At 42.7% G+C, this 61,624-nt stretch overlaps 3 protein-coding genes across 6 annotated transcripts; 1 reads left to right on the top strand and 2 right to left on the bottom strand.

The window, feature by feature from the left end:
• The first annotated feature begins 1,353 nt into the window (after window positions 1–1,353).
• On the top strand, window positions 1,354–9,719 carry fgf18a (fibroblast growth factor 18a). The gene is made up of 5 exons (XM_070962252.1): window positions 1,354–2,019; window positions 5,562–5,601; window positions 5,798–5,978; window positions 7,699–7,805; window positions 7,940–9,719. The coding sequence occupies exons 1-5, from the start codon at window positions 1,988–1,990 to the stop codon at window positions 8,210–8,212; spliced, it is 633 nt and encodes a 210-aa protein (XP_070818353.1). The 5' UTR covers window positions 1,354–1,987; the 3' UTR covers window positions 8,213–9,719.
• Window positions 9,720–13,160: 3,441 nt separating this feature from the next.
• On the bottom strand, window positions 13,161–28,171 carry fbxw11a (F-box and WD repeat domain containing 11a). 2 transcript variants are annotated; one of them, XM_070962250.1, is made up of 14 exons: window positions 28,031–28,168; window positions 25,521–25,625; window positions 23,284–23,352; window positions 21,944–22,163; window positions 21,404–21,590; window positions 21,017–21,107; window positions 20,275–20,412; window positions 18,642–18,760; window positions 16,327–16,576; window positions 16,042–16,160; window positions 15,680–15,790; window positions 15,509–15,587; window positions 14,637–14,801; window positions 13,161–14,508 (listed from the first exon to the last, which is right to left on the bottom strand). In XM_070962250.1, the coding sequence occupies exons 1-13, from the start codon at window positions 28,067–28,069 to the stop codon at window positions 14,640–14,642; spliced, it is 1,689 nt and encodes a 562-aa protein (XP_070818351.1). In that variant the 5' UTR covers window positions 28,070–28,168; the 3' UTR covers window positions 13,161–14,508; window positions 14,637–14,639. The 2 variants fall into 2 exon arrangements, with proteins under 2 accessions (XP_070818351.1, XP_070818352.1); XM_070962251.1 differs by lacking the exon at window positions 25,521–25,625 and having other exon boundaries at window positions 28,031–28,171.
• A 1,404-nt stretch (window positions 28,172–29,575) lies between these two features.
• etf1a (eukaryotic translation termination factor 1a) lies at window positions 29,576–36,811 on the bottom strand. 3 transcript variants are annotated; one of them, XM_070962898.1, is made up of 11 exons: window positions 36,671–36,811; window positions 36,171–36,281; window positions 34,584–34,759; window positions 33,755–33,894; window positions 33,492–33,630; window positions 33,147–33,337; window positions 32,321–32,450; window positions 32,065–32,238; window positions 31,895–31,959; window positions 31,654–31,801; window positions 29,576–30,322 (listed from the first exon to the last, which is right to left on the bottom strand). In XM_070962898.1, the coding sequence occupies exons 2-11, from the start codon at window positions 36,254–36,256 to the stop codon at window positions 30,240–30,242; spliced, it is 1,332 nt and encodes a 443-aa protein (XP_070818999.1). In that variant the 5' UTR covers window positions 36,257–36,281; window positions 36,671–36,811; the 3' UTR covers window positions 29,576–30,239. The 3 variants fall into 3 exon arrangements, with proteins under 3 accessions (XP_070818999.1, XP_070819001.1, XP_070819000.1); XM_070962900.1 differs by having other exon boundaries at window positions 36,675–36,768; XM_070962899.1 differs by lacking the exon at window positions 36,671–36,811 and adding an exon at window positions 36,406–36,533.
• Window positions 36,812–61,624: the final 24,813 nt, after the last annotated feature.

The following is a 61,624-nucleotide window of genomic DNA, read 5'->3' as shown; positions in this document are numbered from 1 at the left end:
TGTTTCCAATGTATTCTACTTGTTTCAGGAATTTCCACAAACAAATATTAGTTAAACAAGGCAGAATAACGCAGATAATAGTCCAAAAGAAAATTGCCTGATTCGAAGTTGGTTTGCATTGTAAACAAGTGAAATTATCTCACCTCATTAGCGCAGATGTTTTTCACATAGAACGGAACACTTGTTAAAAGGGATATTTTTGCAGTGTAAGTTGGGTCGGCATCGCATAGCGACTGACTAATCCCATTTTGATCCAATAAGTGTGCATGTGCGTGTGTACGCGAGGCAGTGAGAGGGGAGAGAGAGAGCGAGTGCGAGCGAGAGAGGTGGGAGGGAGTGAGGAGAGGACAGGAGGGAGGGAGGATTGATCCGCGTCTGTTAAAATCTTGTTCTGGTTTTTCTTGGAGTGAGGTCTGTGCCTGCCGACGCGCCTCTCCTGTGCAGCCCCCCTCAAGAAGAGCTTTTTATGGAAGGAAACCTTGGAATTTTTGAAAGGGAGAAGGATCCGCATAGTACCAGTGAAGTGGATAAAAAAACGCACGGCTGGCTCCTTTTTGCGTTCTCTCCTGCGTTTTCTCTCCTGGTGTCTGAATGAAACAGATGCAACTATAAGAGAAAGAGGGACGGTGCAGGTTCTGCAGTGGGAGTCGATCTGTCAGTGTGATTTTCAGTAAACACGTTTCCAGTGCGCCCGTTTTAACTTTTATTTCTTCAAAAACTGGCGAGCTCGACTCCTGCTCTTGTACTCCGCGGAGTTCGTTTTTCTCGGAACGAGGAGACTTTCGTGTTTTCCCCCTTCACGGAAACTGCTTAAACTTTCTACGTTTAAAAAAATAAATAAAAAGATCGGATTGCATTTTCCCCCTTCAAACATTTTGGAGGTGATGTCATCGTGCTGTGTTTTGGCTGGTATTGTGTCGAGAGGGCGCAAGGAGGACTACTGCAGCCAGGCGGTAACCAGCGGCTGAGGCGAGCGGGGAAGTCCGGAAAATCAGGTGCAAAGTGTGGCTGTTATTTCCTCGCGGTGTCGCGGGTGGCTGAGTCCGCCACCCAGTCACAGCTGTTCCCATCCTCTCCAGCCACCCCTCCCTGCCTCGTCTTTCTTTCCCCTGTATTATCCCCTCCCATTCTCATTCAGCACTCTCCATATACCCCTCTGAGCTGGACCACTCCGGGACCTCATCACCCTCACTGTCAGACACTGTTGGTCGGTGTCACCTGAGCCACAGACCCGTTGAGCCAGCGTGGGGGCGCAGTCATGACCGAGGCCGCCCTGCATTACCCTGCGCCCGCAGAGCCCCCGTCTCCAGCTCGCCGTTTGCTCCATCAGCCAGCCCAGGTAGCCCACCTCCAACAGCTCCTGACCCTAGTCTGCTGGGACTAAGCCTGCCTCTTGCTCCTGTCTGTGCCGGAACAAACACTCCACCACTTTCTTTTATCATCTCACCGACTACATAATTCCGGTTGTGGACCAGAAGCTCGCTGTTGCGCTGAAACGTTACGCATTGGATTACGCAGAAGATTACGCACGTACCGCAGCTGTCCAGAGGGCCGAGCATCACTCTGAGGGTCAGCGAGGTCGATTGGAGTTGGTTATCTGTGTTGCGAGAGCGCGCTTTCACCTGTTCCTCTCTTTGTCGGGGACGCGCAGCCTTTAAAGCCCTAACCTTCCCCCTTTGCCCCCCCCCCCCCCCGCTTATCCGTCTCTCCACTGGTCTGGACAGCTGTTAGAGGTTGCCCGGCGGTCACAGTGGCACAGTTACACCAGCCTCACACCCCAAATCGCCCGTGCCCGCACATTTACCCACGCCGGGGGAACCGGGGCACACCGCCGCCGATGCCAACGGGAGTGTCCGCTGACTCTTTGACTCTGTACAACATCCAGCGGATTCAAAACACAGAGAGGAACACTGCGGACTGTCGGACTGGCTCAGACCGAGCGAGGAGACTGTCTCTGGGCCAAATTCCATAGTGGAGGGGGGAAGCAATGTGGTCCCTTCTTTCCACGCTGACCGTCTTGTAAGTCACTTTTATCACTTTATCATGTAATAATCTTATTTATTCACTCAGGTCTTATCTGGTTTTCCCAGTTGTTTAAACTAGTTTCATGACAGGCCTAGACACAAATGAAGATGATGGAGAGGAGGTTTGCAGTGTCTAACAATTACATCACTCCTCATCAGTCCCCATAGAAAACATGCCATGGAAGGCCCTGTTCTGATTGGCTGACAGTTCAGGGTCACTGGGTCACAGTCAGGGCCCTGTTACTCATAAAACCTGCCATAAACATCTCCATCACCATCTGCACTTACTTCAGGGATGGCCAAGCTGTCTTAGAAAAGGCCATTTTCCCATCGCCAAGAAAACGCTTTTTTTTCCCCCCAGATTGAAAATATTTCAGAAGTTGAGTCAAATAACACCAGCTTTATCTAGTGGGATAGGAAAATGATAAAGTGCCAAGAGCAAATCTAAGGGAGGAGGATACAGACTCAAGGGGCTTGAGTTTGCCCATTTGAGGTGTGTCTTGTTAAAAGCCAAGGGATTTATTTTTCTTTCTTTGTGTCGGCTGTACTTCTCCCAGATGGCAGTCATCTCCAGATACCTCTCATTCCTCGCACAACCTGGACAGGGTGTGTGCTGCTGCTGCTGGTGTCTGCGTGACTCGCTCTCTCTCTCTCTGTCTGTCTCCCTCACACTCTCTCCACTTACCCACCTAACTGCCTACATCTGTCTTCCTGTCTTGCCTATACCCCGTGTTTCCACAGATACTCGCTCAGATAAAAAGTATGAATTAATAACTGATGAATGATGGCGCCCCTGGCAGTATCTGAGGAGGAGCAGTCTCACTGTTTAGTCTGCTGGTTTCAGTTTAGGTATTTCAGATCCAATCACCTCTCTTTCATTTCCTTCTTTCCTATCAGTTTTACCACAGACACTTCACTTTTACCAGCTTCATCATACCAAAAATCCTCAGCCAGTGAAGTGAAGCAAATGGCCTTTTGCCACAACAACCTGTTACTGCTCTTCTCTGAAAAGCCACAGCTCCATGTCAAAGCCCTGTGCTTCCATAACTGTTTCTCCACCATAGGCCTTATTACTGCTGATACCACTCACACACCCACTAGCCTAACCACTATTCTTCACTGAGGCCCACTGCTGAACATCTGAAACTCTTGCACCATGCCGAAGCCCACTGCTCCAGTGTTGGCCTACCACGCTAACCACTGCTACACACAGCTGAAACCGCTGCTCCATGCTGAGTCCCACCAGGCCAACCGCTCTCACTCCGTGCTGCTGCCCAGTCCTCGGTGCTGAGGCCTGCTAGTCTAACCGCAGCCTCCATATGGTGGATCTGCTGGGACGCAGGTTTATGATGTCAGACCCTTGCTTGTTTTGGCAGCCGGCCAAGGCGCACCGGGCTTTCCCTCTCTCCATACCTCCTTCTGTCTTTACTCTCCCCGACTTTTACTCAGGGCTCTCTTCTTCTCTCGTTTTCTCATCCCTCCCCCACCCCCGGCTGATCCTGTCTCCCTCTTTCCTCTCTCCTTCTCTTTCTCTCTGTGGCTGGCATAATATGGAGTGTCTGTGGTTTTTGTGGGAGCGGGGAATCCAGTGCCGAGGCACTTTTCCTGCAGTGTCCTCGGCGGCAGTGCAGCTGTGGTGTTTTAACAGCTGAGAGTCCTCACAATGCACAGGCGCTCAGGTTTTTTCGGCTGCGCAGGCAAAATGTGAGGGCCAACACTCAACTGCATTGCCCGGGATATCTGCATCTATTAGAGCGACTCAGGGGCCAACACACCAGCTATGGGAAAGAAATGTTGAGAAAGAGGGAAAAGTTGGTATATGTGTGTGTGTGTGTGTGTGTGTGTGTGTGTGTGTGTGTGTGTGTGTGTGTGTGTGTGTGTGTGTGTGTGTGTGTGTGTGTGTGTGTGTGTGTGTGTGTGTGTGAAGAGGCAGTGGCATGTTATGATGTGCATGAGTTGAACTCCCTCCTCTTTCATTCCCATTATTTATCTTTTTGTCTACTTCTCACGCCAGACCACACTCTGCGGTCACACTACTGTCTTTCATTTTGCCACTTTTCCTCCTCCGTCCTTCAAGATGTAACAGCAGTCTTTTTTGACCTGCTCTCCTCCTTCACATCTCCCCAGTCTTTCTGATTTTATTTCTCTATCTCTCACCTCTTTTAGTATCTGTCAGCCTTCTCTTGCTTCATCTCCCCTCTATTTATTCCTACATCACCTTCCCCTGTCCTGCCTTCTTCCTATCCCTTTGTGTACTTTTCAGGCTACCTCTTTCTCCGCTCGCTATCTCCCTCTCTCAGCAGCGTGTGCGTCTTTGCTTTGGCCCAGCTGTCAGCTGCCTGCTCCTCCTGTACACAAAGATACACCCTGCACACATCTGCACATCTGTGTGCATGCCCATGACAGTGTGGAGGAGTCACCCTGCTAACTCCAAACATAAAGGAAGATGGGAGGCAGGGAATGATAGGAGAAAGGTAGAGTGGACAGAGACAGGGAGGAAGAGATAAGGTAGAGGAGAGATAGGGAGGACAACAAGCCAGAGAAAGAGAGAGGAGCATAGAGAGAAGAGGCATGCAGAGAGATAGCAAGTGATGAGGTGGAGAAAGACAAAATTCGGAGAATTGCTTTCCAGCCCACACGCTTGGTTCTGAACTTCATCAAGTCTTCAGCCACTAATTCAGAGCAGTTCAAGGACTGCCAGAGCAGATTTTGCGCAACACAATCACTCCCTTACTAAAGCTGTAAATAACATTTGATACGTCCAAGGTCAAGGTCTTAACTTCAATTAAGCAATGTGATAATGTGAGAAGAATTTTAATTGTAAATCTAACCAGTTGTTTCAATCAGAAATGTCTAACAGTCCAGATTGCCAAGTACATCGTAAGACATTAAGTTATACTTTCATATGCACAACACACATTAGTTCTGCATGCTGCATCACCACAGCTACTCCCCACCAATTGATTCCTCCATAAATCACATTTCCTCGCATTTTAGTAGCTCATGTTCTCACTTATTCATAGCATCTCTAAATGTAACCACAGTCCGCTGCTCTCCAAAGCCACATCACAGCAGAGTGTACACCTGTAGTCCAGCCCAGCTGTCTACATACACAGAGCAGCCAACTAAGCCCGCCCATTCCCTTAGATGTCCAAACCAAAACATGTTCTAGTTGTCTCGGCATGTTTGCCATTTCGCCACGGTCCAATCAGGTCATTTGGAGGCCAGATTTTGGTGTGGCAAAAGTCACAACCGGGTCAGAAAGTGGGTTTGGACAGGAGGCTGGTAGCGTAACGATAAACACTGTTCTGGGTGTTGTCTGTCTGCCGATCCCTGGACATCTGCCTGCCTGTATGTCAAATCGCTGTGCCAGCCACACACCCACCAGTGTGAGTAATCACCCAATAAGGAAAAGAGATGTTGAACAGAAAGAACGGCAGAGAAGAAAGAGATGGAAATGATGGTGTCACGCATGACTCTTCCAACATTCAGTCTTGCTTACATATTTCTAAACTCATCTGTTTCTACTTTTTCCAGATGTATCCAGATGTTGCTGGTGATGTGCAATCCATTACAGGTGAGAGTCTGCATGCATGGCAAAGAGTGATCATACAGCATATTAGACAAGTTGTATACTGGTAGTACGTGGATTTTTCCAAGCCTGTTCATGACTCTCTGTATCCGTGTATGTGTGTGTGTGTGTGTGTGTGTATGTGCCAACCTCGGGGTGTGTGTCTGCCTTGGCGTGTGTTTGTGTGTGTGTGTGCTCCCAGCAGGTACTTGGTGTGGATGGGGTCAACTTCAGCGTGCATGTGGAGAACCAGACGCAGGTGCGAGACACCATGAGTCGGCGACACCACCGGGTTTACCAGCTCTACAGCCGCACCAGCGGAAAACACGTCCAGGTGCTGGGACGCAGAATCAGCGCCCGAGGAGAAGATGGAGACAAATATGGTAAGACACACACACACACACGCACAGAACACAGGCAAACACTTAACTTCATGTGTATGAACATCAGATGCCTACTTGCACACACATGCACACTCACACCAACTAACGGCTGCAAGTACAAAGACTTGAAGGTTGACCAAGTGAATGCATGAACGGATACAGAATGCAACTGTGCAGGCACACACACAAAAGCACACACACGCCTCCCCAGGCTTTGGCAGAGGGGCAGTGGAGCTTGTCTTGGGAGTACAAAGACCTCATCGACTGGCTGCTGACTCAGAGAGAGAGAGAGAGAGAGAGAGAGAGAGAGAGAGAGAGAGAGAGAGAAGGTGTTAGTGAAAAAAAGTGTGAGCGGGAGAAGCCTGGCAGGTAGAGTGTCGGACCGAGTGTTAGAAACTCATCTCCTTCATCGATCCCTCCATTGATTTCTCATCCTCCCTGTTGTCTCCTCTGGATTTAAAACAGCAGGCTTCCTCTCCCTCCCTCCCTTCATCCTCTAACACTCCCTCTGTCCATCCCCCACCCCCTCTTCCTCTCCACCTTTCTCAGTCTGTAATGATGTCTAACCCATTCTTAAACCACACAGAATCAATGGGCAGAAGAAAGCCAAGCCATAAAGCTAGAGTTCATATTTCTGTGTGCGCTCCGGCGGTGGCTCGTATTCCACATCCCGTCCATTCACAAACATGTCAGGATGCTAACACACCACTTCAAGCCATAGATGGGACCATAGATGCGAAAGCCTGTCTGTTTATTGACAAATATTACTTCTAAGCGGAACAATCCACCCAAAACTGACCAACTACGGCGGTGAGGTATTACACAGGGGAACCAAGAGCAGAGACAGAATAAATAAAGCAAAAAAGAGGCGGGTGCATGAAGGTATAAACATGAAGGAGCAGAAGGGAGACGAGAGGAGAGTTGGGGGAAGAGAGAGGAAGAGGGCAAGAGGGAGGGAGGTATTGATTTCTCTTGACCCCTTTGTTGACTAAGGTCATGTAGGAACCATTTTAGGGATTTATTTTTAAACAGGCACAAGCGCTCTCTGAAGATGTGTAGTTGGTGAAACGGTATTGCCTGGAAGGATGAACGTGCATGCACCTGCACACACACAAGTGCACGGAGAAGCACATGCACAAACCTGAAAACAACAGTATCGCAGACACTCAGTCTGTGAGTGTTCCCCCGCTCCTCTCAGCCCACCGTGCTCCGTCTACTCTTGGCTGTTATCTTTTTTACGAGGCCCATTTGTGGTCAGCGGCCTCACATCCATGTGTGTGACCAGGCTTATCTGACAACCATCTGTCCAGCCAGAGACATTTACATCTGTCTGTGATTTATCAGCACATTTAATAGCAACTATGAATCCTAAAACCGTGATTCAGTGAGAATTCCTTATCTGGTTTAAAGGCAAATCTGATTTAATGGTGGCTGGTAATCTGCACAATTACTGCCACGCTATTTGGCGTTGGGTTTGTTCATGTAAGCTTAAATGTTGCTCTTTGCAATGGCAAGTGATCTCACACAACATGAAACTAAGTGGGCTCTAAATTTTGGTTACCTTGATCGTTCTACCTCTAGTATTTATGTGAAACAACCTAAAAAACCTGTGAAATTCAGACTGTACACATACATTCACATACAGTCACATTCAGACTGTATTTTTCTTTAATGCTTTGGCTCTAATGTCTGTCTGTCCCTCTGTCTGTCCCTTCACAAGCCCAGCTCGTAGTGGAGGCCGACACCTTTGGAAGCCAGGTGAGAATCCGGGGCAAAGAAACCAATTTCTACCTGTGCATGAACCGGCGCGGCAAGCTGGTAGGAAAGGTGAGACTTCTTCCTTTTAGAGACACGATTGCCAAGAATATCATAGTATCTTACAGTTTCCTGACCAGCCTCTCTTTGTTTCTCCCCCTGTGTGTGTATGTGTGTGTCTACCTGTGGTTTCTCTGCTCTCTCAGAAGGCCAGTAATCGAAGTGCAGACTGCGTTTTTGTGGAAAAGGTTCTTGAAAACCACTACACAGCTCTGATGTCAGCACGCTACACAGGCTGGTATGTGGGCTTCACTAAAAGAGGCCGTCCTCGCCGGGGCCCCCACACGCTCCCCAACCAGCAGGACGTACACTTCATGAAGCGCTTCCCACCTGGGGAGCAGCCCGACCTCACCACACCCTTCCGCTTCACCACGGTCAGCAAGCGGGGCAAGCGGGTGCGTGCTACTGGGCCCCGCTAGTAGTGGCTAACGCTAGCACCCACTGTCTTGTCATCCAAAGCCTTGACCTGAGCCTGCCAATAGCTAACCCAGTCATCTCTTTTGTCGCACACGACTGAACACCTCCCTGTGTTGGGACAAATATTGACCAGAAACTTGATGAATCATTCACGGGGTTTAGCTTTACACCTACTAATTTGCCACTACAGCCCCTTTGTCAGTGATCATTCCTCTGAGTTTTAGTTCCCTAACTGGACAACTGGACCATTTCTAGTTCATCGCTGGAAGCTCTCTGGACCTGGTCTGCTTCCCTTCATAGGCCAGAAACACTGACAGGAAACCTGAAGGGCAGCCAGAGTCCCAGGCTCTGCGAAGGCCTTTATTCCACAACCACAAAAACCACAAGGCCTTCATGTCTCCTGTTCTGGACCAGCTGGACAATGTCAAGTATGGGATTACAACTGGAACATACAGAGAGAGAACAAGGGTGGGAAAGACTGATTGAACAAGAGAGCGGGTGCTTAGCCTACCAATAAAGGGAAAACAGGAAGGAGAAGACAGCAAAACAGCAGAGTGGGCAAAGGGATAGAATGATCTGCACAGATCAAAAGGACTAATAATGGATTGTTGACATGTGACGCACTTATTTGTCTCACTGCTAAATTTGGTGGGAACCTGTGAGACTGTGGGATGACCGGCAGGATGGATGAGGGAATGATCGAGTGAGTGGCTTACTGAATAAATGCATGTTTGTAAGACGAGGAAGTGTGCATCAGAGTGTGTGACTGCCTGTGTGTGTGTGGGTGTGTATGTGTGTGTGTGGGTGTGTGTGTGTGTGTGTGTGTGTGTGTGTGAGTGGGTGAGTGCACCAACAACCATGAGTGAAGCTGGATCACAAGGGACTCCGCAAAGGGACCATCCAGTCCCTGCATGAACCCGTGACAACTCACCGCAGGGACTGAAGCTTTAGGAACTAGAATGTATAAAAACCAAGCTGCACCAAAAAACAGCCAGCCAATCACCGCAAACCAAACGACCAACCAACCAAAGACAACTGGAGACCTTCTTCACGACTCCTCCTGACACCATGCCCTCCCACCTATCCCCCCCCCCCCCCCCACCGAGGACGCTACACCCTCAGCTTATACGTGCAGAGGGTGGCGAGCACAGGGGCGAGCACAGCGGGGAGGGTGCCTTGTCGATTAGCATTGCTATAGAAACGACCCAGGGGATGATGCTCCTGTGCGATACCGTGGATACAGAATGCTGCTACCAGGACATTCAGTGGAACAAACCAAAGTCTCATTGCATACACACAGGAGAAAAAATATTAAAGGGAACAATTTATTGAAAGTTATATATATTATATATATAAAAGAAGACAGAAACCCTAAATAAGCAATCTTACTATGATGGTTACTATAATTATTACGATAAAATTATTTCATTTATTTATTTCAGCTCTGTGTGCGGCAGTCTTTCTCGACTCAGTAAACCTTACAGAAACATTCCCCGTGTCTCTCAGCCTCTTTAAACTGCTTCCTCACATTCACAACATTCTGTCAAGGGATATATTGTAGAGTTAACGGAGGCGTCCGGTGTGGTTAGCTGGTGTTCGTGATCCATTGGTTGATTGCTAAAAAAAAAAAATAATAATGGTTTATGTCATGTGTTAAGGTAAAACACCCAACATTTGCTTCTTCCAGCTACTGAAATATGAATGGTTAATGGTCTTTTCTCTGCTTCATATGAAAACTGGACTGTTGGTGAAACAAAACAAGCAATCTGAAGCCATTTCCTTTGGCTCTGAGCAACTGTGATTCACAGTACTGTTGGGCAATGTCAGAACTTGTCCCCTACCATTCATAGCAAGATAGCTATCCCTTTATTATCTTAATTATATCAGTTGTATTAGGCAATACTGCAATCACTCAGTGTGCAGGATTAATTTAGGGTAATATAGGGATTTTTAATGTTTTAGGTATTTAATTCAATGAATCACCTAAAAACAAACATTGCCCTCTAGTTAATTTATCCATGAACAACTTCTCACTTGTATCAAGAATTCATATAAATGTTTTGATATGAAATTGCATCCACCATGATAGATTCTATCCGTATTTTATAGATGAAAAGAAAAAAATGACTAACTGAAAAAGTAATAGACAGATTCATTGCTACTGGAACTCACTTAGTTGCAGCCATAGCTGGCTTCAAAGTGATTAGAACACTACATAATAGATTTGAGCAAGTATCAACAGCAGACTGTCATGCAATGGCAAGAAATTTACTCTCTTCCTCCCACCAGGTATGACAGCTACTGCGAAACTATGAAATTCTGCATTTTTCCACAACACTTCAAAGCTCTTCGACCCGTGCAACACTTTCAAATCAAACCAGCATATTTCTAATAGAGCTGCATTCTGTAGTTTTCATAGCTCTTGTTTTTGAAGTAAGAAGTCACTGAAGCTTGACTCTCGCACATTAAATCACTTAAAAATATATAAATCAAAGATGGACCAGCCTCACTCAGGAACCCTTCAAAAACTGCTGAGCTCCAACTGTTGTGCAAAAATCAACAGTCACCTCCACATAATAATGTTTTGCCATGAATACACAGCATGAAGGATCAGACAAAACAGTGGAAGGGAAACATGCAGTAGTGAGATAGAGTTTCATAGCTGCCTCTCCTCTCATCTATCCTGCTCTTATCCCCCCATCCCTCCCCTTCCTTCCCTATCCTAGCGGGAGGTCACTGAAGAGATGTCGCTGCCAAATGACCCAATCATGCCGGCAGACACAAACAGCTGACTCAGGGGGAAAAAAGGGTTGTACCAGAGGATTCCTATTGCAAGGCAGCAGGAATCTGTGCTGGAGGGGGGTGGTATAAGGAGGAGACAGTGGGGTGGAAGGGAAACGGGGTGTGGGGGGTGGGATAAAGAAGAGCAAGTAGGGGGTGGTGGGGTGAGTTGTTCATTTCTGGAACGTTGCTCCAGTTCCACTCGGGAATGATGGAAATATTCTGCGTAGCCAAACCCAGAGTGGAAGGTGTATGGTAATCATGTCGGGGAAGGAATGCCAAATATGTGCGTGAGAACGGAGCTGTGACCTGAGAGCTGCAGGAATTATGGGCCAAAATCCCACAGACCCAGAGGAAGCACACACACCCATATCCAACACATACACACATCATATACTAATGGTGCTCCACCAAGCACAAATCCATCCCACATAACTTATTCCCAGAATTTGAAACATTCTACTATACTAAACTAAACCCAGAAATTTTGAAAACCAACCCCGTCAGGAGGCCAACTCCCCTCCTTCTCCGAGTTGAGAGAATACACACCGTGCAATAACAGACAGACGTGTTAAAGAGCCGGATCTTTGCTATAAAGGCACCACTTTGAGCATCTCAAACATACATCCTTCCTTCACAGTTAGTGTTTACAAGACTGAGTATGTGATCTACTGTAGCAGGTTATTTAGACTCCAAACTTGACTGCCAAACAGCCAGAACTCAAGTCTCATAAACACGTTGCTCTGCAGGAGATAGTTGGGTTTATACTCCCACCTGGTGGCCATCCTTCATACACTGCTAGTGTCATCACAAAGTAACATTTGTTTCACATTAAGTGACTTCATGTCAACATTGTAACAAGTAACAATTATGAAAATAAGTTTCTGCACACTGGAATCAAAACTGATGACAGTGAGTTTGTAACACATATAAAATGTGGTTACAAATGAAACAAAGTTGACTTTAAAATGGAAATTAGTTGATGCAAATTGACCTTAAGTTAATCTGGAACTGTACAAACTTTTATTCACTTGTACCGCCTCTATTAAGGTTTCATATAGCCTCAATTCATTTTACCAGATGAAAGTCTCAGGACTGGGACACTGCCAATAAAGTGAGTACATGTGATTGAAAGTTTGCTGGAAGTAAAATATAAGCAACTAAAGGCCAATGTACATCAAAAAACACCATCTCTTTACAACATTATAGAAAGTTAACGGCCTAAAAGATGATTTAAAATGACCTACCAAAGTGCAGCTATCCATATTGAAAGCACAGTTGATACATGAGGCTCACATCTCACCCAAAAGAGATTATTTATGTCGAACTGCTGCTATGACAGATTTGTGTATTCTGTTCTGGGAATTTTTACTGATGCAGATTTAAAAACCTTTATGACATCACACATTCCATCACTTCTTCACAATTGTTCTGTCACAGTCCAATCAGAGCTCAGTGAATGTTTACATGCGCACTGGTATATCTTGGTTATGATCTGGAGTATCTGGGTTACATGTTGCTATTGTAAACATCATATCGAAGCTTTGAGACACATGGATATGCTATACATACTAGCACACTAATGTTGCTACAAAACACAGCTGGGAGGGTGAGAAATTAAGACACAGCTGTACAAAGATCATCAGAAACCTGGATACTGTCAGAATCACACAGACATATGAACAACCAGCGTTCTCATGTTCCATTTCAACATGCCCCAAATAAGATCAAAAGCAGGATACAAGTGCGCATGCAGGCACAAGCTGAGTGTGAACTTCCTTTCTCCAACTAGTCTGAGCAAAAAAATGAAAGCATCAAGCTTTCAATCACGTCTTCGTCAGCAGAAGTTTTCTCAGATGAGTTGGTCAACTGAGCAAGTTGCACTCAGGAGGACAATAAAAAGCAGTGGTCTTCCGAGATCACGTTAAAATTGTTTGAAAAATAAAAATCTGTGAACAATCAGGAATTCCACATAAAATTCCAAATATCTTAAATCTCAGCTGTTTCTAGGACAGACAGCCACAGGTTCCATGCTGTTCGCCTGAAGTACGAAAGGAACGGACTGAAAGTACCAAGTGCTGTATCGACATGTCAGATAGAGAAGCACCAAAGCACAAATACACCCACGCACACACACAAGACAAGAACAGACAGACAATTAGACACTCATTCATGTTACAGTTGGCTCAACACTCCACCACTGTCAAGTACTTTATTCACAATAAGGTCATTTTCTTCTTTAAAAAATCATTTTTAATATACAACACAATTTTTGACAAGACAACTCCGTTTACAGCTAAATTTGAGCTCTTGAGTTCCAGCTTCTCTCATAACCAAAGCAAGCACGTAGATGATGGGGGAGAGAAAGATGGAGTGAAAGGGACAGATGAACAAGGGTCAAAGTTAGAAGAAAGGATGAGGGAAAAGACAGAGAGAGAGAGAGAGAGAGAGAGAGAGAGAGAGAGCAAGAGAGAGAAAGAGGACTACGCTTAGTATGATTTTTGTACTAAGAACCAAAATACTCAAATAAAATGAGAAAATAACAGTAATAAAAAACAGTAAGAAAGTAAGAGTTAAAGAGAAAAAAAAAAGCAGAGGTGTACCGGGATGCTGTATCCACGGCAGCCTCACATGCATGTCTGTCTGTTTGACGCTTCTGCTCTGTTCTGCCGTTTCACAAGTCCACATACACAAACACACTCACGCAAACTTGAGTGTGCGCGTGCCCCCATATTCCAAGCGAGTGTGCATCTCTGGGGGTTAGAGGGGAAGGGGAGCAAGGAGGGGGGGGGCGGAGAGAGACCGGGAAGAATGAGAGAGAGTGAGAGGGAGCGGGGGAGTCATCCCCGGCACAGTTCTCCCTCGTTCACTCCCTCCATCTCCAGTCCTTCCCTCCATTCCCGGAGCTGAGTAAAGAGTCTCTGTCTCCCGCATCACAGCTCCGGTCATCCTCTGTCCAACTGTGCCACTGTGTGTGTGTGTGTATGTGTGTGTGTGTGTGTGTGTGTGTGTATGTGTATGTGTATGTGTGTGTAATATATATAAATATATATCTATAAGCGATTCCATATCTGTGGAAACCTGTTTTGGCAGGGGTTGAAAACTGAGGAGCAGAAGCTGCTTTAAGTTTGTATCACGGGGACAAAGGGGAGCTTGTGACTTACATAATGTCTACGTTAATACTGTCATTAGAGTACTTTACAAAACATAAATTAGTAGTAGAAGGTGAACTTCTTGGGAGAGTTGCGTTGGTTCTGTAGTAGGGAATCCTCATCAGTGTTGACCTGTGTGTGCGCGTGTCTGTGAGTGCATGTCACGGTACTGGCAGGCAATGGGCACAAGCTCAAGAGTCTGTCAGAACAGGCAGGGAGGTGGAGGTGGCGGGGGGCGGGGTGGGAGGTGGACAGAGAGATGACGAGGAGGAAGGAGAAGAGATGGGCTCTTTTCCGTGATGGGTGCACCCATCAGCCAATCAGCCCTGGGCTCCTCCAAGAAAAGGTGCGGTGGATGGCGCCACCTGGGGGGTAGAGAAGAGTCTGCAATAAACAAACTGACCGAGCATCATTCTCTGAACTACGCACATTTATTATGTGTGATGCAGGGTGAAAGATCTGATCAGCTAAACGTGAACGTGTGTCTTTATACCTGCTATCTAGAAATGTAAGTGTAGGTGCGGGAGGGAGACCGTCCCTCTGACTGGCCATTGGTCGAGACGTTCAGGAAGTCCCAAATCAGAATGGTGTCGTCGTGAGAACTGCTGATGATCTGAAACTCATCGAACTGGAGGCGGAACACGCGGCCAGAGTGCTCCTAAAAACACAACGAATTAAGAAATGATGTGCTGTTCATACAGGCCGCCACAGAGGTCTGTGACATTACTGAAACGCAGCTGAAAGTGCAGGTCGACCATCCAGAGGAAAATGCGAGATTGTTACTTCACTTCTGATACCAATTTTCTTTTGATAAATAAAATCTTTTAATTCAGGAATGGCAGGACTTCATCCACAGGTTTATATGAGAGGATATTTTGAAACTTTGATTTTGGTTTTACCTTTCTACAACATGTTGCCAGGCCAACCTCAGATGCCATACATAGAAACACTTCTCAGTATAATGCAATACAATTCAACAGCGATATGACCGATGATGTGAACATTTTTCAGTCATGAAAATAAGGTTCACTGCAGGACTATTGTATTAAAGAGCATTAGCTTTAGCTTACTGTACACACAATTAACAAGCAAGTGGTTGTCTCTTTAATGATTCTTAAAATCACCGACAACATCCACATCAGAAGAAGTGAAATTATGCACTATTAGTGATTGTTAAGATTCATGTGAAAAAGAAAATGACATTGTTTTTTGAGAGGGAGGTTCGGAGCATGAGTTTTTTTTTAATCGTTTATCAATTTGTGAGGCCAACATCAAGAGTGTTTTGACAGAACTGCAGCTTAAGACACTTGTGCCTGAGCTGCATCCATCAGCCATGTGGCTAAAGGCTAAATCCGTGATACTCACCACTAGAGTGCGCAGACATAATGTGCTGGCGGGGGCTCGTGGGTCCAGGGCTGCCTGCAGGTCCCACACCTTGATTTTGCTGCAGAGAGAAATATGACACGACCCAACGTCAGGAACACAATGTGTCTCTATGCACAAAGCTTTGTGTTTGTATGTGTGCGCGAGACTGACCCGTCGTAGGCGCCACTGACAATCCTTTTGTTGTCAAAGCGAATGCAGCGCACCAGCTCCTCGTGACCTTCAAGCACTCGCAAACATGCCCCACACTCTATGTCCCATAACCTGCAAAAAGAGAAGCCTGGGTGAACCTAACATACAGTCCCGACTGCTTATATAGCTTTCAGTGAAGTACAGCATTTGAAACAATGCCCTTTGTATCATTGAACTGAATTAAGAAAAACGACCTTGTACTCAAAGTATTTTTGGTCTAACTCGTATGTCAAATAAACTGCAAGTATTATTCTAACAAAACATTTAAATACAAATATTACATAATATATAAAACACGTACATGTTTAACCTCACACACGTACCGGATTGTGTTGTCAGACGAGCCGCTGACCACCAGACGATCTCTGTACTGTAGACAGGCAATGCCCCGTTTATGACCATTTAGAGTGCGCACAAACTCACAGGTGCTAGTGCTCCATACCTGCGGGCAGGGGGGCAACACAGAAAGTTTTGTAAAACAATGACCTGCATTCAATTCACAATCAAACAACTTTCTCATGTCCACTTTTCTCTATTCAATCTTTCACATTGAAAGTTGGTACGTTTCTGTCTCAGCAGGTTTGAATACATGAATGGTTGCTCGTTACCTTGATGGTGCGGTCCCCTGAGGCAGACACAATGTATTTGTCGTCAAAGTCGACCACGTTTACAGCAGCCCGATGTCCCACGAGGACACGACGTAGGCTGATGTCAGTAGGGGAGGCCATGTCCCAGACGGCAATTGAACGGTCCTTGGAGCAGGTGACCATCAAGCCGTTGGCGAAGCGCAGGTGAAGAACTGCCTCGTTGTGGTGGATCAGTGTGTTCAGTACCTCGCCCGTCGTCACCTCCCACACCCTGCAGAGGAGGAGAGGCAGAAAGAGAGATGGAGAGAAACAGGAGGAAGAGAAAACAGAATCAGAAGGAGAGAGAGATGACAGAGTGGCCGAAGGATGAGGGTTACGGTGACAGAGAGAGGAAAAGAAAAGGTGGAATGGGGCAGGAAGGAAAAATGGGGATGTGGAATGAGAGGGGAGGGGTGTGAGACAAGGGAGGGAAGAAATGACAAAGGGGGTGAGAAAAGTGGAAAAAGATAGGAAGGGGTGAGTAGGAAAGAAAAATGAGATGGGGGCAGTGGGAAGAGTGGTCAAAGCGAAAGAAAAGAAGGTTGACGACGGGGAGTGGAAAAGGCATGTAATGGGAGCAAGGGAAGAAGGAAAACAATGGAGACATGAGAATTATGTTTATTAGCTTTACAATGGAGAGTCTCACACACACGGCTGTGAAGAGCATGTTACTGAACTGCACCGCTGGGCTTTAAGAGTCAAATGCAGAACACACTGGAAAAGCTGACAACCAACCCTACAAACAAAGTGCCTGTCAAGCTGTTGCTAAGGAAGTGAAGTCACATTTTCCTTGGATACTGCCCAACGAGTACGGCTGAAGTGTGAAGTAATAAGAGAATTAATGCTGAGCTTCTGTGTGCAGTAGCCAAACAAGTGTCAACACACACACACACACACACACACACACACACACACACACACACACACACACACACACACACACACACATATAAGCTCTTTAAATATATGCACCCTCTTGCAATGATACTAAATCCTGCTCATTATGAAGCAAAACATATTTTATGTTCCATGTGATGGTTGCAATATGGTCCATTTTATAGAAATGTTATTAGTCAAATGATGTTGAAATTAATTTTCTGTTTTCTTTCCCAAATTGACATTGGTTAAATCAACTGCACTCAACGTGTTTGTTTTGCAATGATCGAACAGTTCAGTTGTATTTTACATCTGTGTCTGTCCAGACATCGATGCAACAACAATCACCTGAAGCTCAATATCAGCAAAACCGATGAGCCTATGGTGGACTACAACGCCTCAAATATGCATGCTATAAAAAAGCTACACACTGTAAAAAGTTGGATGCTTCACACACATCTTCAACCCAGCAGCACAGAACAGTTTCAAGGACACCCAACATTAGTGTCACCAATTCAGTGTCTGACCAAATGAGAAATATGTCACAAGCTCCCTTTCTGTTTCTGATCAATAACTGAAAAACTGACCTTTCACTTTCTGGATGTGAAACTTTTTCACACATTTGTATTTGGACCTTGACCTTCGACCACCCAAATCTAATCAGTTCATCAGTCTAAGTGCGCGTTTGTGCCAAGTGTGAAGAAATTCCCTCAAAGCATTCCTGAGATGTTGTGTTCATGGGGCGGATAAGTACGTATGCTCAGACAACCCAAAAACATACCTCATCTGGCCCCGGCTGTTACCAGCACAGTGATATAATAATGTATAATCAACAATCTATTTATTCTTAGTATGCATGGTTTATTATCATTTACTCATATCCTCGTGTATCTGACCTAACCTGATCTCCAGTGTGAAGCATTCCTTTCAGTTAGTGCTGCAGGAACACATTTGTTGCATGACGCCCACGCTCTAGCTTTTAAAATCAACTATTCAGCCTCAGCTTCTGTTCACTTCCATACACGAAACAAGAATCTCATGTATTTCTGGGCTTCTGCACTGATGTTTGTGTTAGTTTGTCTTTACTGATACACCCGAGTATCAGAGAAGCTGCATCAGTTTTCCTGATGACTACACAGCATCTATCATTTCTGAGGTTAATGCATGTATTACTTATAAATCTGCTTTTTCTCTCATTATGTTGACAAAGTTAAAGATAAGTAAATCTAAATAAATGCCTGACATTTAATTTAAGCACACTTATGCAATAAATCCCATTAAGTTGTCCACACGTGCAGCCTAATTATCAGCAAGTAACAACTTTCTCTACTGGGATTTCAATCAATTATGAGCCTGCTGGCACGGGTTCGGGTCCTACTCCAAAACACAGTGTGTTCCTTCTGTGACAAGATGTTTCATACCTGACAGTTGAGTCAGAAGAGCCGGTGACAATGACCCTCTCATCGTACTGCAGACACAACACTGAGCCTGTGTGACCGGTCAGTATCTTCAGACACTCCAGAGACTGCTTATCCCAGATCTATGAGGAGAAAAAAGACAGGAGCAGGAGAGAAAGGGGGAAGAAGGAGATATGAACAGAGGGGGACACAGAGAAAGAAGAAAAATAAGTGGTTGGGAAAAGGTTGCCGATTTGGGTCATGCTAAGAATGGCCTATTCTCTCATCAGTGTTCATGCCCCATTTCCCCACTGCTGTGCTGAGCTCTAAGAGCCATTCAACTCTTCGCTGGGTGTGCGTCAGCTTCCTCCAGAACAATAAGACGACAAATCTGCTCTTCTCCTCGCTCTCTACTCCCCTCCTCTTCAGCATCTTTTCCTCTCCTCTCCTCTCCTCTCCTCTCCTCTCCTCTCCTCTCCTCTCCTCTCCTCTCCTCTCCTCTCCTCTCCTCTCCGGCCAGACAGATAAGTGGAAAACACAACGGGTCTGGAGCTGAGCCCTTTTATCCTGTAATTCACTTGTGCTCTGTCTCAGTGTCTGCTGGTTTAGCTCAGCGCCATAGACAATAAGATGATAAGTCATACTGAGCCAGGAGAAAAGATTCAATTCATAAATACACAAACCCAGGTTGGAAGAAAACAACCACACACACAGCATGCCTGTCTTTCTCACAGCCAACACTTTTGGCTCTCTCCACTGCTTGTGCTTAAATGCACCGACGGCCTAGATATAACGGCTGAATGTACACATTGATGTTTATATGTGTTTATGGCGATTAAACCCAGTCATGATATTCAAAAAAATGACAACAGAAGTATCAGGTACGAATTGTAAAGATATTAAATTTTGGAGGAAAAAAAGGGCTTTGTCATCACCCCTTCAAGACTTTAAACTGGATTTATTTGTGCTATAATTTTACACACACACACTGAAATATGTTTATGAAAAACCTCCTTTCGGAGAGGCTGCGACAACAATACTTTGCATTTTCTAGAAAAAGCTGCACTCATCATCGATAACCTGTATGGATGCAGTGAGATGGCCATAGAGGGAATAACACCTAACCTCACTCACTACTTTGCAAACATAAACAAAATGTAGTAGCACTCGTTCATTCACCTTGTATACAGTTCTGTTGAGTGTCACACAAAATCAATGCCGCAAAAATACATTTAAGACTCAACAGCTCGAAAGAAAGGTGGAGCAAAAAGGATGTCAAAATTAAGTCTGTGAACACATCTAGCAATTTCTAATTTCATCAACTGGCCCTGATGACAGTTTTACTTCCTGCTGCTTTGCTGTTTTACAGAACATGTGCCATCAGCTGTAATTCTAGGCAATTAGTTTGTTTCCAGGAGCTGTCAGTACATTGTCTGTTTATATACCATCCACTTAGAAAATTACGACAGGACTTATATTAAAACATAACAAATTCATTCATTTGCAAATCAAAGTACCAGCGAACACATCAACTGTACATAACTCTTACAGTTCTGAACCAGGAAGTGTAGAAAGAGAGCCAATTGGCAAAGATAAAGTCAGCCAGATCCTTATTTCACACTTCTCAGAGAGTCTTTGATGTTCTATACACACGTACCTTAATGGAATTGTCCCTAAGGCCACTGATGATCTTGTCATCGTCGTACTGGAGACAGTAAACGCCTTTACTATTTTCTGAGCGACACTGAATCCTCTGCAAGTTGTGTCTGCCACATCGCCAATTAGCCTCAATAGTCTGGAGGAAAGAAGCAGAAGCAACGACAAAGACAAAGACAGAGACACAGAGAGCAACTAATGAGAAAAGACAAGATGGAGGCAAATATCACGTTATGTAATGTTATTAGACCGGACAGAAGCAGATGTTGAATCTAGCGAGGTGGAACGTGGTCATGAGATTGCTGTGACTAGAATAGCACTAAGACCAAAACAATTAATTCAGATTCATTAATTAACTGCAGTTAACTTTTTCTACATGAGTGGAGCAACGTTTGCACTGTGTCGTGCTGTGAGTAAACTTCTACATACTGAAACACTAATATGTCAACCAATGGGATATGTAGTCAAATCAGACTTTTCCCACTTTTTAAAATCTTAACAAACAAGCCATGTGTAGGCCAGTGATGCATCTACTCAAGACCTTTTTGAGATACTGTGGTACGAAAATGTGTTCATTTAACACTGAAATCATCTCTCTCTGAATTGTTGGTTTCTTTGTAGATAAAAGAGCTTGGTCTGTACCAGCTCTATATGGAAAGTGTCCTGAGACAACTTCTGTTGTGATTTGGCGCTATACAAATAAATAAAATTGAATTGAATTGAATTGAATCTCACGGTCTTACCTCTATGTCTTGGATGATCTTGGGATAAAGGGAGTGATAGTAGGAGTTGGGTGGGACTTCTGATGTGCGGTTTTTGAACAGATATTTCTCCCTAGGGCAAGAAATATAGAAGAATGACATCTGCTTTGTATCCACAGGGATTTTTTCCCCCACCTACAAAAGATACTTGAGACCAGCCAAGTATAACTATACTTCCTCAGGCTCTCCTTTATCCTAAATTAAAAGTCATAACTAGAGGACTAACAAGCACACTGAAAACAAGTACTTCGCCTGTATTCCCAGAGAGCATCCTTTTAATTTCTTGTAGTGTGTCTGCCATTTTTAAATCTTAGTGTAAAACAAAAGTACAGATAGCTACTGTGTGTGTGTAAATGGGTCAATTCTCACCACTGGTGTCTCTCAGACAGGCCTTTCCAGAGCGGGTCGGTGCGGACCATTCGTTCGATGAGCTTCTTCCACAGCATACCCTCAGAGATGACCCTCTGCCACTCCTTACACACCAGCTCTGCCGAGCATAGCGAGCGTGCATCCAGGAAAGACAGGATGTTCTCCGCTATGTGATCCAAGCCTTGGGCTGGAGCGAGGAAGAGAAGGGGCTGAGTGAGTGCTCACTGCAAAATTAATAGGATCTCATCTGGTTGGTTTATCTGTGCCTGGGGATCATTATTTTCAGATTTTCTTTTTCAAAAGTAAAGCATGTTTGTTGTTGTTTATTTCAAATTTTTTTTAAATGCCTAAAAATCAATCATATAAAAACCTGGGTGAAAATTTTATGCAGACTATTTGTAGGGCAAACTTCCTCTAGATTTAGTTATTTGTTGCTGCTATGCACAATAGAAGAGGGCCTCATTGTCACACACCAGTTAGGGAAGATGCTCATACTGGGGTGGCTGCTGCTCAACATTTCATTCATCTCTGTATTTGTACCTGGCAGCGCAGTGATGAAGTCCCTCTGCAGCATGGGTTTGAGGTAGGAGTTGATGTGGCCGTGCTGGTAGTGGCACATACGGGAGATCAGGCGCTCGACAAACTCCACCTGGTCGGCCTCCGACCACTGGTCAAACAGGGCAATGCAGTGTTCCTTCTCCTTCTCATAGTTCCCCTCTGACGGACGCTTACGGGACCCCACAACAGGACCATTAGTGAGCTGTAAAGATCAGGGGCACATGGTGATTTATCAAATGTTTTAATGTGTATTTGTATTAGACAGATTGTTCTTAGAAATTCATGTGAAGCAAATCAGTTAAGTTCAGGCACTCATCTGGTCTTTATAGGAATTTCAGATGTATATTCAATTTTCTTGCGCAACATCTTCAACACATCTCATTACAAATGATTACTTCGAGGTCTTTTTTCCCCCATTACTGAAATGAGTGTACATAACTGAAAAGTTGTTGCATTGAGCCATATAACATTTTGTGTGCAGGATCAAGAGCAGGCTCTCATTGTTTCAGCATGGACGAAGTTAAAGCTTATTAAACCATGAGAAGCCCGCAGTGGTGGGGGTGTGTGGGAATAGGGAAAAAGCTTTAAAATAAATGCTGAAGTCAACAGTATTTGTCAACATCAGGGTGAGGTTTTTACTTGAACAGAGGCATGAGGGGCACAGGATGTCCATCCATCCATTTTCTATGCCGCTTATCCCTTTCGGGGTCACGGGGGGGCCGGAGCCTATCTCGGCTGTCAACGGGCGGGAGGCGGGGTACACCCTGGACCAGTCGCCAGCCGATCGCAGGGCAACATATACAGACATACAACCATTCACACTCACACCTAGGGGCAATTTTACAGTCACCAATTCACCTAATGAGCATGTTTTTGGTCTGTGGGAGGAAGCCAGAGTACCCAGAGAGAACCCACGCATGCACGCAAGCAAGCAACATGCAAACTTCACACAGAAAGGCCTGACCCGGGAATCAAACCGGCGACCTTCTTGCTGTGAGGCACGCGCACTACCTGCTGCGCCACCGTGCAGCCCGGGGCACAGGATGTCGATTAAAAAAAATAAGATGTGACAGCATTCTTAATAACTCATATTTAACATTAAAAGTATTTGATGAACTGAAAATTTTCAAAGATCTTGAAACCTCTGGAAGCTTCTAATCAGCCTTCATTTGGAGGGCTCCCCTTGGTGGGAGATTCAAATAAAAGTACACAAACTCATAGACTGTCAGGGCTTGTCAGTCAAGTACAGTATATATACACACACATTTGAAATACAGCAAGTTTAAATAAACTCACACACACGCAAGAACAAATGCACACACCTTGAGAACTGTGTTCTTCTTTGGCGACAGATCGTCCACGAGGTTCTGTGACTCCATCCCTGATGTATTCTGCAGAAAAAGAACAAAACAAAGAGAAAGTGCGGGTTAGTGTTCTGTTCTCTCTGCATCTGTGTTAAAGGCACTGTGAGAGCCAGGGCAGCAGTGTGGACAGCGCTGGACACAAGAGTGCCACAAAGACAGCCAAGGAAGGGTAAACATAATGACTTCTGAGGCGTGCACGCACAAACACCCGTGCATACACACACATATGGAGTGAAAAAAACTGAGCACTGCAACAAAAGGAATCTATTTGCTTGCTTGTCTGTGATGTGGGCTAAGTAGTCTGGACAGGAAATTAAACTGCAGCATCTTGGGTATGTCACTGGCAGCAGCTCAGACATGACAGTAATGAAACTAAAATCAGATACTGGTCTTACAGCATATAGAGAGGATAGTGTCAAGAAAAAACACTGGGAGGTAACCGGATCCCACCCATTTCTAGCATGACTAAAGCCTTACGATGATTAGAGTCCTTCACAAGTGCACTGCAAACAAGCTAGAGAGACCTGAGTCACTATAATAACAGGGTTATGGCACAAATCACTTATTGACAGTAACAGAATGACAGGCTGACCAATCAGCCTTGCCCTTAACACTCAACAACAACAACAACAAGAACAGTAATAATAATAATAATAATGACAATAAAATCTTAGAAATTATTTATATATTAGAATATATAGCAGGTTCTTTTATATCTTATGGACAGTCAGGCAGCAATATTAGAATTTTACATTCATCATAACATGAATACACCAGCTATCCTCTTAGGGGGCTTGATGTTTACTGATTTCAGGTTTGGCTGAGGAAATGCTGGATAATTGATTTTAGGCAGACTATCTTGGACCAACACTTCTGCATTCTGTAAAATTAACATTCTCATCAAACCAGCACCTTCCTGAACTACAAAGACACTTTTAAGCATACCCAGAAATGAGCAGAAACAGGACAACCTGGTCAGAGCATAAATACATGTAAAACACTCAAACAGGGGACAAATGCATCATTATCTGCAAGGTCACTCCTAAATGTTTTTTGTTTTGTTTTTCTAAAAAAATGTATATTCCCTGTTTTCAGGTATGTTAGCAAACTGTTTGGGGAAATGGGACACACAAGGCTCAGGAGAGGGTCAATGATATTGCATATCTGTGTAGGTGATGACTGAGCCAAGGTCACTGTCTTTGAAAATGGCTATGTTGGCGAAAAAGTGAGAAAATAGGCTGTCTTTGTACTCTAATAGCCGCTGTGTTGGTGCTTCTCCAGAGGCCTTAAAAACAAGATTAGTAAGTTATCTAGATTGTTTTCTAAGCAAAACCCAGAACCCTCTCTTCAAGAACTGTTCCAGATCTTGCTCATTGCAGTTATCCATCTAACTTTGTGGGGATGCTGCTGCATGAGCAAAACCAATAAAGATGTTCTCTGTCAGTGGTTGGCACTAACACAACCACACAAACAAACAAACAAAAAGTCAGGTACCAAGACCAAAGCAGACAGGACAAGAAGCCAGAATGGGCTTGCTGGTGTTGATGATCATGCAGAGAAGAAAAAGAGAAGGAAGGAGAAATAAAAACAGACAGACCAGGTCTGACCAGGCAGGCAGGCAGGCAAGCAAGCATGTAGCCTCTCAGAGCTTGAAGGAAGACCCCCCACCTCGGCCCTCACACCTCCAGGTAGAAGGGGAGAAAATGTTACTCCTCAACGCAGGGTTATTCTCTGGTACCTCCTTCATCCAACCCTCTCCTCATGCCACAGTATTTAGGAAATAGTTTATTATTCAAACTCATCTAATTACAAAAGTCTCCAGTTTTCATGACATGGCACAATCACTGTTTGACTTTTAAGCACCCTAGGCCCTAATTTAGATGCAAGAACTATGATTTGACATGATTATAAAGAAGTCAATTACAGTTTATAAAGCTGCAATTCTGTATGAAACAAAGAGAGTTTGAGGACGCACCAGAGAAGAACCTGAGAGCAGAGTGCTTCCAACAGGGAGGAAAGGACAACGGAAGGTGAGGAGGTAGGAGGGTGAGGGGGTGAGTGGGTGCTGCTGTCTGCACCAAGGTGGTATGAGGAGTTGTGTGGAGTGGGCGAAGAAAAGTGAAGGGTGAAGAAATGGCGAGGGAGGAAGGGAAGGGAGAGGAGGAGCAGCAGAATTAAGAGGAGAGAGGCAGAACCTGGTTGTGAGCCCGGGTGGAGGGGATGCTCTGCAGGCACCTGAGTGCACACAAACTCTCAGCCACCGAGGAGCAGCCCAGCCAGAGAGAGCGAGGCACAGAGCACTGTGTGAAAGAGAGAGAGGAAGGGAAGACGGGAGGAGGAGAACGAAGTGGACAGGGTGAGGGAGGAAGAGAAAGGGAAGAGCGAGAGACCAGAGATGAGAAGTAAAGGAAAAGTAGAGGGGGGTTGATGAGGGAAGTTGGGAGGAGGAAACCAAAGGAGGTGAGTGAATGGATGGATCAATGAATGGACAGATGGAAGGAAGTGGTGAGGAGTTGGTGAGCAACAGGACAGGTGGAGAGTTAAAAAGTGTAAGAATTCAAAAATAATGGAAAAACAAAATTGAGAGGGGGTGGGGTGTGTAACCATCAAAAGTGAGGAGAGAAGAAGAGGGGAGGAGGTGGGGATAGTGAGGGGAAAAACCAGTATTAGAGCTACACACACATTGGCACAGTGAGCGCAGGAACACACACCCCTTCACACACAAGATACAGACTGATAAACATACACACAGAAGCATTATTAGACATGAACTGGGTGGGGATAGGTAGAGGAGAGGGAGGGGCAATGGGATTAATTGTCAATTTACTGTCACTATTGTTTTGACAGAAACCCCACCCGCTGTTCTGCCATCCCCACTCTCATGAGTGGTTAGTGAATAACACTGGGACAAAAAAATAAAATCAAATTAAATACACAGACACAATCCAGACGAAATTGTACATTTTTGGCCTGTAAAATTATGTTCCCCAAACACTGCACAAATGTATAATTATTACTAGTAATACATACAGTATATACCCTGAAGAACAATATGTGTAATTATTCTTCAGAGCAAGCAACTACAGGTGAGGTGTAAATTCATAAAAGTCCATGGGCTACATACAGCATCATCAAATAATTTCAGGACACATCAACTTCTCACCACTGATTTGTTATTCTGTGGCCTTGTAAGCACTTGACTACATTTCTATTTTCAGTTTTGTTATTCATTCTAATTTAAAGGCCAAAATAAAGATCAACAAAAAAAAAAAACATTTTGAAAGCAGTGTATTTATTATATCTTATTCATTTGTCTGCCTTCACATAGTGATTTTAATGGCTGTTCAAATTTGATGAACTGTTATAGACCTTTGTCTGATGATGGGGAATCTATTGGTTGGCTCCATTAGTAATTTGTGTATACACTTGCAATTCATTTATATCGATGGTTATTCACAGCCTATAAACATCTGTAGTGTTTGTGGATAGAAGCCTTTAACAAAAATGGACACTAACTGCTCACTCAGGTAAGTCTGTGTCCCCCAGGACACATCTGGTCCATACAACTTACCAAACAGTCTAACATCTTACCTTCTGGGCCTAACTTGCTTTGTCAAAAGCAAGTGTAACGATAAAACGGAGTTGTTTCTTAGAGAAACTGAGGGCTTCATACACGGAGAATGAATGCTTGCCCAACGAAAATAAACTGCAACTCTATCCATGAGTAAGTTCATTGACAAACACATTTGTGCCTTATCTTACTTGACGTCTTCCTTACGACCACTTTGACCCCTGTAATGTTAATGTTAGCTACTAGTCAGCTAACGTTAGCCTAGATGGCTACCTTAACGAGAAACCATCATTTCACAAGAAAACGGTTTTACTCGTTGACCATATCTAACCGTGTATAGAGGAAAGCAATATTATGATGATAGTTAATGTATATGGTTACCAAAAGTGCTTCTACCTACCTGATCAATTGACTGTTTTGGTCTGTTAACGGATGTCAAGTATACCTAGCATTTTTAGCATGCTAGCTATTAAGCTAATTGCTACCTCGCTAATCGTGGTAACGCTATGTGAATGAAAAAGCAATACACTTCCTTCTACGCACTTTGAAAATATAAACAGACAAGCAGCACATCGTTATGATTTTAGCTACATTCCGTTATATCATGGAAACGGTTTGACTGTTCCATACATCAACTGCCAAGTAGACTGTCTGAACATAAACTAGATAATATAACATACCCGTAAATTTACGTGGTTCATCGCCTTCTCCCCTGTGTTAGCTGGACGGCTAAGTATCAGACAGGGCCCAGTTAAAGTGGCGCAGCGTCACCGCAGTGAACGCTACCCCGAGAATCCTCGGCTGTCTTCCGCCGACGACTGAACATCAACCCTTTAATTTCCCCGCTGTTGGCCAATTTTATCCAAAACAACATATGTTTTACCTTTACCAGATGCTGACGTAAAGGTCTTGTTTCTCAATCCGACCAGTATGCGGAGCATTCTTAGCAAAATTGTATCGATAATTTCAGGCCCTCCCTCTGATTTCTGGTCCCCCCTCCTTTCTCCTCCACCTCTCCCGACAAGCCGCTTCAGCCCATTCCTGCCGTCGAATGGAGCCTCGGCGCTTCCCACAATATAGGAGTTATACCGAACATTTCGGATGGTCAGGATGTCATAACGAAACGAATCTTACCATCAGTTCCAGCGTTTTGTCCTCCATCTCCGGCTCCATGTTGACGATCCCCCCCGAAACTCGCTCTGAAAATGGAAACCCAGCCCTGCGTCGGCGGCCCGCAAATGCAGAGACGTCATTCACTTCGCTCAACCACACAGCTTTGGTAGGGCAGTGTCAAAGGGTGGGTGGGGGATGGGAACGCCCATGCAATGAAAAAACACGCTGATTGGATAGATTTTGTCAAAAGGGGCGTAGTTTCATAGCTTTGCCTTTTATTGATTGGCTAACCGTGCTACCAAGGCTTTCCCCGGTGACTCCCCCAAACAAAAGGGCAAATGGATGAAGATGCTGTTGCTATCCTGAAGAGGAATACACTAAGGCAAAAATCAATCATCCGCATAGCTTTGCTAAAAGATGCTGCAGGATGTTGGCTCTTTTAATGTCATGTGTGAGTAAAGGAGATGGTAACTTAAATCCATCTCCATAAAATAGTAACAGAAGTTATGACAAGGTTTAAGGGCTCTGTGAGAATATGGTCAAACCAAACTACAGATTTAAGAAAATCCAAACAGGATGATGCATGGTTAAAATGAAAGCAAGCAGATAAGAAGCGGAATCATAGTGACATAGTATTTACACCAGGGACCTATTGAAAAACACAAATATGGTCACTGGGTTAACAGGGTAACTTTGTAGAGTAAAACCTGGAAATGCATGATCACAGACTGCTGTAAAAAGATCTATTCCAAGCTTCATTCAGTAATCAGGGCACTTGTTATATATCCTTTACCTTAATTCACCTTTGTAGATGTTTTCAAATGAATTCCACAGAAACCGACGAAATATGGTTGACTGCACATATGTCTGAATGAGTCACATCCTGAAGTCCCAGAACTGTAATGTTATCTTCACAGGACATGTTTAATGCTGTAACGTGCAGGATGTTTCGTTTCCTTCCTCAAGTGCCTACTATGAGGATTCATCAAAGCAAGTGCCTTAATGGAGTTTTACTTACTTATCTTTTTTTAAGAAAGAACAGATCTATGTGTGGTGTCTTCAACAAGACACCGTTTCTCAGGTAGTTCTGTCCTCATCATTTATCCACAGTGTTATGAATGAAAACTCCTATTCTTTGTCTTATTTTCCTAATAGAGGCAAGCAAAAATACTGATCACATAAAGTTGTCACAGATTAATTTACAAACACAATCACATATGTTGTAGGTGGAATCTTCTATTTGGGATTCATATTCTTGAAAATCTGAAAATTAAATTTTGCCTGAAAATGTCTTATATCAAGGGGGCACTAAAGAATACCTATATCCAAGACATCTGCTACCTTTGCTTTCTGAAATGTAAAATTCAATTTCAACATGAAGCAGTGGGTCCCGATAAACCAAGGAGACAACTGAATCAACTATAAGCAGTCATGCACACTTATCACTCACACATGGCTTATCACAATATATTCATTTAAAGACAGGAAAGCAGAAAAAAAGGTCAGCCTTTCCAGAACCGGACAGACACAGCACAGGACTGAGACCACAGCAGATGAGGAGGTATCAATGGTTTTCAGCAGTTCAAATTTAATACTTTGTCCCCCTTTCTCTACAGAAACCCAGGTAAAAAAAATCCCCCACTCTCATAAAATACAACAGCAGCAGTTACCAGTAAAAAAATGAAATGAAAAACGAAGAGAGAGAAAGCTTTGAAGGAGAAGAGAGAGAGAGGGTAGGGACATGATGAGGCAAGAAAGGAAAATATATTTTCTATATGTGAAGTGTCCAAAGTTCATCTTCAGACTGGATTAGGGGCAGCGAGGAATCTGGGAACTTGCTGTTGTGTTCATTCAAAATGGAGGGGAGGAGAAAAAAAAAAACAAACAAACAAAAAAAAAAAAGAACAAAAATGAGTCGAGTCCAATCCAACTAGGGGAAGGAACCAGCACTCTAAGGCAGGGATTTATTCAGGAAGGGCTTTCTCCCTCTCTGGATGAAAGAAAATCTCACTCCTCTTCAGCCTGTGTAATGTACTTTGTCTTGTGTAGAGATGAAATGTATGTGCAAGTTTGTGTATGCGACAGGTAAATTGGAAGGTGTGTCTGTCATATATATGGTCAACATGGTTGCACCTCTCACTTGCTGCAAGAGAGGTGGCATTTTTCTTTCCTTATTTCTTCATTCATTCCTCTGCTTTTCTTTTTTCTCCCAATATCAGTCCCCGACTACCTAGTAGTCATCCAAATCAAAGAACTCATCGTCCTCTCCTTGGTACTCCATGCCCTGGAAATCCACCCTGTACCGCAAGATACCTGAGAAACACAAAGATGGTAGATTAACAAGGGCAATGCGATGGCCGGCCAGCTTTTGTCATGTTTGGTTTCATCGTGGCAGCGTTAAACGAAGAATTTGTATTAGGATAAGTTAATCCCCATTAGCTATGGGGGTGGGAGCATTTGTAGTAAAAAGCATGAATTCCGGATATTCTCCTTTTTTAAAGTGCTGCTTACTAAATTAAAAAAACAAAATTACTTTCAGGTTGAAGAGGGAATGTAAAGGGAACTTCTTTTTTTTGTTTATTCAAAAAAGGTTTTAAAAAGGATTTAAATCTTTTGCATGATTAGTCCATCCGACTAATGTCAAGTGGAGAAGAGCACATCAGACTGAGAGGTCTTACCAGGAAACAATATTAAATAGATTTTGAATACTTAGATTGATCATGCCACTAATGTTCAAAGTTATGATAATGAGAGGTTGGCAAGATGACTCATACACACACACACACACACACACACACACACACACACACACACACACACACACACACACACACACACACACACTCCTAAGATTGACATTTGAGGTAACATTCAAACACTTGGAAAGGAAGGATATTGTGAAACTTTACTGAATTCGCTTCATTAAAAAAAACTCAAAGGGTGGCCAAAAGCCAGGAGGAAGGTGAATCAAGGAAAAAATAGAAGAGAACTGGAAAGTCTGTTTTTGCTACTTCATCAACATCACATTACATGACTTTGATGCAGCCAAGGTTATGTGTAAATTAGAGTTTGTTCCTAAAACTCTGAAATGGCACCATTTAAGGAGAATTAGTCATAAATACCCTGCATAGGTTATAGTCTTCTGTTCATGGACTTAAGCTGATGATTATTATTAGACTGTGACATTCTTGCAATCATATCGCCTTAGCTTTCAATGTCTTAATCGTTGCTGATCTCAGCATAAAATGAATTTAGGCAGAGCAGCTTATATTTGGCCTGCGGTATGGCAAACAACATATTTCCTGACAAGACACTCCTGTTTTTAATGTGACAACACTTTCATGTGGTTTATTTTGATTTGTACACTATTCCAGGTTGCAAATGATTAAGGGAGTGGGGAAGGAAAAAGGAAAGCCTTTCTGAGGAACCCTTCATATATTTCCAATGGACACTTCAGCACGGTGGATACATAGAGACTTGAACCTCTCTAGTTGAAGAACAGTAAATCTATTCGCTGAGCCATAGAAACACCTTTATGAATGAAATAACTGCTGAGCTACACATACCCACCAATGTTCCTACCCTGATGTACAAATGCACGATTCCATTGTCACAAACCCTGCCGTAAACAACAGTGTGCTTACCCCCAATGCCTCCAAAGCCCTTGACGAACTGGGACCCCTCCTGGCTCTTGTCTGTGACTATCTCCAGCGTGGCTCCAAATTTCTTGTAGTTGTTGGCAAACCACTCCAGAAGTGGCATGCTCTCGATCAGCTCATGTTCCTGCCCCGTCTAGAGACACAATCAGAGTCAGGAACACATGGCATCATGGGTAACAGCTCTATCTTAAATCACAGGAATCCGTCCTTTCTTTGCAGTGCTCACCTCCTTGTCTGTGAAGTGAGACTTGTCTTTCTCCTGCTCTGGCGTTAAGTACAAAGTCTTTTCATCTAAAAATCACAAGGAGACATGAAGATTAGAGCATAATGTCCTAAAATTTTATTTATTGACTTGTTTCTCAACAATGGTAGATGTGATATTTGTAATTTGTGTACCGTTCTCTGCTCCGTTGCTCTCTGCCCCATGCACACGTAGAATGTAGCGCATGGTGTCTAAGTTCTCGTAGACTATGAGGATCTCAACTGCTCCCATCTCCAGGGCTTTGAGTGTGTCGTCCACACCAAAACAGTACTTCCCCGTGTCCTGACTGATCTCATCGAAGTACCGCCCTACAGAGATAACCATTAGGAAAATCTCTATTGCAACAAAAACTTTTGTATGTTGTTCCAATGTCTCAACAGCGGGACTCACCTATGAGTTTCTTCTCCTGGATAAACTTGACATTAGAAAGAACCTCTGCTGACAGCTCTATAGCCTGGTTGAAACCATTCTCTCCTCCATACGAGATGTCCACCAGCTTCAAAACCTTGGCCTGTAACCTCTGTAGAAAACAAAGACACATATTAGTTAAACACACTATACAGACATCCACCGGCATTCAGTGATATAATTAGAAGCATACATTATATGAATAGTCATTTTACTTTTTTCCTCCAAAACCAGCAGCTTGAGAAATAAGTATTGGTATTTTCCTTTCTCTCACTGGTATGTTAAGTCCCTAACATGGGAAAATGGTAAAGGATATGAACAGAAATGGTTTTGATCCTACTAGAGCTGTGGCAGGATACCTGTGCAAAGTTGACTTAAAAGGTGCCAGCGTTGAAACTACCATCGCTCAAGTGTTAGTGCAACCACAGAACTGCCAACATAAGCTCACAATAAAGTCTGGGACATGGAGATTATTTACAAACACGCTTGTTGTTTCTGTTGTTTCTTGTTGTTACCAATTGTAATTAAATTGTACTAAATGGCACAATGGTTTTAAAAGAGGGTTGAGGAAGGTACTCATCATTATGGTATGACTGTATGGAGTATTTAAAGGGTTTAAAAGGCGTATTAGCCTTTCAATAAATTGCTACAACAGCAAGTGAAATACAAGAGCGTCACCAAGTTAAACCAACTAGTAGTCTAGGTTCTAAATTTATCAAAAGTCATTCACATCAGTTCATTGCTGATATATTACACAGTGAATAATTTTAACAGCTTCTTATTTGAGCACACATGGATGGAAACTTACTGGGTCGAACATATCAGACTGGCTGAGCTCAGTCTTGAAGTCGGCAGAGCCAGCCAAGACCATTCCCGCTACGTTAACTTTGTCGTTGGAGACAAAAAGCTGGACAGCCGTCTCAGCCACTTTTCTCACATAGTTGTGTCTCTTCTCCATTCTCAGACGGGCAAAACGCAGAGCAGACTGCCCTCCTCTGCCTAAAAGAAAAATAAAGATAAGTAACACAGTCTTGACAATGTTTGATAAACTAAAAAAAAACAAACATTATATTTGATCAATTCTCTAAAGGTCCATGCTGTGCAGTGGAAAATATCAAAAGTTCAGCATTGAGTTAATATTGTGGGTCAGTACCGTGCTTCTTGGGTAGGTCCACAGTGAACTTGTGTAGCACCTCCCTGGTGTTTCCCTGCAGTGTGCCAAACAGTGCCCCACTACCGTCGATCACAATAAAGCCAAACTTACTGTCATCAGAGAGCAGGGCTGTCAATGCCTGGGTTAGGGAGGAGTGAGGGATGATGAGAACATGCCAGAAAACGTTATATGTAAACTTATAGAAATATGAAGACACAGATAAAGATCATATGCAGACACAGAAACCAAGAGAAAGCTCTTACCTCGGTATGGAACTTGTTGTCGCAGAGGTACAGGGAGGTGTTGATTGGCTTAAAAGGCTCGAAGTCGATATTGACTTTCTTCTCCTTGCCTTCCTCTGTCACAATAGTGCCACAGTACACGACCAAACCATTGGGTGGCACTGGCAAGAGAAAAAAAGTCAGAGGCCAACAGATTAGACAAATATCAGGTTTTTGTACAGATGCATACACAATTTACACTTTGAAGATACACTCTGGTGTATCTTGATATTTGTCTGAGGTATTTTCCACTGTAGTAACCCTAGACACCACTCATGTTGCTGTCTAGGCTCTGAGAGGCCAAAACATTCAGTGACAAAATATCAAAGGAATATTCTTCTATCATGATGAATGATATTTTGTACACACTTTGATTATAATAATGGGTAATACACACCATTCTCCCATGCTTATAGCTGCCAACCTTCCAAGTTTAATGCTATAAACACCTCATCTACTACCACTTAAATATTGTTCTCTTATTTACTAACTGGTTACAAGCTGACAGGCGTAGGTACATTTGTATAACTTCTAGTTCAACCTAGACCAACTGTAACTGAAAACTTGTTCATGTTGATAAAGCTGCACTTAACTGTCCACAAGCACAAAAATGAGATGCAGCCTTCTCTTGCTGATGATTATTTGTCATCTTTGCATGAGTAACATCTGATTAAATGTCAATTAAACACTAAATCTAACTCTCTATCTGGCCTTTACTGGGAATATGAGGGTAATTTTTACATAAACATTGTGTTAAAAATTAACTCTGTTCTACTCAAAAGCATGTAAGGATGTTATTGACAACACATACCCTTGTTGTAGAGTTTTAGTCTTTGCTGTACAGAGGTGATGGCCCCGAGTACAGAGAGCCTGTTGACTCGACTCTTGATGTTGGAAGCAGTTCCAAATTCATCAGCCAACATCTTGGCCACTCTGGAGATCTGGTCCTTGGGAGGGATGATCAGTGAGATCATACTGGTTCCATTACTAAACAGAAAAAAAAGGATTTAATGTCAGGATTTAGAGAAACACTTAGGTATACATACACAGAAGATGCTATGGAATATGGTGTCTAACAACGCACTATAAATATTAGTGCTTCACCACTACTAGAGTGCAACAGGCTAGACACAGCAACAGAATTCATATCTGTGTCAAAATGACACTGACATGGCAGGGGTTATCCAGACTAACTACTCAACTTTGACCACTCAGGAGGGTGACTTTGAACCTGTTCATTTAATTATCTTAAAGGTAACCCCACCTCTTACCCTCATCTCATTTTGTAAACACACAAACTTCCCTTGCGAAATATCACCTTGACAAAGGTGTGAGAGACTGAGGGACAAATAAGGTGGTCTTTCAGTTACACTGTATGCAATCTCTGCCCTTGAGCCGAGAACTGAGTTTCAGTTCCACTGCTTCATACTGCCTGTTCATTCACTAAGTATCAAGAGACAAAGCATACCAGTACAGGCTGACACTGCACACACGCTTGCACGAGTCCACACACGGACAGGTAGCAGCAGCTGGATGAATGTAGGGCAAATGGTCAACTGTGTGTGACATGGCAGGCGGTGGAGCCAGGACAGCAAATTCTGCGCAGCACTAAACGACAAGCTGTCGCAGAGCGAGCTTGAAACCAGTGTAGCAACACCCACATTTAGTATGTCGTGTTTGATAATTCAAGGAGGCCGTAGTACCTGTATGGGTAAACAACTGATGATTTATTTTCAATTGATCATTTTGAAGCCGGTGAAGCTTTAACGTACTGCACGTTAGCACCGACCTGCTCGGCTGCCATGAGGCAACTGACTTGGTGTACTCTTGGCGAATAAAGAGGCTATATGAAATAATCCACATGTCCGAAGGTCAGGAAAACGGCATTTTAAAAGTTGTGTAATTAGTCCAACGGGGCATATGGAAGTCAAACTGTAAGCTAGCCGGCCTTCCTTCTTCATCAACGTGCTGTCTTGATAAAGACACCCATGGCGGCCTCTATCCAGAGATGACGTCTATTACCGAGTCTCCTTAGCATCACAGCTAACATTACCGTTATTAGCCTTATACCCCTTGTGGGACAACATGCTGCGCAATGACTCCCAGAACACATACGTTGACAAAGTCAAAACACATATTCCTCCAAATTAATACAATGCTTCAAACCTTCAGACACACCAAATGCCAACGCAGTTTGTGCTTAGCATTAGCAAGCTAGCAGCAAAACCAACGGTAAGCTAAGTTAGCTATGCTAAGCTAACCACTCCCAAATTCGGCCCTACTTATCCGATCTCCAGCTGTTGCGGCGGTCAACAGTCACCCCATCCCTCGAGGCAATACGCACTAGTTTGGTTGACCCTGCCGCTGCTTCAAAATACACCTCAAATCGATTCCTTACCCACGGGCAGCTTCCAAACTTTTGATCAGCTTCTTGATTTTCCATATCTCCACGTTCCTGTCCGCCGCGCTGGGGTCGTCCGCCATCTTTCTGCTGTAATCGCTTCAGCACCTGAAAAGACGTGGAAAAAGAAAAGAAAGGCATATGCGGTGAACCGACCAGTAACCAGATTGCCCAATACTTACAGTCTTATTAGACTAACAAAATACTGGTCCTAATTATCTGAATTAGGTACCTCTCCAAACTAGTGGCGCGGTGTCCGTTAAGGCACCTGACCAGTTACGTTACTGGCAGCTGGACTGACCGTGATAGAAAGACCTTACCCGGGATGTCTGTGCCAGTACAGTGCGCGGAGAATAACAGGCCTACAGTCTGCCAGGCCCTAGCGTCCACCCTGTTCTTATCTAATACGACCTACTTTTTCTCTGTTCTACTGGAAACCAACTGTCAGCTTTTCAGACTTCAGGTATATGTCGGCATAAATGGAGCCGGTACGGTACCTGCCTCGGACAACGCCGCTCCGCTCCGCTGTCTGTCCGCTGCTCTACGTCGAGTCGGTGGTCCGAGGAATGACGTTGCCTTCGAGACCGGTTTCTCTCTCTCCTCCACACGCTGCGCGTGGTGCTATCGATGGGGCTCACATGTGGGAGGTGGTTAGAATTGTGGCGTTCACTTCCTGGAAACCACATAGAAACCAATGACAGCTCTTGGTTAGTACATCCTCATAAATATCGAAACAACGATTGGACAGAAGTTACAAAATTCATAGAAGCTAGGTGGGCGTCCGTATCTGTTAGAACATGGGATTTGTAGTTAGTGTGACATGACTCAAAGACTTGAGTTGACTTGACAGGCTGTGCCTAACTGGCGTAGATATTTTTTCACTGTTGCTTCTGTTACAACTTTTCCCCACTTCTTGGTGTTGTCCTTCATCACTTGACGACGACGTATCACTTGTCATTTGCTTACTTAGAGTGAGTTTGTTAAATATTTAGAGTGAAGAGTGACCTCTCCTGGCCACTGAAAACATGTTTGCCAGCTGTCTCAAACCAGTTTCCTGAACAAAGATTTATTTGGTGACTGTGATGTTGAATTCGATTCCTCGTGTTCAAAATGTGTTTTAATGTTTTCTGAAATATCAAACAATAAGAAAAGCCATTACAGCAGAGGTTACTTTTTGATTTATTTTTCATTATGGTCAATGAATGAACACCAGAAACCTTTCCAGTGTCTTCAGCAGCATGTCACTTCACCAGATTCATCAACCAGATTTCATGCTTAACTGTCACATGTTGTGATGCAACTGGTGTCTTGAACATTACACATATGGGTGTTTTCCTTTGTGTACCCAAGTCAGCAGGGTTCAGCTATCCTTTCAGCCTATGAGTGTTGTGACAATGTGGCTTCCAAACTGATGAGTAGGCAATTTCAAAGCAGAGAAAGGTCAGCTATCCAATTAGTGAGACTGGTGGTATAGAAGCCATTTCTAAAAAAGAAATCTAACATGGTGTTTTAAGCCAGGCAGTTCAATCAAATTACCTTCTGTTGTTGAGGTTGATGATGTAGATGCAAATTACTGGGTTTGATGCTGGGTGAGCTATGTTTAAGCCTGAGATTGCAGCGTGAGTACAGTATAAGTATAGTGTGGTTCTTATTAAGGGTTACGGGTCACTCTGCAACACAGCAATTAACTGCTGAGCCTGGTGGGTCATGTTTAGTGAAATATATCAGTTTGACCTTTTGTCTCTTAGCATTTTTTTGTCCTCAGTGACATTTGGTAATTTTTAAAGGAGATAGAAATGGTGATAGAAACAAGAAAACATCACCAGTACACACTTAAAACTTATTAAAATCTGACATGATAAAAATATTTGGAACTCAAAGGTTTCTGTTCACTGTTAATGCTACATTTATGTTAATTTGTCAAAGTATATGGCATGTATTGAGACCATAGTCCCTATCTGTCTTTGGACACCTGATTGTTGGAAAAAGTAAAAAGCCCTTTGTCAATTACACTATCAGGAGAGTGAAGTTGTGCAAACACTCAGAACATCAGAATCTTATGGTATTCATACGTTTTTAAGGCACTTTAAAAGAACCCCCAACACACATTTTTTACTTTTAATTAACATATTGGGCTGGTGTTCTGATATATAACTTTTCCTGAAATGTTTCCATTTCCATTTTCAATATCTTTCCTAGAGGGCATTTTAAAGAATACTTCAAGAAAATATTGACCAGAAGGGGGTGGCAGTGAGAGCCTCAATCAGAAGCAAAAATATAGGGAGACAAGACACTAAGTTTGAAGTCTTTCCAATTCAACAGAAGAACTACACAGAGGCACCCTGCCTTTTTCAATTTACATGGCACAGCAGCGGAAGAATACCCATCCTGTACACATTTAGACCACTAGATGACAGCATTGGTTAAAGCACTTCTACAGTATCTCGCTTGTTTTTATTAGTAGTTGAGGGAGCATCACTTCCCTGGAGCTTCTGGGGCTTTTTCCTATTGCTTGATGAGACGCCCAGAAGTCAGGTCTTGTTGTGTCTTTATTGTACTAATTGTGGCTTGCAGTTTGTTTGATTTGATTAGGTTGCCATATGCTGGATATTAGTCAGTGTCTTGTCAGTTGTGATTGTTTCTATCAGAACAAACTTGTGCTTGTGCATGAAGCACCGAGCCGCAGGATTGTCCCTGTGGTGTCACCCATCTCTGGTGTCACAGGGGAGTGGGTGAAGTTTCTGTCTGGATCTGGCACTCACATGATGACTACATCATGGAAAAGAAGTGATATAGCAGTTTGTGCAATTGACTGCTTCCAAAATTGTCCAGCACCAGTTTCAGTGCCAATTCATCACCATCTGTCCACCATCAGAGCTGTAATGATCTGTCGCTTAGAAATAGATGGCGCCTGCTATGCCGTGGATGGGAGCTGTGCTGACCAGGGCTGCTATTCCTCATTTCACCTGGTTGTCACATGAGCACACAGAACAGCAGTTGACAAGTTGTTGAATTCTCAGCCTTATTCCTGAATGAGAAACAGTATTTCTTATCATAGCAGTGAGAATTAAATTGTCACTGAATACTGGTACTTGTTGGGTAGATCTATTGGATGCAACTCAGTGTATTTTACTGTTTTAGTACAGCTCTTTTCATACCAGAAATAGATCTCTATATGTCTCCTCAAAACTAATAATGTGTGTGTAAAGGATACTAAATTAACCCATTGGTGCTCAAATTGATTGTATGTCACTTACATTATGTAAATGTAAAATACAATTCTGAGTGACGTGTGAGTTATTGCAGCTGTATAAGCTATGATTAACTTACTTTCTCACATATAGCCACCTGATGTTCAATAAATGTGTACCCTATATGACTGCCCTTTCGAGAATGTCACACTGTGCTCTGTATTATATCAAGAGAGACCTTTCATGCTCTTTAGTGACCAGCCCATAAGAAGGAAGCACTCTGTATGTGTGTGTGTGTGCTATATAGGTATTCATGTGGGAGAGTTATGGAGAGCATGACCCAAAACAGATGCCACCAGGTTCATGGGGCTCTATTTTCCCATCTGTGGCCATCTGCTTAAGTAGGGTTGAGGGGAGATAACGATAAGTGAAGGTGATAGGAGGGACTCTCAGGGGTATTCAAGGACATAGTCTTGCTTGTCATCACAAGAAATGTGAGTAGGGTAAAATACGGACAGAGTGAGGATGCATCCAATCAGACACTTCCAGAGAAAGGCATGCAGCTACATAATCAGAGGCTGTGAAACTTAACAGAGCGGCCCAACATCCTGAACCTGTAAAAATAAGAAACGAAAAGACCTCAGCATTAAACAAATCATAGCTCTGTGATACCCGTTTCCCTGGTAAATCGTGCTGTCACTGACATGTTAAAGCTCTGATGCTTTTCCCACGAAAACTGCAGCTCTCAACACAGATGAGGAAAACTTAGAATTTCTCAGATGGAATTAAGCGGCACCTTCTCTCTGCTGACTAGCTAATCTGTGACTCAGTATGTGTCTCAGGCCCCCTTTCTCTGTCCTCTCCAGAGAAAAAGAGGATCATAATCGTCAGCACTTCAATAGCTTGCTTATGACTTAAACCAATCTTCTTAGGACATGCTGTATGCATATGTACAGCTGTTGGCGTCTGTTCGCCATCTGCTGCACCGCTGTGAGTTTTTGGCTCTGGGACACATGCAAAGATTTAGGATTGCAGTTTCTTTGCAGGTTTTTTTTTTTTTTTTTCCCAAAATCTCAGAGTTGACATTCTTTTCACACCACTGGTTCTCTTACTGCTCTTCACAGAAGGCAGGAGGAGATTTATGGATGTGCATCCTACTATTAAGTAGATTAATCAGGAATGGAGAGTTGAGGTTGTCATAAATATAAATGAGGTCTTTTGAGGCCTTCAGCGAGACACGCTGCATGTCCACACAGTGTAGGCTATTAGGAGTTTATCAGCGCAGTGGATTAAGACCAATAACCTCAATTTAGAGGCCAGGACACACAGTCAATCTTAATGATGCATTGGAAAGGGGTTAAACCCAAAGGTAATAAGGACCAGCTGGCCTGCCGACACCACTCACTGACCCAGGGCATAATCCAATTGTCTTTCACGCCTCAGGGCTTGAAGAGTTTACTTTTCAGTTGAAGTTAAATTTAAAAACTCTCTTTATTTTCTGTTGCTTTAATGCAGATTAATAAATATGAAATGAAAGCAGAGTTGCTTGAGCAAACAATGTGCTACCTGTCAATGTTAGCCTGGAGGCTAGTGCTGTATAGTTGTCAAAAAATCCAGCTAATAAAGGGTAGATGCCACCTATCACTCCCCAAGGAGAGATTTCCAGATGCTCCCATCAATCTCACATCTTTCCAAGGCCCCGATGGTATAATATCTTTGCCAGCAATCTATACTGGAAAAACAGAAGGAATATATGCATTTGCACATGCAGAAAAAGCTGTATTTGTGTATGCAAAAATATGCCTCATGCAGCTGTGTAGGAACATCTGTTCCATCAACATCTGCCACATGCATAAACACTGCCGACTGTCATTCCATGGTGGTGTTCATTTGGCTCTTAGCTCATGATGGAAAATGTAAAAGAGTATCATGGTGGTCACATGACATTTTTGCAAAGTAGTTTGTTGCCGCTTTCAGAGGAATCTATCCCACAAAGAGTACCACTGCAGACACATTTGCTGTGGTGGCACAGGAGATACTGAGATCTTGCCTGTCACTCCCAAGGAAGATCAAGTTTTCATACCAGTGAGTCTCGTACATGTAGTAATCCATGCCATCACTCATGCAGCACAGTTTTAAACCAGTCTGAAATCATTATATCGGAGCCACCACCATGACAACCTCACAGATAGCCTGGTAGAGAAGGGAAGATGCAAGGAAGGGATGAAGCAGGGGAGAAAGATGGTGGAAAATTGATTTTCTTCGGGCTGCATTAATCAAATTGACCACAGAAAGGGCATTATCAGTACAATGGATTTAATACAGCGTATTAAATGAAGACAAAGGCGTGGCTGGTGAGGCAAGCTTGCTTTGAGGGATGATGATGGGAATGATTAAAAGTCGATGCCATTCGGGTGACATGCATGCATGTCAGAGTGAAAGTGTTAGCTAAAAAAAAAAAACCTCTCCTAAATGCATTACTCACATTAACATAATATAAATTAATAATTGCGTGCATTGTATTTTTTAAAATGCTTTTTAAACTGGAGCGGTAGTTCTGCAGGAATGTGCACAAATCAATGCATGTAGCCTACGTGCATGGGTGGGTCTGATGCAGGCAAAAGTATCAGCTGTAAAGCATGAGCATCTGCTGCTGGCACATGCAGACAGCAGGACAGAGAGACTAAAATTTATTCAGACAAACATTGTGGAACTGTCACAGTAAAACCAAAACCTTTTCAGCTCATAATACCAGCATTTCATTAGAATTTCAAAATTGTTAAAAAAAAAAATGACAAAACATATTCACTGTGCTTGCATGGAGAGAGATCCTGAGCTACAGTGAGATTTTTTTCTGTACGATGGTAAAAGTAAACATCAACAGAAGTAAGAAAAAGGAATTAGCAATGTGGCCATGTAGTTTTATATTTGTAAAAGACAGATCTTTAAAATATGTTTGTTTGTTTGTTTGTGTGTGTCTATAGTCCGAGTCGGCGTCACTTGGCTGTGAAGCTGCAACCCTGTCTCTTAGAAATTACATTTTATCACAACTAATTTGCATTCATAATCATGTTGTGCTGACGAACATAATCGGTGGCTGGAAGTTTTTTCACAGTCAACGGTTGTTTGAATGAATGAAAAACTGCATTTTATGTAGTGGGCAGGAATCGCAGGGAGGGTGGTCAGGGGGGATGGCGGGTGTACAAAGTGATGGTGACACCAGAATCCAGGGTTCACATCCAGACAGTGGACAGGCTTAGGCAACAAAAGCACCCAGGGAAATACCAGGGAAAGATCCTGGTTGCTGCTGACCTTTTCAGTATCAAAACAAACTGTTATCTTTCCCTAACATTAACCAAATGCTGTCAGAGCAAAACATAAAAAGCTGAATAATGCTGTATTCACGATGAATAGATAATGCATTGCAAGACTCAAACAAATGAAATATGTTGCCAGTAAACATGCTGTCAGTATCATTTTTGCCCCTTGCCAGACACGTGAATTTACATTTCCTCAATATGTTAATAGAAAATGTAATTGGTCAAGTTTCCATTGAAAGGTATTTGCATTTGCTCATCCATTCTATATAAATGTCATTTCTGGGAGAGAGGGCTCAAAGCTGAGAGATGACGAAGTGGAACATAACAGCGAGAATTGAGGTTATGTTCATTTGCTGTATTTGTCTCTCAAAGAAGTAAATCAATATCTTACATTCAAATATACAAAAGGGAAATTGATGAAATTGACTCGGGGAAAGTGAATCGCCTTGTAATAGATGTCAGTGAGTCATGGTTGAAGGTGAAGACTGAGCAAAGAAGAGGCGGAAGCTCTACAGGAAGGACACAAAAGGACAAGATAGAAAGGAACGAGATGAGCGTAAAATAGGAATTTTATTTTAAACAGATTTTATGACTGCTATTAAAATTTTAGAACTTTAATTCTGCTTGAATGGCAGGAGGGGCAAGACCAACCCTGCTGATCGAGAATTAGATTTCTCTATATTATCACCACTAATAATTACTATTCTAATATTTAAATGCAGGCGATATTGTTGCCTTCAATCGATTAATTTATGATGGGCACAAACAGGCAACTCTTCTAATCTTACTAAACAAGCAATGTTTTCTTGCTCGAGTAGGGGCTGAATTTCTTTCGTGCTTTTATCAAAAGCACTTTACAATTTGCCTCTCATTCAACCATTGAAGCACACACTCGCTCACTAATGGCAGCGCAGACCCGAACCATTGCCAGCGAGGAGTTCAGTGTCTTGTTCAAGGACACTCCAACATGTGGTCAGGAGAAACCTGTGAATGAACCTTGCCATTAGTGGACAACTTGAGTGATTCGACTCAGTAAGTATTTCAGTTCTTTTTCAGCCAGCGGCAATATTGATTACACAATGAGTCAATGTATTTGCTATTAGCAGACACATCACTTCACAGTAACAACAAACACACATTACCAAAATGGTGTTCTAGACTCTTAAATGAAACGGCGAACCTTGATCTATTATAAAACTGCTAATCAGAGCAGAAGAGATCAAACACTGGTGTACTGCATGAGATGTTCCAAGCTTAATACGGCGCTTTCACAACCCAAACAGATAAGTGTTGTTGTTGACCTGAGGGACATGCGAAAATATGATTAAGACTGTCACCACATCAGAGTCCAGAGAGAGACTTCTTCAAACAATCACTGTGACAGATTCTTTACTGACAATTCAGTGCTTAATGCTTTCTATTTAGGTCCGTGTAAAACATCTACTTTTTCAAGGTTTTTAGATCAGTCAGATTAGGTGGTCCCTGAAGATTTCAGCCAGAATTGAATTGACTTTGACTTTGTGTTTCATTATATATATATATATATGTGTATATAGTGTGTGTGTGTGTGTGTGTGTGTGTGTGTGTGTGTACATATATATACATATATACACACACACACACATATATACACACACTCTATATATATATATCTCTCTATATATACATGTATACACACACACACACACACACACACACACACACACACACACACACACACACACATATATATATATACGTTTACTTGGGGATGGAAGACATTACGAGTGTGTGTGTGTGTGTGTGTGTGTGTGTGTGTGTGTGTGTGTGTGTGTGTGTGTGTGTAAAAACGTAATGAAGATAGCAATATTGCACCAATCTTCATCTCATGTTATCAGCATTTTGAGCTTTGGAGAAAAAGAAGAAGGCTGTATGGTGCACTGTGATGGCAGCAGCAAACTGTAGCAGCAAAAATATCAACATGATCACTGTACAGATAAATGACTATCCTTCTGTGTTGTGCAAGATGTATGTACAGCTTGACCTGACCATCCCAATGTCAGCGACAACAAAAAGAATGCTTCTTAAATCTTTCTGTGTGTTGAACTTTCTCCATCAGTCAGGATCCCCAATATGAAAAAAAAATTACAAGCATCACCAAGCCTGGGAGTGTGACAGTGATGCATCAACACTGTAGACCTGTGAAAGGAGCCCAGTGGTGAAATACAGAGGAGAGTGAATGATGATGATGGTGAGACAGAGACCATAAACCAGAATCTGGCCTTCCTGGAAGAAACATACAATATTTATGACAGTAAGCTAATATTTCTGGCCTTGCAGACGGAGACCAGAGGATCGGACCATGACAGGCAGATACAAAGAGGAAAGAGACGACAGAATGAGGGTAAAAATCTGGACAAATAAAAGGCAGAGAGAGGGAACAGTGACACAAAAGAGGAAGTCCACATCACATCACATTCTGGGTTTCAGCGGGGTTGAGAGCTATGAGACAGACTCTTGAAGCACAAAAGAGGCTGATCTGTAATTATTAAGCACCATGACGATTGTGGACTCACTGAAATGGCTTCAAATCTGTGCTGAGAGGCCCCTTGTTGGCTAATGGCATGGGAGTGGATTGGGCAGAGCTTCCAAACATATCCAGCTTTATCCTCCCTCTCCAGGTCTTCGTTGTCTTCAATAGCTGCTCAGGGGTGGATCTGGCTCCTTCTCTCTTTCTGTTTGCATCGCTCATTCTGTGACGACTCCTTCTCTTGGTCAACAAAGACAATGACATCACGCCTGTTGTCAAATCCCCCGACATGACTTGCTCCCCATCAGCAGAGGAACAAACGCAGACACGTGAACTTGTTCTGACTAACTTATTCTAACTTATTCTGTTAGATTGCTTTTGATTTTCTGCCGTTTCTTATGTTCTTATGTTTCTCCTCCGGGGAAAACAGATATGAGAGTTTGAGCTCAGAGGTAAAAAGAACAGCTAACAAACACACACATGTACAGGGGGTAGAGAAAATAACAGGAATACCTCAGAATGAAACGCTATCCAACATAAAAGAACCACAAACTGTAGTCTGCCTTAAGGCTATTATGGATTCAATTGCATTATAATGTTAAATATACCTGCTGTTTTGTTTACCCCAGAGGTAGGAATCACATCGTTTCTATTAATAAAAGATTCAATGCACTTTAAGGCCTGAATTGTAACTGAAAATTAGCATATCTCTAAACTAGCACACACTGGAGAGATTCTCCAGTGGATAGATAGTTTGCTTAATTTATATCTTCATATATTTAACTCTGAATCCTGTAATATGAGTTAATACAGCTAACTTTGCATCTGCAACTAACTGCAGCCATATCAAGCCATGTGCAATTATCAGCTCAAGGTTTTGGTTCCGTTTCCCTGGCACAATCTCTCCAAAATTTCAAACCCACTAGTCCCAGTACGCCAGCTCACACAAGCAGATTAAACAACAGATACACAGCACAACACTGTGGAGAAGCAAAGTAAAAAGATGGCTAGCAGAAGAAAACTTCATCTATTAAGAATATTCATATAGCTTCTACGGGATGTGCAAATAATGCTAGAAAAATGTTTGCATACATGTTAGCCAGATCTTGTTGCTTGATGCACAGCATACTGTACGTAGGCTCGTTCCTGTGTCTGAGCCTTTGGGTCCCTCTCGTGGTCCAAACATGCTCAGGGGACCTTTCAACTCTCAATGTCCTCTTGTGCCACCCACACACCACTTTGTGATATACCTCTAAAAGACAGTACACTTGCAACTGCAATGTTCACTATGTTTCAGTATAATGTTTAAAGAGAAGCTCTGCAGGCTGTCTCCAGCAGTCCAGATTACACAGGAGAAAGATGACAGTCTCACAGCACTCCACCTGGATCAAAGAGCTAACTCTAAGAGATATTCTGCAAAGACAGGCGAATTCCCAGGCCCCAGCAGAGGGTGGATGGTGGTATTTCTGTTCTGAGTGCATTGGACAGGGATGGCCAGCATTTTTTGTTATATATATAGGGATTATCAGACATCTGAATAATATAATTTGATTAATATCATTCAGATAATTTTGATGAATAAAAACAACAAATGCATGACAAAAACATCTTGGATCTTTGAACAAACCTGTGTTTTATAATCTGTACTGAAGTCCTTCACATGCCCACACAGCCTACTTAAAGGCTTTACCTTTAATAACATACACATTTCCAGACACTCACACAAAAGCCACTTCTCAAGATGTGCATTCTTGTGAGGAAAAGACTGAGTGATAGATGTAATGGATGCCTCTCAGTTATAAATGACTGGGCAGTGGAAGCTAATCCTAAAAACACAGAACAATACAGTTTTACAAAACAGTTTGATTAACAAACACACAAAATAGATTTTGATTTTCACTTCTTGCCTTGCCCACATCCTTTCTCTTTTTCATCCTTTCTCAAATCAAAGCACTGATTAAACCACTAACAACCTTTTAAAAAAGAAAATTTCAACAAAAATCCATGCTTACCTTTTTTCATCCCTGCCTGTCTTGCTGCCTCCCTTTCTCACATCATTCTCTCTGCATCAAGCAGTACAACCACTTAGGTTTTCATCATTTCTCTACAAATCCTGCAGACACTGTCTGAAGACAATGTCCTATTTATGGATGGTTTTAGGGTGTGGAAATGAGTGCAAGTTAAATTATGTCCACCACCATGCCTGCAAAACTCACGGTTCAATACAGATTCAGTGCTGCATCTTTCATTTCTTCCCGCCTTGTCTCCTGCTTACAACTTCATCACTCCCTCTGTCAGACTTCATTAGGCTATGGAAAACTCTCCCACTCCCTCTTTTATGGAAGCAGTAGCACCACTCATCAGACAGCTTACCGTCCTTGTTGGAGGCACAGGAGTTGAAGTGGGACTTTATGCACAGCTCATACTCATTCAAGTAGATGGCACTCAGCTCTGATTGGTCAGCAGGAGGTTAAAGATCATGTCTAGCTTGTTGAACATCCAGCCCCAACATTCATATACAGATGGGTAAGAAAGTCTAGAGACCAGAAGCAGACAGTGAGAGATATTTTATCCATGAATCTGTTTGTGAAAAATGTGTGTACTCATTTACATGACTGATAATATATTGAGAAGCAGTATCACACTAAGATCTGGCCTTACTAAAATCAGTCAAAAATTTTACATTCATGTGCATTGGAAATACAGATATTACATTGGCTTCAAGGATGCTGCTCTAGACAAGCAGAATGTGGTCAGTAAAAGTCAGTGATACCTCTTCTTCTGTGGCCCATCTGACCTATGGTGTTCCCCCAGGCTCCGTCCTTGGCCCCCCTTGCTTTGCTGTGCATACTGAATATGCTGCCACTAAGACATAAACATAAACACAAAATTCAATACCACCGTTATAGGGCAGCACGGTGGCGCAGCAGGTAGTGCGCGTGCCTCACAGCAAGAAGGTTATCGATTTGATCCCCGGGCGGGGCCTTTCTGTGCAAAGCTTGCATGTTCTTCCTGTGCATACGTGGGTTCTCTCCGGGTACTCCGGCTTCCTCCCACAGACCAAAAACATGCTCATTAGGTTAAATGGTGACTAAAATTGCCCCTAGGTGTGAGTGTGAGTGTGAATGGTTGTTTGTCTGTATATGTTTCCCTGCGATCGACTGGCGACTGGTCCAGGGTGTACCCCGCCTCTCGCCCGTTGACGGCTCAGACAGGCTCCAGCCCCCCCGCAACCCCGAAAGGGATAGGAGGTATAGAAAATGGATGGATGGATGGACCACCGTTATACAGATGACAGGCATTCCATTAAAAAACAGTGAAGAAGGCAATTTTTACCAGTTAGTATCTGTCAGAAATAAAGAGCTGGATGTCCCCAAACTGTCTCAAGCTAAATGAAAACAAAGTCCGTTTTACAAAAACATTGCTCCTTGTAGAAAAATGTCAAACCTGCAAGCAGTGCAATTTTTGACAGTGACCTTTCAATTGAAAAACAAGTTACAACTGTCAAAGGAACTAAAGCTTTAATCACCTGAAAAATCAGGTATTTTCTCTCTTGACATGATCTTGACAAGGTCTCAACTAGTACAAAACTCAACTGCCCGACTTATCATATCAGTCCTGTTTTAGCCTCTCTTTGAGTAAGTTTAAGAATGGATTCTACAAATTTACTAATTGCCTTTAAAGGACTTCATGGCTTAGCTTTCAGTTATATTGCTGAATTGCTGCTCGCTATGAGCCAAAGCACAGCCTCAGATGCTCAGCCAGGGCTCTGCTAGCTCAGCAATAATGACTCCCTGCCTGTGGATCTGAGGACTTATTCTGTACTTATCTTTTTAAAAATGTAAAATTCTCTTCTGTTGGTGTCAGGTAAATTTTAGAAATTAACAAGTAGTCTTTCCAAAAAGTTAGAAGTAAAAGCACCATTTTTAATGGCTAATGGCAGGGCTTTGCACCAGGAAAGTGACATTTTCAGAAAACTAAACTGTTTTTCAGGCTTGCATCCTTTTGGTCCTTTGGTGACTCAAATTGTATGTAACAGCACATTAGAGTTATGCTCTGTGTGAGTTGTCGTTTTATTGTTCCATTTCTTGTTGAGTCACATCTCAGATTGTTATGTTATATTCTTAAATATGAAATGTTACTATGATAAACTGCTTTAATTCATCTGTGTGTGTGTGTGTGTGTGTGTGTGTGTGTGTGTGTGTGTGTGTCATCAACAATCAGGCAGTGTATTTCAGTGACACAGATTGCCAAAATTGCATTTGCTGAAAACCAGGTCAAAGGAACATGATGTTTTGTGCTGTTTTGATTGATCATGCCACTGTTTAAAAGCACTAATTCCCTTCAGTTGTTCACTTAAGGGTACAAATACAAAAATGGACTCAGGGTACCACAATGCATTTTTAAGGTACACTGCTCCAGGAACAGGCTTTTGTACTCAAAAGGTCCCCATTGTTTCCACTGTGCCATGTGCCCTTTATCACAAAAACTATCCAGTCAGTCACCACACTATGTGGGCACCTATTGTGTGGTTTAACTTTAGTCTTGTGCCATGCATCAGTGCTTCCCTTTCACTATACAGAGCCCAGAGAGCTCAGTATAAAAACATTATCCCTTTTCATCCCCTGCACTAGACAGTGCTCAAATTGGAATAGGAATATGGATGAATTTGTACTCTGGTATTAGATTAGATTAGTTAGATTACATTGGACAGAGTGAGGCCAATATTGACACCAAATTCCAATTAAATGTGCCTGATGGTGTTATGTTCCATGTGGATTATCAACAGATCAAATAGCAACATGAAAATGACATACAGGGACAAAAGGACACGCAAATCTCTTATAGTGATGCTGTCTCACTCAGTCACACACACACACACACACACACACACACACACACACACACACACACACACACACACACACACACACACACACACACACACACACACACACACACACACACACACGCGCGTACGTTAGGTTTTCATCACTATTGGGGACATGAGATAGACTTACATTAATTTCCTGGAGACTAACCCAAACCATAACCATAACCCCTATCCACCTAACCCTAGCCCTCACCCTAACCTAACCCAAGTTTTCACCCTAAAATTTAATCATTTACATTATGGGGACCTACATTTTGTCCCCACAAGTAAGGAAAGTACCCACAATGTGACCCTGTAAACAGATTTATGTCCCCACAATGAGAATACTACATGGGCACACACACACACATTCAAATGAAAAGTTGTGGTTTCCTGATTCAAGGAGACATCTCTGTCAGATAGATTTTAGACCCTCCTGTTTCCTAAAAACAGAGATTTGTCACCGCCACACTTGGCATCAGATGTAAACAGTAAATAAACAAGATGAACAGTAGAGGGCAGTAATGCAAAGCAAATTGCATGCAGTCGTTACAGTGAATAACTCAATAAATAAAAATAGATGCCCACACTTTCCTGTGATGGCTGGTAAGAAGTTGCATCCCACCTCACGGCAAAGTTATTCAACTACTTTATCACATACATTTTACTCCATTTAACTCCATTTAACTGAGGAGAAGGGTTAAGTCGGAGAAACTGGTACAAAACCCTGCAGTCACACATGTGCACGGAGGGAGATGTAAAAAAGCATAATCTGTGATTATATAATATAATATAAATGAACAAATAGAGCCAAAGAAAGAAACATGCATATTATTTCTTTTCCTCTCTCTTCTTTGCATTTTCACATCAAACTCTCATTTCTATGTAACACAGAAAACACACAATCTGTTGCAAAGTCTTCACTGTTACCATAGGAACACAATCTGATAATTATATCTGACCTGCATGTTTCGTTTGCGTGTCTGTGTGTATGAGTCTCTCCTTTGATCGGCACCACTAATTGATAAACAGAGAAGGCAGCATGTGAAGAAAACACAGGATTTACTTGGGGATGGAAGACATTATGAATGTTGTGTGTGTGTGTGTGTGTGTGTGTGTGTGTGTGTGTGTGTGTGTGTGTGTGTGTGTGTGTGTGTGTGTGTGTGTGTGTCTGGAACACACGAACACATCTATGGCTTATTGTTAACTGAGTGTGAGAGGTGAGAAGAAAAAACAGGTACATCACAAGTGAGGATCCAACATCTCTTTCTCACACACACACACACACACACACACACACACACACACACACACAGATGAATTAAAGCAGTTTATCATAGTAACATTTCATATTTAAGAATATAACATAACAATCTGAGATGTGACTCAACAAGAAATGGAACAATAAAACGACAACTGGCCATGTTGGAATATATTCTCTGCTTCAAAAGATGCCATTTACCTCAAAAACATGATAAGTAGAAACATCTACTGAACTCACTTTCTCCTGACTCAAAAATCAGGCATATTCTGCTCTCCCCACTGTTCCCTTTCACTCCTTTTCCATTTTCTCCCTTTGACAGTCTTTGGTGTTTGGACACAACAACTTAATTTGTTCATTTGTTCACTCTACTCTTTCCTCCTCTCATTCTCCTACTGCTCTGGCTTCTCCCTCACTCCGTCTTTGCCTCTCCACTCTCTTTAGACACTGTGCCCCACTACGAGTCTCGAAGGAAGCCTCTTTTCTGTTTCACTTGGCGTGACCCAAATTGTTTTGGACAGGAACGGCACTGCTGCCTGTGATGGAAGTCCTTTTGCTGGGCAGTGAGTCAGAAAGCTGGGGCAGAAAACATTTGCACACTGGGAGGCACACATACAAAGGGACAAGATACACAGGGACATCATGTCCTGTTAACTGTTTCTTTCAGCAGCACACCGGGGTCAGGCTGGCTTAAAGATGTCAGACTCAGACACAGAACTGACATCAAAGTTATTCCACAGGGAGTACACGAGGAACACTTGTCCATTCAGAGCACAAGGGGGCTTAGTGGTTAAGAGAGACCTTCAGTAGAGGACCCTGTGAGGGGAGGCATTCACCGTGCTGAACTCATCTTGAATGAGTGTGCCAAGCAGCCTCGAGGGGACCAGACTGTAGCTGATCCTGCACTCTTTCAGATGATAATAGCAAAAAGTTCTGGACATGGATCCACAAATACGTCAGATTGCTAACAGAATAAAGTGGATCAGCGATAGATAGATAGATAGATAGATAGATAGATAGATAGATAGATAGATAGATAGATAGATAGATAGATAGATAGATAGATAGATAGATAGATAGATAGATAGATAGACTATGATACAATGAACAGTTAATAAGAGAGAAGAAGAAAGTAAGGGGAAAAGACATAAAAGAAATGAAAAGAGCAGCACAGTGCCACTTGGCAGCTTCTTTGATCCTAGACCTTGTTCAGTCTCTCACTTAAGGCAGGAAAAAGACACAACTAGAGGGAAAGGACACATTGATTGCTGTAAAACTGTTTGTTATAAAGTAAAACAACTTTAAACTGAATCTACAGTGGAAATGTTGAAGAGGTGGACAACGAGCTCAAGAAATATTCAAACTGTGAAGGTTAATGTCGACATTTAAGTATAAAAGCTCATATCATACCAGCCAAAATCTGCTTTTTGATGTGAAACACAAAGCATAAAGAAACAGTTCTGATAATGATTTCTTAATTAAAGTAGTAAAGAAGTGAGTAGTGACTGTTAAGTGGTGCACTTAACAGTTGAGAAATAAACTTGTAGGCCCTAGTAAGCAAACTATAAACCCAATGTAACCCAGTCTCTGTGACAGACTCTGTCACAATTGATTTTAACTTTATGGCAACGTGTGACGTTATGTTATACAATATACACAATTCAATTAATAGTGTACCTTTCATTTCGTGCTTCAATTACAATTGGATGGGACACGCATTACAAAGGTTGCTAACAGTTTGAACAAGATTCAATGCTCCTAAGACAAGCGGAGAGCAAATATCATATGTGAAACAACTTTCATAATACAGGACAAGAGGGAGAGAGATGGTGAGGAGAGCAATTCATCTTTGCTCTACTGTAGGTCATCCATCCGCCCTTTATGCAGAGGTGTCACCATAAAGTATAAGAACGGAACAGGGAGAAGGAGAGGGGAGGATGACATGGAGATAGATAGAGCAATAGGGAGAGGGAGGGAGAGGAAAATGGTGAAAGTGAGATTTAAACAACCATAGGCACAGAGAGAAGTGCTGGGTATCTGACTCCAACTCTGCATATCAATGAAAAAATCCTGGATTCAGATCTTGTTATACTGTATATTTGGCAAGTCAGCTATAACTAGAGAAATACAGTGAGTACTTTGTCATATTTTAGTGTGCATTGATTTAAATTAAGTAACCGTGACTACACAAATCAAAGGGGACAAAGTAGACAAGGAGACATAAAGTAAGGCCGAATATGGACTGTATGTGAGATGAGTGTTGAGGGTGTTTGTGTTTGAGGGCATTGTTTGTGTGTCTGGGGGCTTTGCTTAAACCCAGGAGGAAGCTGTGTGTTTCCCTCAAACACACACTATTGATCTGAGGCGCAAGTCAGATATCAAGCACCAGATCATGGCTGGGAATTACCCTCCTGCCTTTCCTTTCCTCTTTCTTCCCTCCATCTCGCTCACTCTCGGTGTTTCATGCAGTATTTGTTAACTGAGATCAATGGGGAATGGAAACAAAGCAAAGGAAACAGCAGCCATATGTTTCTCAATCACTCACACACGTGCACACAGACACACGCTCATATATTGGTTTTGATCACTTTTGCGGACACTATGTTGACTCAAATGCATTCACAGTTAAAAAAACATAAATTATAAATGACCTGATCTGATCTGCCAGATAAGTATGAGCCGATGAGCATTTTTTAGTTGATCGATGTATCATTGACGCCCTAACACTATTCTCCTGACAGATTAAAAAAAAACCCTACCCACTAAGAATAGAGGCTTGAACTAGAGGGTTACACAATCATATTGTAAAAATAAAGTTTCCCAGATCTTTTCTGATGAAGAAAGTTCTTTAATATCAAACTTTCTCAGAGCTTCTTAAACTTTTTTAATAATTCTGAATTTCAGGAAGCACGCACCAGCTCTGCTTCCCGACGTAACTGTGGAGGCAGAAAAGCAATGCAGTGGTCATAATACGTGTTGTCACAGTTAAATGGATCAGTGCTGAGCGTTTAAATACACCGACAGATAAGAAGATGCGTAGATAAATGTATACATACAGTAAATGTAAGAGGGAACAAAAAAACACAAAAGGGAAGTTTTTGTCATCTCTGAATCAAGGGCACATCCATACGCATGAATACATCATTTTGGCATCACTCAGCCGCATTGACACACAAACACACACACACACACACACACACACACACACACACACACACACACACACACACACTGAGTAGCTGGCTAATGCTTCATAAGTTGCGTCTCAGTTCCATACTACATACCACAGGAAAGCTCTGCAATTAAACCTTAATGAAAATAACAAAACATAACAAGATTTAATCCTCTTAAATTCAGTCAGAGACACTCATGTGTGTTATGAACGGACCATTTGTTCAAATCGTTGCACACTTAGGTTAGGTGGAAAAGACTCTGCTCTTTGAGGGACCTCTCAGAGAATCCAATCCGACAGAATCCGAGCAGCAGTGATGGCTCTGCTGAGAGAGCAATTCTGCCCTCATAAACATTCATGTACATTAAAGCAACAAAAACACCACATAAGGAAGAGAATGGGGTGGCGTGGGAAGCTGCAGCAGCAAATAGCTTTGGCAAGAGCTTATCAGCGGAGTAATAATGGAAAGTAAATGTAAACAAATTAACCAACCCACCAGTCTCTGAATTAAACTGAGCTGTTTTCTGAGAAGAGAGCTTCTTACCAGTCTTCTGTGGTGGCTTGATGAGATCCTGACCAGTCAAACAGGTCCTTCACATTTCACTGAGACTGTCTTCCTGGACACCTCTGGACAGCTCTGAAACTGAGCTGGGAATGATGACACACTCGAGTTGCTGCAAACCAAGATGGACGCCTGCAGAAAAACCTTTGTTGTGTTTGCGGAATTCAGACCACTATGGAACAATTATGAGGTCCACCTCAAAAACATCCAAAATTAAAGGCTATTAAGGTATGTTTGCTTTTCAGCGTATTATCGTGTAAAAAGCAGTTCGACTGTGTCATTCAGTAACAGGTGTTCAGAGTAGCCATCTTGGATTTTGAGGCCCAGATTTGTGACGTTCTTTGAACTTTCTGAGTGTGAAATCTGACTTCAGGGGGTGTTCAAGTTCCCAGTTCAAACGGAACATGCTATCACATTGTAAACATAAAGAACCACGGGTGACCGAGTCCTCATCTCCATTACAAGGCACTTTGAATAAAGGCTGAGTATAGCACAGGTGCACCGATGAATATTTTTAAAGGAAGCACAGTCCGTACGTTTCATACACGGGTGCGTAATTCACAGAGCAAAGTGAGGAAGAGATTTGCTGAGACAGGGCTGGTCATTTGCTGTATCGTCAATGAACAGATGTGTCCATTAGACAGCCATGTAGACACACCATTAGACACAGAGATGCCCAGTGACATTCTATTATTCATTGCGGTACAGAACTAATGCAATGCCAAAAGCAAGACTACTTCAGAATGTAATTTAACAGTATAAATCTCATTTCAAGTAAGTGAGGGATAAGAAATTGTTTGGATAGTTAGAAAAAAAATCCAATTACACAATCCCTCTGAGAAAAATAATGAGAACTGAGACATTATGTTAATTCCACCTTTGAGGAGCTGCTGACACGTTTTACTATACACAAACATGCTTTACAAAGGCTTAGCCTTCTCCAAACAGTACATTTCTGTTCCAGAAATACTAATTCAAAATCATAATTTGCACCCTGTCACCTCTTTTTAGTGCTTGCTAAATGTTGCTTAATGAAATTTGTTGACAAAAGAACTGCACTGTTTACAGCATATTGAATTATCTGTCTAGGAAGGGAGGAGGTGAGAGAAGAAACCCAGGAGATATGACCTCGGCATACACATCCTCTCTTTCTGGATTCATTTTGTATTAATGAAAGACTGTTTGAATGCTTATTTGTTTCTTGTAGGAGGAGAGGAGGAGTACCCCTCATCTTTCCTTACTCTTTACACTTGGCATCTATGCCAACTGTGTATGAGTGTGTTTAATAAAGGAGATAGCATTGTCCTTTATCTTTTGTCACAGTGAAGGTGATTCATGCAGAGAAGTGGAAGCAGTGAACAGCACAGAAGAGAATGAAGAGGGGGAAGGTTTAATAAAACGTGCTATTTCAATGTCTTTTGTGGTAATAAAATGCTGTCCTTTGAACATTCTGCACTTTCTCTGTCTACACCTGCAATGGGTATTTTTTTTTTACCACTAGAGGGCAGAAATAATCCAGAAACAATACTGCTTAATGTAGCTTTAAAAGTGCAGTCTATGATCCAAATGCAAATAACAGGGTTGTTCTATAACCAAACTTTAAAAACACAGTATTGGACTCAGCTAAATAAAAGTTAGTGTTTTGTTATGATGTTAAACATTTGACCTAACTAATGTTTGTAACCACAGGAGTAAATAAAACCTAGAATTTTAATTATGATGGATAAAAAAAATGCACATTTTCAAACTAGAAATCCATCCATTATCTATACTGCCTATCCCTTTCGGGGTTGCGGGGGGCTGGAGCCTATCCCAGCTACAATGGGCAAGAGGCGGGGTACACCCTGAACCGGTCGCCAGCCGATTGCAGGGCCACATGTAAGGACAAACAAACATTCACACTCACACTCACACCTACGGACAATTAAGTCATCAATTAACCTAATGAGCATGTTTTTGGTCTGTGGGAGGAAGCTGGAGTACCCGGACAGAACTCACGCATGCACGGGAAGAACATGCAAACTCCACACAGAAAGGCCCCGCCTGACCCGGGGATCGAACCGGCAACCTTCTTGCTGTGAGGCACGCGCACTACCTGCTGCGCCACCGTGCAGCCCCAAACTAGAAATCAAACATTCTAATTAATTTGTTCATGGATCTTCCCATACTGCCTCCATGAAGGTTCCCGGTCATAACAGCTGTGTTCACGTGACCTAACATTGAGTTTGTACGTGCAGTTCCTTTACCATCATGTGCTGATGTTACCTGTGGGTCGGCTGCTTGTGACTGGTGCAGATGGCTGTCTGGGCATCACGGATGACACAGACATTGTGAGGTGGACGATGACTATCAGACAGGTGTAGTGTGTACTACCTTAATTTGATGTTGCATTCGTTGATAAAATGTCGGGGCACCACCTTCCTCAGCTAAGAAGGACTGCAGAAATTAACTGCTATAACGCTGATAAATACTAACGAATGAACTAACGGTAAACCAGTCTGATAACCTGAAGTGTAAATTCTGGATACAGGGATCGTAAATATTCAGTTCAAAAGGACACCGTCTAACCAGGACTTAAATCAAAATATCATTTATTAAGCAGAATTGTGGATAATGGGTAATGTACCATGAACAATAAGACAGAAGATGGGAGGTGATATGACAGAACAAACAAGAAACTTATGGCAACACAAGGGTAAATAAATTGGCGATAGTGAGAGGCAGTCTAAAAGGAGTAATGGGGACGCGAACGCAGAGTTAAGGGAAAGAACGATTAATGGAGAGAATTTGGACGAATTGACCTAATCTTAACCTCACGGACCAACTCTTATTCAAACCCACTTAGCGTGCCTACTTGGTTGCTGGCGTCCCGTTGTGCTCTGCTCCGAACTGGCTCGAAGACGTTCCAGATGTTCGTCCGCGGCTCGATCTACTTGGTGGTCTAGTGGAAGGCCCAGACCTCCAAGATGACAAACTGGTGCGGAACGGGCGTCTCTGGAACTGGTTCGGCGGTCGGTTACAGATGATGGACTGCTCCGGATGGTTGTGAACCGGACCAAGGATCAACAGCTGGCCGCAGGGTTTGGTTCGGTTGAGTCCGTGACGGATTATTTTAGACTGATAGTACAAATTAAGAGTCTCTTCGATGGCCGGTCGAAGAAGGCTACAAAATTAGTATTACTTGCCTAATTTCACTAATGAAAACAAAACAAAACGTTTGGCTAAAGAGGAAGTTAACTTTGAAGTTTACGGCAAATTATAAGAATACGTCTTCTGAAGATTATTTACGCTACCCGGAATGGCTTGGAGTAGCTCGAAGACGAAAACTTAAGGAGCAAAACGACTGTGCAAAACTTAAGACAAAAGCAAAGAAAATAACTCAGCTGAGAGTAATTAGACTTGAAAAGAAAAACTTGACTAACAAAACTTAGACGGAACAAAAAAAACAAAAACTAAAATCTACTACAAATCTACTAATCTACTATAAAATCTACTATAACTCTATATTGAAACGCGCACTACACGCAGTTTTTTAAAGGTCGCTCCGGGGCGTGTCGAAAGGCAGGCCATCGAATCACGGGAGACTCTTTGTGACGCGCGGTGTAATCTCGCCTCATGGAGCTGAACTAATCAAAGAATCATACGAGGGCTCATCTGCTTCTCACTATGGTCAATCACATATAATTTCAATGACCAATTTTCAATGGCACTTCAACATTGTTTACAGCATGCATTAGACACTTTCTATGGTTGGGTGAAAACATTAAATGATAATCATGGTACAGTTTTATCCCAACAGGTATAATAACTCAACGAATAACTAATACAAAATAAAGGTAGGAATAAAGAGAGGCAGATTATATTTGTCAAAAATTGATTATCACGATAACGGTTACTTATCGATAAATGTACCGAGTCAAGCATATTCAATCTGACGGTTAGGAAACTCTGGGTGGCAGTATAGTTTGTGGTGACAATTCATACAACTTTTATAAAACCATTAAAATCACAATTTAGTCATACTTTGGGTCAGAGATACGGGAAAACATCAATGTTATGCGTACCCCGAGTCCTGCAAGTTGAAAACATGAAAAGTTAAGTTTAACATAAAAGTCTGGTTATCTTGGAGTGTTGAGGAAAATCACACAAGCATACACAAGTTGCCTCAATGGATGTCCGGTTTACGACCCATCAGCATTTGCTGATGTTTGTGGATGTTCCTCTGGAGCCTGGCGTTTGTCTCTCCAGACGGTTTTATTGTCTTGATCACTCTTGGGGCTATCAGGAGAGAATTAGCATTGCCATGAGAAACATAGTGAGGAGAAGGTGAGGAGAAGGCCACCTTTGATGTTGAGGTGTCTGTGTCCCTGGCTTCCCTGAAAAGAAAACATGGAGGAGATGTCTCTTGTCCAGACATCTTTTCTCTCTTCGAAATCAGTTTGCATTATAGGTAAACCAGATGGTCTACAATTCAATCAGTTGGCGGGTTTACACCTCCATTTCCCTTGAGTATCACCAGAAAAGGAGGGAAAGAAGGGGTCAGTTAAAGGCCGGTTCTGCTACACAGGGATTCTTCATACCGCCAGGACCTGCAGATGATGAGATGCCACAGTAAAACTAGAAAAATGTAGTTTACAAAACCCAAAATACAAAAAACCCACTTCTGATTAATTCATATTCAAGCCACACAAACTATTATTATGCTGTGACTGCACGGGGTCAGGGAACCCTCTACCTTGTTCAAACTGTGTCTGTTTCAAGTCTATTAGTGGTGATACACAGCACAGAAACAGTCCATGTCAGGATAAATGTCAAGAGCCGGCACGGTGAACCTAATACAGCAAAACAAGGTCAAACTGTAACCTTTGTGTAGAACTGGTGCCTTGTGCTTCCAGCTTTCCACCTGATAGATCTTCTTAAAGCACAACAAAATATAAAGAGAAAAGAAGAGAAGTGACAGAATAAGAATACTGAAATGTACAGCGTTTTCTGTAATGTAGGAAAATTAATGAGGACGTCTTCTTCCACATCAATCTCCATGGTGATGTTATCATTGTGGCATCGCAGCACAGCTGGCTGGCGTTCAAGGTGACAGAGATCAAAGCAGCTCACTGAGTCTGAGCGTTATGTCATTTCACACTAGGCTAACAGCACAAACCCGCTCTCAGGTGACAGACGGAGGAACGGGAAACAAATGAAGGTGGAAGACATCTTAGAAAGAGACAGTGACAGTAAAGCAGAGACAAGAGGAGGATTAAATAGAGACGTACTGTAGTTGTTACAATGCACAAAACCAAGTGTGTAACAGCTACAGGACCATAGAAGAAGATGTAATATGAGCTTACAGGAGAGGAAGTGGTGTGACACTGGATATTAGGACAGCTTGTACTTACAGTACAAGCCACTGTGTACAAGTCATTAGCATGTGGCTGCAAACTTCATAAGAAGAGAGCAGCCTTGTCTCCATTAGGAGCCTAATGGGTTGTTTTTGAGGCACAGCTGGTGTCTGATGTGAACATCAACTAGTTCCTGATCTGATCACACACTGCGTTGCTGTTTACATGCAAGATTATTACTGTTAAGTCACACTATTAAATCTGCCAAACTCAGACATGTTATGCTTTTTTTCCCCTGATCCTGTCAGAATCACATAATCTCCTGCTTTGCCTCCTTTTCTTACCCAGGTTAAATAAATAAAACAAACATGCTTCATTAAGTTAAAGCTTATGCTTAAGCTTATTTCTACATCACAGTGTTGCATCACTCAGGCCAGACGAGTGTCTATTACTGGTCACCTGGTATTGGGTTTCACACAGGGACTCTAAAAAAATAGATTACTATTGCAGAATAAGGATGAAAAAAACGTTAGGAGGTGACAGAAGGAAAATGAAACCCACACACATACAATAAACTTGTCAAAGCTTATTTATGCACAGTCAAAGAAACAGATCCATTGGGAAGAAACACTCAGTCATTTCCTTTCTCTACGTGACAAACTGTGTAGGTTGTAGGAAGTCAAAACCTCACACCAGCAGAACGCGTGATATGTCAGCCTTTCTCCTGATGTTTTGTTTCTTTTAATTTGAGTCTTGGCTTCAGTCCACATATCAGCGCTCAAGGTGACCTGTCTGACTTCAAAACTACATTTTCACTGTGAGGAAATGATAATAGGGATGAGAGGAGAACAGAGGGAGGTTTAAGATTAATGATTTAAGATGAGTGAGTGTATGTGCCGACACACCTGCACAATCACAGAGAAATAATAATCAAAAGAGATTCAGGGAAATTCTGAATGCAAAATGTCGCTTTATGCCAGGGACTGAATGTTTGCATACATATGGCGGATAAAGTAAGCTAGGAAGTCAAACAGAGGAAGGCTGAGAGGAGAAATGACCGCATGACTGAACCACAAAAGTGGGGAGAGAAGAAAGATGTTGTGACACTGATAAGAGGAGGAGAAGAACAGGAGAGGTCAACAGAGCAGACAGGTGTGGGGAGGACAGGCAAAGGAGACTGAAGCTGCACCTCTGAAGAATGATAACTAAGAGCGAGGGCTCTTTGAT

The sequence above is a fragment of the Chaetodon trifascialis genome, chromosome 5 (genome assembly GCF_039877785.1).
Source record: "Chaetodon trifascialis isolate fChaTrf1 chromosome 5, fChaTrf1.hap1, whole genome shotgun sequence".
Classification (NCBI taxonomy): domain Eukaryota; kingdom Metazoa; phylum Chordata; class Actinopteri; order Chaetodontiformes; family Chaetodontidae; genus Chaetodon; species Chaetodon trifascialis.
The sequence above is the reverse complement of the archived record's forward strand: the minus strand, read 5'-3'. Positions and strand labels throughout refer to the sequence as shown.

Excerpts from the sequence above, each read along its gene's own strand:
- fgf18a (XM_070962252.1), top strand. The coding sequence starts at position 1,988 with ATGTGGTCCCTTCTTTCCACGCTGACCGTCTT. Across the intron at positions 5,602-5,797 it reads TGATGTGCAATCCATTACAG|CAGGTACTTGGTGTGGATGG; the intron begins GTGAGAGTCTGC and ends GTGTGCTCCCAG. Across the intron at positions 7,806-7,939 it reads GCGGCAAGCTGGTAGGAAAG|AAGGCCAGTAATCGAAGTGC; the intron begins GTGAGACTTCTT and ends CTGCTCTCTCAG.
- fbxw11a (XM_070962250.1), bottom strand. The coding sequence starts at position 28,069 with ATGGAGCCGGAGATGGAGGACAAAACGCTGGAACTGATG. Across the intron at positions 23,353-25,520 it reads CCACCCGGGCTCACAACCAG|AATACATCAGGGATGGAGTC; the intron begins GTTCTGCCTCTC and ends CTTTTTCTGCAG. Across the intron at positions 15,791-16,041 it reads TCGTCTGACAACACAATCCG|GTTATGGGACATAGAGTGTG; the intron begins GTACGTGTGTGA and ends CTCTTTTTGCAG.
- etf1a (XM_070962898.1), bottom strand. The coding sequence starts at position 36,256 with ATGGCGGACGACCCCAGCGCGGCGGACAGGAACGTGGAGATATGGAAA. Across the intron at positions 32,239-32,320 it reads CCAGGAGAAGAAACTCATAG|GGCGGTACTTCGATGAGATC; the intron begins GTGAGTCCCGCT and ends TTATCTCTGTAG. Across the intron at positions 31,960-32,064 it reads GAGCAACGGAGCAGAGAACG|ATGAAAAGACTTTGTACTTA; the intron begins GTACACAAATTA and ends TGTGATTTTTAG.